At 47.5% G+C, this 69,805-nt stretch overlaps 3 protein-coding genes and 1 long non-coding RNA gene across 9 annotated transcripts in view; 1 reads left to right on the top strand and 3 right to left on the bottom strand.

The window, feature by feature from the left end:
- RAPGEFL1 (Rap guanine nucleotide exchange factor like 1) overlaps positions 1-4,437 on the bottom strand; it is a 17,884-nt gene extending 13,447 nt beyond the window's left edge. Inside the window, exons 1-2 of one of the 2 annotated variants that reach the window (XM_024234206.3) lie at positions 3,547-4,437; positions 217-295 (exon numbers count right to left, since the gene is read on the bottom strand). In XM_024234206.3, coding sequence (XP_024089974.1) covers positions 217-295; positions 3,547-4,066 — 599 coding nt within the window. In that variant the 5' untranslated portion in view covers positions 4,067-4,437. 2 annotated transcript variants of the gene reach the window in all.
- A 5,286-nt stretch (positions 4,438-9,723) lies between these two features.
- Positions 9,724-41,715, bottom strand: CASC3 (CASC3 exon junction complex subunit). Of its 3 annotated transcripts, none has more exons than XM_024234377.3 (14): positions 41,369-41,715; positions 40,914-40,941; positions 40,539-40,576; positions 20,258-20,416; positions 20,016-20,167; positions 19,268-19,444; positions 17,703-18,382; positions 15,014-15,078; positions 14,265-14,379; positions 13,925-14,023; positions 13,460-13,674; positions 12,437-12,559; positions 12,221-12,285; positions 9,724-11,442 (listed from the first exon to the last, which is right to left on the bottom strand). In XM_024234377.3, exons 1-13 carry the CDS (start codon positions 41,597-41,599, stop codon positions 12,262-12,264), a joined length of 2,106 nt encoding a protein of 701 aa, XP_024090145.3. In that variant the 5' UTR covers positions 41,600-41,715; the 3' UTR covers positions 9,724-11,442; positions 12,221-12,261. The 3 variants fall into 3 exon arrangements, with proteins under 3 accessions (XP_024090145.3, XP_054402300.2, XP_054402301.2); XM_054546325.2 differs by having other exon boundaries at positions 9,724-11,437; XM_054546326.2 differs by lacking the exon at positions 13,925-14,023 and having other exon boundaries at positions 41,369-41,683.
- A 3,959-nt stretch (positions 41,716-45,674) lies between these two features.
- Positions 45,675-60,520, bottom strand: MSL1 (MSL complex subunit 1). 2 transcript variants are annotated; one of them, XM_002827609.6, is made up of 9 exons: positions 59,110-60,520; positions 56,077-56,300; positions 52,841-53,223; positions 50,884-50,931; positions 50,370-50,434; positions 49,371-49,438; positions 48,821-48,945; positions 48,580-48,652; positions 45,675-48,201 (listed from the first exon to the last, which is right to left on the bottom strand). In XM_002827609.6, the coding sequence occupies exons 1-9, from the start codon at positions 59,875-59,877 to the stop codon at positions 48,111-48,113; spliced, it is 1,845 nt and encodes a 614-aa protein (XP_002827655.1). In that variant the 5' UTR covers positions 59,878-60,520; the 3' UTR covers positions 45,675-48,110. The 2 variants fall into 2 exon arrangements, with proteins under 2 accessions (XP_002827655.1, XP_024090144.1); XM_024234376.3 differs by lacking the exon at positions 50,884-50,931.
- Positions 60,521-60,637: 117 nt separating this feature from the next.
- Positions 60,638-61,925, top strand: LOC129054928 (uncharacterized). 2 transcript variants are annotated; one of them, XR_008519552.2, is made up of 2 exons: positions 60,638-60,706; positions 61,079-61,925. It is a non-coding gene; the product is annotated as an uncharacterized LOC129054928 (long non-coding RNA). The 2 variants fall into 2 exon arrangements; XR_008519553.2 differs by having other exon boundaries at positions 60,654-60,706; positions 61,082-61,925.
- The last annotated feature ends 7,880 nt before the right edge of the window (positions 61,926-69,805 follow it).

Genomic DNA, 69,805 nt, shown 5'->3' with positions numbered 1-69,805 from the left:
GGGGTTTCACTATGTTGGCCCGGCTGGTCTTAATCTCCTGACCTCAGGTGATCTGCCCTCCTCGGCCTCCCAAAGTACTGGGATTACAGGTGTGAGCCACCGCGCCCGGCCCCAGGTATGTTTCCTAGGGGAGAGTTTAGGCTCTGAGATTGCATGTGGGACGAAGGGAGTGGCTCCCTTCTGACCTCTCCTTTTACATACTCCACAAAAGGATATTACTGGTGTAGCTCCTGCAGAAACTTCTCCGTCGGGAGGAAGAGAGAATGGGTAAGGACAATGTCATCCAGCAGGATATCTGTAAAGATCAGTGGGCACCACAGATGTCAGGTGGGCACTTCCAGAACGAAACTGGAAATGCAGTGCCTCCCTCTCTTGCCCCTAAGGGCAAGTTCTCTTTAGCCAGGCTGGAGCCCCAGCCACCTGCCCCGTCATGCTCTGCACACGCGCACACACACGTGTAAAGGTTCTGGGCAGCCGCTGCGGGGGTGGGTTTGGCAGCTGCCAAGGCAGCTGAAGGGAAAGGGGGGCGTGCCTTTGATGGCCATGTGCACTTCTCTTCAGCGTATGTGAGAAGTTGGTCAGATAACACACCAAGCTTGAGTTCTGCCTGAAAAAAGAAGTAGCCCACAGAAGAGTCTCCAGACAAAGAGTATTTGCAAACACAGAGGTTAGCATCAGTGGGGAGTGTGTGTGTGTGTGTGTGTGTGTGTGTGTGTGTGTATCCCTCTTCCCCTCCCCATTCCCCATCTAACAGCTTTGAGTTCTAACTAGGCAGGTGGGAACCAGCCTGATTAAAAGGGAGATGGAGAGACTGCCATCGCTTTGATCCCAGAACCTTTAAATAGAAATCCTGTGTCCTTTAGGTGCCCAGAGACAGAAGGGTTAATGATGGAATGGTGAAGGGGAGCGGCTCCTCTCACCACGCCTTTCCCCTCCACACCCCCGTCTGGGCCTGGCTCAGCCAGTCAGCCAGGTACAAGGTCGCCCTGACTTGCAGCCAGCCCTGGGGTGGGGCAGGGCCGCCTGGCACACACAGACAAGGTGCAGGGAGGGAGCCAGGTGTCCTCACCAGGACAGGTTAGGGCCAGGTCCCCAGGCACTGTCCCAGGACAAAACCAAGGCTTCTGACTGCCCTTGGTTCACTATCTCCTGTGGTCAGTTCTAGCCATGAAGGCGGAGGAGGAAATCCAACACGAGGTAATTGACTTCAAGGATTTCATTTCGCAAATGTGAAACTGAGGCCCAGAGCTGGGAGGGACTTGCCTGGAGCTGGAATAAGAACCCAGAATCCTGAGTCTTTGTCCTTTTCTCAATATGCCTGAGGCAAGCAGAGTGTTAGGGTAAAACCTAGTGGTCAGAGGGGGCTGCTTGGACGTTGGAGAGGCTTTGGTAGGTTCAGAGTAACTTCTGTAAGTTCTCTCCTCCCACACACCCTGGGAGGAGACCAGGATGACTTGAGAACATTGGTTTTATTGGAGAACATCAGAGTGGCAGGTTAAGCTGATTCTCATTCACCTGGGACTGGTTTGGAATTTCCCAAACTAGTTACTCTGGGGATCCAGGCTGCCAGATAACATAGGTGACATTTCAGGAGTCTTACCCCAAGGGAGAATGAGCAGAGCGTGTGGCACCAGGCCCCTGTAAAAGGGGAAAGACAGCTTCTCCCTTTTCCTCCCTGCCCAGCTACCCTGCTGTGTTCTTACAATGAGTCAGAGAGCCTCCAGCTCTGACCCCCAGCTTCAGGGATGGGGGTGAGGAAACGAGAGGCCTGACATCCTTCATAGACTTTATCTCACAGGATTCCTAAGCTGGAGCAAAGGAAGGGTAAGATGGGGCAGAGTTGGGGAGATGCTGATATGGGGGCCACAGCTGGGCATCTGTCTTTTCCAAAGCAGGCTCTGGGCCAATGTACAGCCTCCCTAGGGAATGTGTTATAGAGACACAGGGTGTGTGGTGTAGGCGGGAAGTTATGGTTAGGAGAGCTGTATGTGTCTGATATTTTTCTAATTAAATCCAAAAGGTGTCAGCTCCCCAGGGCAACTACAGCCTGCGCCAAAGGAGAGGACCCAGGTCTTGAGAAGGATCTAGGAGAGTGGAGCCCCCCTCCACACATCTAGGTTGGGGTTCACTGCTGAGGGCTGAGGGCAAGTGTGAAAGCCCTCACCATTAGGGCCTCAGCCGGGGCTCCCAAACCTCAGACCCTCTTGGGCTTAGAGTAATGCCTAGAGCTAGACCTAAAGAACCCTCGGTCTTCCACCTCAGAACTAACCAGCCATTTGGGGCCTTGGTTTCCTCAAAGGCCCCTTAGTAGGGGTGCTGAAAGGGAGTGGTGAAATAGTATCATCATTTAGGGAATAAGCTTCTCAGGGTGTGGTGATTATGTTTTAAAGAGGCCGTGTGCCAGGTCCGGTGGCTCACGCCTATAATCCCAGCACTTTGGGAGGCCGTGGGGTGGGGGGTGGGGGGGGGTAGATCATAAGGTCAGGAGTTCAAGACCAGCCTGACCAAGTTGGTGAAACCCCAAAATCCCGTCTCTACTAAAACTACAAAAATTAGCCAGGCCGGTGGCTCACGCCTGTAATCCCAGCACTTTGGGAGGCCGAGGCAGGTGGATCACGAGGTCAGGAGTTCGAGACCATCCTGGCTAACACGGTGAAACCCCTGTCTCTACTAAAAATACAAAAATTAGCCAGGCGTGGTGGCACGCGCCTGTAGTCCCAGCTACTCAGGAGGCTGAGGCAGGAGAATCGCTTGAACCTGGGCGGTGGAGGTTGCAGTGAGCTGAGATCGCGCCACTGCACTCCAGCCTGGGTGACAGTGAGACTATGTCTCCAAAAAAAAAAAAAAAAAAAAAACACGCCGTGTGCTGAGGCCTGCCACCGAAGGGTGGAAGCTGGAGGAGGTGCTTGAACACCCTGGATGCTGCAGGGCCATGATGCCGGCCCAGCCACCTCTCCCCTCTCAGACACCCTCTGAGTTCACCCCAAGGAGAATACTATCCCCCCCACCAAACTGCTAAGGACAACGCATCCCTTTGCTGATGCCTAAAAGGCAGCTTGGGGCCTGTGCCTGTCTGGCACTGCCTCCCTGGGTGGGCCAGCCTGCGCTGTGCAGGCCTCTGAACAGTCAGGGACCCCAGGGTTTTCAGGGCTCAAGCACCTCTGGCGGGTGGCATGGCTGCGCTGGGCAGCTTCCATTTTAATGTGTCAGGCCCTAATTTGGGGCCACAGGACGAGGTATTCAACATCAGGGACCCAGGGGAGTCAGTGCCTCCAATGCCCAGGGGAAAGGAAGGGTGGCTGAAGGAGAGTAAGAGGCTCAGCTGCTTCTCCAGACAGGGGTGAGGCTGCTGTAGGGAGGAAGGTGGGTACTGCTCTCCTCTTCCGCGGGAGGGTCTGTACCTCCTCTAGGCCCCTAGCCGGCTTCCGCGGACCACTCAACCCTATAACCAAGCCCAGGCACGGCGCCACCCCCACGCTCCAAGGGCAAGGAAGAGGAGCCGGGGCCAGACCCTGCTCTGGGTGTTCGAGCCCACCGGCTCCTTACCTGAGGCGGCGCTGTCCCTGGTAGCCCCTCCAGCAAGCCGCTCCAGAACCCGGTTCAGAAGATGCTCCGGTCGCTCGGGGGCGCCCAGAGGGGCCCAGGGCGGCGAAGTCAAGGGCTCGCCCGGGGACAGCTCGTCAGATGAGTAGGAGGACGGGGAGCGCAGGGGCCCCCCTCCCCCGAGCGGCCCGGGCCCCGGCACCTCCTCCAGCTGCAGCCAGCAGGGCCCCCCGCTGCCCGGCTCCTCTGCGACCCCCGCCGGCTCTCCTCCTTCCTCCTCAGGGGGCGGCTCCAGCCCCGGCTCGGCGGGGGGCTCCCGGAGGAAAGCGGGGAGCAGCAGGCGAGACACGCTCTGACGCCGCTGCAACGACCGCTGTCCCCCAGCTGGACCGCCGCCCCCGCCGGGTCCCCCACCCCCTCCAGGCCCACCGCAGCTCCCCGGACCCCCGCCGGGACCTCCCGCCACCGTTCGGCCCGCCAGCTGCGACGTCTGCTTCTTCAGAAATTTCTCCAGCGGCTTCATGCCCCCCCCCCGCCCCTCTCCTAGGGGCCGCCGGGGGACCCAGGTGTCCCAGGCGCGGGCGGGGGGGGCGGCGAAGACACGATGCTCAGAGCTGGTGGAGCAGAGTAGAGGGCCGTGCCAGGCGCCGGACTGGGGGCCAGAGGTGCCGAGCCTCGCTGGCCAGAGTCCAGTGGCCAGTAGCCGGCGGAGGTGCCAGAGGAAAGGAGTGCCCGCTCTCAGCAACCCCCCATGCCGGCTGCAGCCGGCACGCGGCCCGAAGAGTGGGCAGGCTGCGGGGCCGGTGCGCCCGGCTCTGCGCTGCGGCGGCAGAGGCAGCGGGCGGAGCGCAAGGCTGAGAGGACGCGGCGGCGGCGGCGGCGGCGGCTGCGCTCCTGGCCGTGAAGAGGGGGAAGGTGGCAGAGCCGAGACCGCGCCCCCTCCTCCAGTCCCCGCCCAGTCCCCGCCCCTGCCCTTCCTCGGCTCGCCCCCGCGCCGCACGAGGCTTGAACTCGCGCGCTGGGGTTGACCGCGAGGGAAACAGTAAGGGACTTGGGTTCTGAGCAGAAGAAATTAAGGGCAAAGGTAAGGCAGAGAGATTTACCAATGGGGAAGGATTCCTGGCTCAAGGGATAACCGGGTCTCAGCATCATTTCAAAGAGTCAGGACAGGTCTGTGGTCTGGACACCTTCACTCACCTACCTGTGTACCCAAGTCAGGCCTACAGATTGCTGAACCCAAGAGTGTGCACCTTTCCCATACTCACAGAAATATGTGGAGTTTATCTTCCTTCTGTGAGAAGGGCTGGGAAGGCCTCTTGGGTGAATTAGCATTGCCACTGGAGGCAGTGCCCATCTGTCCTCTCTGGTAGGGCACAATAGGTGGTGTGGGCCTGGTCTGTGGGCAGGTACTGGCAGGCAGGTAGGAGCCAGGCAGGGAGCAGCAGGTTGTGGCAGGTCTAGCTGGGTGAGGAGGGGATAGTAGGCAGTGGGGAGGAGAACAGGAGCACAAGGGCACCTGAGCCCAGCTGGCAGCAGAAGGACGCAGGGCCATGGAGACAGGTGACAAACCCCAGAACTGCCGACTATCATCAAGCACAGAGCCCAAGTGTACATGGCCATGGAGTGGGAAAAGTGGTGCCAGTCAGCACTCCAAGTAATCCTTACTCCTGATGCCCACACCAGGAGCATTCTGTCCTTAAGGATATGCTGCCACAGGAGTTGGGGGGGTGGGGGTGGACAGCGTAAAGCCATGCTAAGTGTGAGAACACCCAGGTTAGACTTACAAGGTGTGGGAGTGGCAGCAGGTTCTCGATGGGTTGAGGCTCTCTGGACAATGCCCCACCCCTGTTTACCCAGCACCAACCAGGCAGAGACAGGAATGCTAATGGCTGGGAGTGGTAGTAAAACTGAACAGGGTGTGTATGACATACGTATCAATGTATGTGCATATCTGTTCCCATGTGTGCTAGAGCATGTGTTCACAGAAATAAAGCTTTGCACACCCATCTGTTTGTGGATTTGGAAACAGTAAAAAGAAGACAGTGCACAATTTTGGTTAAGAAGCTGTATTAGAGGTCTGAGTATCAGCTTCCTGGGCTCCCCTTATTGGACACTCCAATATGCCTGGGCTTGAAAGGGGAAAGTGGCTGGAATGGGTTGGAGCTCCCCAGGTAGCATTTTATGAACTGAATAGGAAGAGGGAAAGGCTTCTCTCCCAGCACATGCCACAGTTACCAGATTAAGCTGGTTGCCTTGGTAACCTTCTCTCTGGGCAGGATTTGGGAATTGTTGGTTAGGAAGGGCGAATTGGGGAGTGTGAAGGGTGTAGGGGGTTGACAATAAAACAGACTGAGAGACTTCTGGAAGCTAGAAGCTTGGGACACAGGACCCCAGTACTCCCCCAAATGCTCAAGGATATCAGGCAGAGACTAAGTTCAACATTTTGAATCAGTGAGGAGAGCCAGCATCAAGTCATGGTCCTCCTGGAGTGGCAGTGGTTTTCACCCTGACTACACACTGGAATCACAGGGAAGCTTCTCAGAAATACTGATGCCGGCTGGGCTTGGTGGCTCACGCCTGTAATCTCAACACTTTGGGAAGCCAAGGTGGGCAGATCACTTGAGGTCATGAGTTCAAGACCAGCCTGACCAACATGGTGAAACCCCATTTCTACTAAAAATACAAAAAAAAATTGGCCGGGCATGGTGGCACACACCTGTAATCCTAGCTACTCTGGAGGCTGAGGTAGGATTGCTTGAACCTGGGAGGTGAAGGTTGCAGTGAGCCGTTATCATGCCACTGCACTCCAGCCTGGGTGAGAGACTCCATATTAAAAAAAAAAAATACTGGCCAAGTGCAACAGCTCACGCCTATAATCCCGGTACTTTGGGAGGCCGAGAAGGGTGCATCACGAGGTCAGGAGTTCGAGACCAGTCTGGCCAACATAGTGAAACCCTGTCTTTACTAAAAATACAAACATTTGCTGGGCATGGTGGCTGGTGCCTATAATCCCAGCTACTCAGGAGGCTGAGGCAGGAGAATTGCTTGAACCTGGGAGGAGGAGGCTGCAGTGAGCTGAGATTGTGCCACTGCACTCCAGCCTGGGCAATAAGAGCAAGACTCTGTCTCAAAAAAAAAAAAAAAAAAAAAATACTGATGCCTAGGCCACATCTCAGACCAATTAAATCAGATTTCTGAACCAGGGCAAAGGCTTATGGTATTTTTTAAAAAGCTCCTCACATGACACAAATGGCCAGGATTGAAAATCACTGCCCTAGACGGACAGTCAACCCAAGTGGGCTGCAGATGCTGGGAGCTGACTTTGGAATTCCAAGTCTTTGGTGCTCCGAGTTGCCTACAAGGTAGCAGGTCTGTGTGCTGACCCTGAAGGGGAAGAGAGTTGGCAGGGCATTTGCACCCGCTTATGGAAGAAATAAAGAGGAAGGCAGGGTGGTATGAATAACAACTATGAGATGGGGGTGAAAAAGCTTTGAGGGCCCAGCCCATGGGCTTCTACAAGGGGACTGGGCAGGGCCACCTAAGGCTATCTGTCTGCTGCTTACACACCCTCTTCTTTCTGCCCACCCAGAGGCAGGCTGGGAGGATAGAGAGAACCTGGGGGCTTTGCTGAGCTTGAGTTTCTTCTTGCAAAGCTGGTTACCAGGGCAACAGAGAGAGCAATAGGGTCTAACTGAAGGACTAGGGAAGCAAGAGGCAAGGGTAAAGGGGAAGCATCCAACACTCAAACCTCCTGCCAGTAACCCACCCCCAAGGCTGGATGGCATTTTTTCATGACCCTGGGAGATCAAGCCTACAGTCACCCATCACATTGTGGGGAAGAGAAGCAAACTGACATGATTTAAAAAGGAATTAGGGGCCCAGTGCTGTGGCTCACACCTGTAATCCCAGAACTTTGGGAGGCCAAGCTGAGCCAATCACCTGAGGCCAGGAATTTGAGACCAGCCTGGCCAACATGGTGAAACCCCATCTCTACAAAAAATACAGAAAAAAAGTAGCGGGGCATGGTGGCGGGCGCCTGTAATCCCAGCTACTTGGGAGGCTGAGGCGGGAGAATCGCTTGAACCCGGGAGGTGGAGGTTGTGGTGAGCCGAGATCGTGCCACTGCACTCCAGCCTGGGCGACAGAGCGAGACTCAGTCTAAAAAAAAAAAAAAAGGAATTAGGGACGGGGCTCGGAAAAGTCACAGTCCTCTGGCTGTGGCACCAGCACCAAGATATGGGGGAAGTCCCATCTGTCTTTATAAGATGTACAATAGTTGGGCACAGCAGCTCAAGCCTGTAATCCCAGCACTTTGGGAAGCCCAGACAGGGGGATCACTTGAGCCCAGGAATTCAATGACCCTATCTCTACAAAAATAAATTAGCTAGGTGTGGTGGTGCATGCTTGTGGTTTCAGCTACTTGAGAGGCTGAGGTAGGTGGATTGCTTGAGCCCAGGTGGTCAAAGCTGCAGTGAGCCATGATTGTGCCATTGCACTCCAGCCTGGGCAATAGAGCAAGACCAAAAAAAAAAAAAAAAAAAAAAAGATGTACTATGACATCCACGCCTCCAGTGTATGGATTTGTGAAACCCAACAAATGCTGCCAGCTCCATATGAAAGTTGCTCTCCCATACCAGAGATAGCTTCTGTAGTAAACTTCCATCCCACCCAGGACCTAGAGGAAAAAGTCACTTCAAAGGTAGGAACTGCCCTCTAAGCATCAAAGGCCAAGTGGACTAGGTAAACTGAATTATGACCCACAGTTGATTTGTTTTTTGAAATCATATGTCCAGACGGTTATGTTATCTGTTCATTTCACTTTGGGATATTAGTGTTGCAAAATATTTGTTATAAGAAAGGAACATTGGGACTGGGTGTAGTGGCTTGCACATGTAATCCCAGCACTCTAGGAGGCTAAGGCAGGAGGATCACTCGAACCAAGGCGTTCCAGACCAGCATGGGTAACACAGTGAGACCTCGTCTCTACTAAAAACAAAACAAAAAAATTAGCTGGGCATGGTGGTGTGGGCCTGTAGTCACAGCTATTTGGGAAGCTGTGGCAGGATTGCTTGAACCTAGGAGCTCCAAGTTGCAGCGACCTATGATTGTGCTACTGCATTCCAGCCTGGGTGACGGGCAAGATCCTGTCTCAGAAAAAAAAAAAAAGTGACATTGGATCTGGTAGGGTGGAGAGTCACTGGCAAGGACATTAAGAACAGACTCAGACTTGGCCTTGGGAGGCCAAGGCAGGTAGGTCACCTAAGGTCAGGAGTTCAAGACCAGCCTGGCCAACATGGTGAAACCCCATTGCTACTAAAAATACAAAATTTGTTGTACAAAAAATACAAAAATTTCTACTAAAAAATACAAAAAAAAAAAAAAAATTTCCCTTCCCCTTACCTGAGCTGATAGTCTCCCTACGACTGTGTGGTCCTGAATATTTTAGTGTCAGCATCTTTACTTTTCCTTTTTTTTTTTTTTTGAGATGGAGTCTCACTCTGTCGGCCAGGCTGGAGTGCAGTGGCGCAATCTCGGCTCACTGCAACCTCTACCTCCCAGGTTCCCATCATTCTCCTGCCTCAGCCTCCCAAGTAGCTGGGACTACAGGCACCCGCCACCAGGCCCAGCTAATTTTTTTGTATTTTTAGTAGAGACGGGGTTTCACCTTGTTTAGCCAGGATGGTCTCGATCTCCTGACCTCGTGATCCGCCCACCTCGGCCTCCCAAAGTGCTGGGATTACAGGCGTGAGCCACCGCGGCCGGCAGCATCTTTACTTTTCAAGAAAGCTAGCTACCTGTACTTCCTCCCAGCCCAGGACTTGGTATAGTTATATTGACATCTGATGGCATATTACCTTGGGAAACTTACTTGCCAAACACAAAGGAAGCCATAAGCGATACTAGATGCTCATGTGAATAAGCAGCATCTCACTACTTTTCTGTCCCTGACACTTCCAGTCTAAGGGATGGCATGATATCCTGGTGATCTATGCGGTTAAAAAAGATAACTGATGGGGAGTGCAGACACATTTATGGCCTCATAGGGGCTCCTTATCTCTCTGGGCTTCTGTTTCACAACTTGGGCTGACCTGAGTTGTGACCGTGACCCTGTGGGGGAATTAGGGAGTCCTCTTCCCTCCCTCCCAAATCAAGACTCATGCAAAACATTGGCAAGGGAGCCAAGTTTATAGTCTAAATTTTATTATCTCCAAGTCACAATGCTGATCACAAATGGGCACCCTTTAAAACAGTAACAAAAAACACCACCACACATGGAAAAATCCTTGCAACTAAACACAGTGGACCAACAGAGACAACTCTCACAGTGTCTTAAGGTCTGGGAATCTGGGCATGCTGCCCACAGGCTTGAGGAGACATCTTCAGGTTTAAGGCAAAGGGAACAGCCTACAAAAGGCACAACCACCAGCTACCCCAGAAGAATCTCTTAGTTATTTCCTCCTTGGGGGTTACAGATTAAGTGCCTCTCCCCCCTCTCCATCCCACACCTGTGACTCAGAGTGATTAGGCCAACTGCTAGATGGAAGGAATAAAAACAGTGACATTACCGGGGAGAGACACAGCCACCATCTTCGCCCTCAGGTTCTGTAGAAGGACAAAGACAGTGGCCAGGTTACCCCTGGCAGATGTACGTACTGCAGTAATAGGAATCTCTTCCACAGAGGCAGCAGAGAAGTGGTTCAGTGCCATGGATAGGGAGGAAAGATAGGAGCCCTTGCCCAGAAGATGACTGGCTTCCTTAGGCCTTAAGCCCAGGAGTTTTTATCTTCTGTTTACAAGGACAAAAATAGAATTCGGGGAAAATAAGGTAGTAACATCTATAACACTTGTAGCAGGAAAGACGTGGAGAAGAGCAATTGCAAAGGACAGGGTAGACTGCTTGCTGGATAATATTTGCCTTTAAAGAGATGCATTGGTCCACAGCAACTGGAAAAGGGGTGTAGCAAGAATAATGGAAAGAAGAGAAGCAAGGCCCTCTAATTCCACTTACCTCAAAAGACTGAGCCCTGAGGACTATGTGAATACACACCCCTAAAGGCAAAGGCTCTCACTCCACCATCCCTTTCTCACAAAAGCATCTGGTTTGCCATCTCTCCCCACAGTAGGGTATTTGCCCTCAGCAGAGAACAGAAGCCCATCATAGTACAGGTATTGATGGATGCTCAGACTCCTAAAAACCTAAGTCAAAGAGAAGGGCTCCTACCCACCTACTCTGAGCTTTTCTGCACAATGGGACCCTCTGTGCAGACAGCCATGCTTCCACAGAGTTAGAGTTAAGGGAATACAAGTACACAAGAGGATAACAAATGCCAACTAAAAGTGAAAGACCAGGTCTTTTTAGACTTGGTGGGGAAGGCTGGCTGATACATTCTCCATTATCTGGGATGCAGGGAAGAGTCAAAAGGGAATCCAGAGGGGCTAGAAAACCAGAATGGACTTGTTTCATTTAAAGGCAGGGAGAGAGAGCAAGAAACAGAAACAAAGAAAAAAAATTAAAATAATATTAAGGATAAGAAGCCAAGCTTTAAAAATGAACATCTTAGAAAACAAAACAAACAGGAAGGAGCTTCCTTGGGAACAGAAGACACTTCAATTTCCCAGAAGAAGTGAAGAACAGCAGAAGACATGGGCTTCTGGATCTAGACTCAGAAGTTTGGGGCTGTCTGGCTCTCTCTGCTCCCCCGAACACAGCCAACTCAAGTGAAGAGTGAAGATGGGACGAGGTCCACTTTTTTCTCCCTCTCTCCAGAGCCTGTCCTCAGAGGAAGGCAGGGGTCCTCCTCTTTCAGCTGTTTGCTGGTAGACACCCTATATCTTTGAAGCCCTTCTGGTAGTAGATAGCCAGCTGTATTTCTCTTCTGAGTTCTCACCTCTGCTGTTCTGACAGGGGTTGGAAAAAGGGAAGAACCACCAAAGTGTTAGTGGGCCTTCTGGGCATTTACAAGCTGTTTTCAAAAAGCCACATTTCTAAATAATGTGTTTTAACTAATGTCCTTAAACAAAAGCAACAAAACCCCCAGTCTTTCTCCTCTATGATCTTTAGAACTGGTTTTTTCTGCTATAACATCTCAAATTTAGATTTCCCTTTTCCTTGACTGCCTTCCTGTATTTTTTCCTTGTAGCTTCCCAATTGAAAATTGTCATGTTAACAATCGTTTCTACTTCAACCCTGCCCAATACACTTGCCAAACAAACTGGCAAATTTCAGGACTCCTTTAAGCCTCCTGAGATATCCCATGATTATTATAACTTAAAGCATTAATTAGAGGCTGGGTGGAGTGGCTCACACCTGTAATCCCAACACTTTGGGAGGCCAAGGCAGGTGGATCACCTGAGGTCAGGAGTTCAAGACCAGCCTGGCCAATATGGTGAAACCCCATTCCCACCAAAAAGACAAAAATTAGCCAGGTGTGGTGGTGCGTGCCTGTAATCCTAACTACTTAGGAGGCTGAGGCAAGGCAAGAGAATCGCTTGAACTCGGGAGATGGAGGTTGCAGTGAGCTGAGATTGCACCACGGCACTCCAGCCTGGGTAACAGACTGAGACACTCCATCTCAAAAAAAAAAAAAAAAAAAAAAGCATTAATTAGGTGATTTTTGTTTGTTAAGCAAGTGTGAGCATTAGTTTTAAGAATATTCACAGTAAGTTGTGCACTTACTTTTATATGATGTTAAGATTTAAAATATTCAGAAACTCGTATTAACTGGAACCCCTGCTTACAACCTGAAATAATAAAGTTGGAATTTGTTATCAGGTCATAACAAAAAGACTGTTTTCCAGAGAAACACACCCAGAAAATGAGGAAAATCCTCTGGGGAGAAGGAAAGCCCACTGACGGAGCATGTGCATTAAGTATAGGAAGGAACTCTCATACCTCAGGTGGAGGGGGCTTGATGGTGACTGGCTGGGGAGTCCTCCGGGGTGGGGAGGGCTTTGGCTGCACCTGCTGCTGGGCGGGGTTATAGTAGGTCACTCCTCCATATACCTGTGATGGGGCCTGGGACCCCACAAGCCAGGAGAAGAAAAAGTTAGGAATGAATTCATCCAACCTATGATGGACAGGAAATATTATTCAGCCACAAGAAAATTGGGGAATTTATAATTTTAAAAATATCTAATCTGCCCACCCTTCAAAATAAAGTGACTGTTCATTTTTGCCTTAATCTGTCATTATTATGCTCTGGTTTTTATTTCTTCAAAGTACTGCCCAGCCTTCTCTAATTCCTACCATCAGCTGACAAATGGAAAAGGCTGAGTTCAGTAGCGACACTACAGATACTATGTCAACGTGGTGGAAGTTAAGCAGGACAGAGGTAGGGGTGATAAGGAGTAGAATACAGCTTCTTTATGCAATAGAGTAAAAAGCAGTTATTGCCACCTATGATGTACCACAACACAGGAAAGAAACACCATTAAAGAAACTGAACGCTGGGTGCGGTGGCTTATGCCTGTAATCCCAGCACTTTCAGAGGCCAAGGCAGGTGGATCGGTTGAGGTCAGGAGTTTGAGACCAGCTTGGCCAACATGGTGAAACCCCATCTCTACTAGAAATACAAAAACTAGCCGGGCATGGTGGCAGGCGCTGTAATCCCAGCTACTCAGGAGGCTGAGGCAGGAGAATCGCTTGAACCCAAGAGGTGGAGGTTACAGTGAACCGAGATCACGCCACTGCACTCCAAGCCTGGGCGACACAGAAAAAAACTGAAAAGAATAAAGACGATGGGCACTACATAAGCTGCATTTCCAGCTCCTGACCACTAAGAGGCGTCTTGGTGTCACATACAAATCAGTGGCACTGAAATGTTCTCTCAAATTCCTTTAGCATTCTCCCCATACCACATTCCTGTCTGAATTAAAGAATGTGTATCTAGAAAAACATGATCATTAGCCATCTCACCTGTGTATTAGGATATAGATGAGGCGGCGGTGGGGGAGGCAGTGCCCCTGGAGCATAAGGGTAACTGGGATTACCAAAGTTCATGACGCCTGGAGCAGAAAAGTAAGTAGGAGCAAGCAACTGCTGAGGTGGTGGCTGTCCTGGAGACATGGACACTGGTGGGGGATAGAGGCCTGGATTGGGCAGAGGAGCTGGTGTCTGGTGGGGATGTAAACCTGGATAAGGAGAAGAAAAAAACTGAAAAATTAACATCATTTTCATAGGATGGCCCGGCTGGACTGCTCAGTATCATCAGGCTCAGAATGGAAGTCCTCAGGATGGACACAAGAGGAATTTGTTGTCCAAGCAGCCAGGATGGCCAGACTCCCAGGCTAGCAGCACAAAGCTCAGGAGGATGGGTTTTGTGGCACTCCCAACATATATCCTCAGGTACTGGAAGCATATAAGCAGAGACACAAAGCTTACCTGGGTGGGGAAGGTGCATTTCTGGCTGCACAAGCATGCCCTGTGGAGGCAGCGGGGCAGGGCTGTCACCATGGGTATAGATTGGTCCCTGGAACTGCACTGTAAGATATCACATTGGGACTCTCATAAACCCTTACTCTTCACATCACATGGACAAGTCTCCTTGTTCCCCAAGCCCTTTAAAAGATGTTCTCAATATTCCATGCGAAGAAAACAGCAACCAGACAATGTTTGATAACCACTATAAGAGGTCAGAAGAGAAATTCAGGAGCCAGGAGCCTGGTATCTTACTTCACTTGACCCTGCCAAGAAAAGTACCCCAACAGTAAGAAAAACTCACGTGGATCATAATAATGTCCTTCCATGATATTGATATGCACTGGAGGGGCGGGGGGCTCTGGCACAGGTCTTTGACGCTGGGATGAATAGCGTTTGGCTCGACCACCCTGGACACCCTGAAACAAAGAAAGAGGCCTAAACAATAAGAATTCTAGAGGGCTCTCATATCAAGTCCTACCTTCCTTTAGGTGTTGAAAAATACTTGGTACATGGCAGGTATTTAATGGGTATTTGCAAAGTGAGCTGAAAAATAATGAAAAGATATCAAGATTTGAACCTAAACCTTCTACCTTACATTTCTGAGATCCAAATTAAAAGAAACATGGATAATCAATGGAAAAACTGACTTTATCTTGGCCGGGTGTGGTGGCTTATGCCTGTAATCCCAACACTTTGGGAGGCCAAGGTGGGTGGATCACGAGGTCAGGAGTCAGGACCAGCCTGGCCAACATGGTGAAACTCTGTCTTTACTAAAAATACAAAAATTAGCTGGGCATGATGGCACATGCCTGTAATGCCAGCCACTTGGGAGGCTGAGGCAGAATTGCTTGAACTGGGACCCAGGAGGCAGAGCTTGCAGTGAGCCGCGATCCCGTCACTGCACTCTAGCCTGGGCAACGGAGTGAGACTCTGTCTCAAAAAAAAAGAAAGAAAGAAAAGAAAAAAAAAAGACCTTATCTTGGTTTAAACAATGAACAAGCTGAGTAACAGGCAGCTCCCTCCCCCATCTACCCCTTTCTCCTTCTGTACCATTTCTTCCATCCGGTTAAACTGAGGTGGAGGTCCTGCTCCCATGTGTATATGGTTGGGCATACCTGTAATACACCAAAAAAGTCACTTCTGCAGATCAGACATATGTGAGTGGGACTCAAAGATACTATCAACAGACAGGTTTAAGTGTCAACATAAGGAATGCCTTTTTTCTTTTAACTAATAAAATTCTCTATAAACTATCTCTGCTTTCTGTCAACACCAGCATTTAGAAATCTGTCCCCACTGTCTGCCATCTTAATATAGCAATAAAGCCCTTGAACATGAAAAATAAAATGACTTCAGTGAAGAAAATCAAGTTCAAATTTTTCCTATCAAATTGTTCCCTGCATAGAATCCCTGGGAGATTATAAATTAGCACATTACATTATCCAACATATTGAAAAATCTCAGCCCAAGAGTTTCCGAGCAATAGCTGGACAAGGGAGGGATGCTTTGTAAATCTACTTGATTATATCCCATTCACAGGGGTATGGGTTGGAAGTTTGAGAGGAGATTCTCCTCTGGCTAAAATGACTCAAGACAAAAAGGAATGTTCTAGAGATTGTCCTCCAATAGTAAGAACGGTGCTGCAACTCCAAATGAGGAGTTCCAATATTTAAGATTTCAGACTAAGGGAAGATCCTTTGATCTATCTGGCTGGAGAAAAACAAACCAGAATAGGCAAAATGGGTAATAGGTAGGTCTTACTCTCTAAAACTATGCTGCCCAATATGATATCCACTAACCAAATGTGGACACTTAAGTTTCAATTAATTAAAAGTTCAATTCCGGCTGGATGCAGTGGCTCATGCTTATAATCCCAGCACTCTGGGTGGCAGAGGTAGGACTGCTTGAGCCCAGGAGTTCAAGACCAGCCTGGAAACATAATGAGACCCCCCATCTTTTCAAAAAATAAAAAAAATAGCCAGGTGTAATGATGTGTGCTTGTGATCCTAGCTACTGAGGAGGCTGAGATGGGAGGATTGCTTGAGCCCTGGAGGTGGAGGTTGCAGTGAACCAAGGTCACGCTACTGCACTCCAGACTCTAGCCTGGGTGACAAAGTGGGACCCATCTTAAAAAAAAAACAAAACTATATCTACATAAACAGTAACAACAACAACAAAAACACAAAAGTACAATCATTACAGAAAGTTCTATTGGGCAATCTGTCTCTAGAAGATTAAGGAAATAAGGGAGGCTTGCCTTTCAATGATATTAGAGAAGATCTTGATCAAAATTCAACTGAATAAATTTCTGCCTTCAAATATTTAACCATTAGTTCAAATAATAACGTCTTCTACTTTTTGTGGAAAAGGATCCTGTACTCAGGAGGTTCAATGATGACTGGGCAGGTGCAGTGTCTTCCATCTGTAATCCCAGCGCTTTAGGAGGATCTCTTGAGCCCAGGAGTTCAAGATCAGCCTGGGCAACATGGCAAGACCCATCACTATAAAAAATTTTTAAAAAATTAGCTGGGGCTGGGCGCAGTGGCTCACGCCTGTAATCCCAGCACTTTGGGAGGCCGAGGTGGGTGGATCACTTAAGGTCAGGAGTTCAAGACCAGCCTGGCCAACATAATGAAACCCCATCTCTATGAAAAATACAAAAATTAGGTGTGGGCCAGGCACGGTGGCTCATGCCTGTAATCCCAGCACTCTGGGAGGCCAAGGTGGGCAGATCACGAGGTCAGGAGATTGAGACCATCCTGGCTAACACGGTGAAACCCTGTCTCTACTAAAAATACAAAAAAAAAAAAAATAGCCAGGCATGGTGGTGGGCGCCTGTAATCCCAGCTACTCGGGAGGCTGAGGCAGGAGAATGGCGTGAACCCAGGAGGCGGAGCTTGCAGTGAGCCGAGATCGCACCACTGCACTCCAGCCTGGGCAACAGCGAGACTCTGTCTCAAAAAAAAAAAAAAAAATTAGCTAGGTGTGGTGGTGAGAGCCTGTAATCCCCGCTACTCAGGAGGCTGAGGGCAGGAGAATTGTTTGAGCCCTGGAGGCAGAGGTTGTAGTGAGCCGAGAGCGTACCACCGCACTCCAGCCTGGGCAACAGAGCAAGTCTCTGTCACCAAAAAAAAAAAAAAAAAAAAAAAAGGCCAGGCACGGTGGCTGTGGTTCACGCCTGTAATCCCAGCACTTTGGGAAGCCAAGGTGGGCAGATCACGAGGTCAAGAGATCGAGACCATTCTGGCCAACATGGTGAAACCCTGTCTCTACTAAAAATACAAAAATTAGCCCAGCGTGGTGGTGCCCGCCTATACTCCTAGTTACTCGGGAGGCTGAGGCAGGAGAATCACTTGAACCCGGAGGTAGAGATTACAGTGAGCCAAGATCACGCCACTGCATCTAGCTTAGGCAACAGAGCAAGACTCCATCTCAAAACAAATAAATAAATAAAAATACAAAAAAAAAATTAGGTGGGCATGGTAGTGTGCGCCTGTAACCCCAGCTACTCAGGAGGCTGAGGCAGGAGAATCACTTAAATCTGGGAGGCGAAGGTTGCAGTGAGCCAAAATCGCGCCACTGCACTCCAGCCTGGGCAAAAGAGTGAGACTCTGTCTCAAAAAAAAAAAGAAAAAGTAGACATTTGTCAGACACCACATTCCCGAGACAGAAGTCCCATGCCCCTAAACCTGATGACGCAAAGGGGAAAAAAGCTAGCCACCAATCCTATGATACCTACCTCGAAGTTCCCGTGGTTGCAGGAAAGAAGGCTGCCCCGGACTCCAACTCTGTTCTGCTATATTTAGTTGTGCCACATCTTGCTCAAGTCCACCTGTAGTAGAATCCACTGGAGCTTCCCAGTTCCCAGTCTTAGTAGGTGGAGTTGGGGTGGTTTCTGGGACTGGAGGTGCTGGAATCAGTCCTTCAGGAGGAGGGGGCACCTCCTCTGCAAGCTTGACTGCATCTCCAACTTTGGTTCGAGTTCTTCTTGCTCGGGAATAGGATTTCTTCTCAATGGGCCTATCAGGGGGTGGTGGTGCAGCATCAGGAGCAGCAGCTGGTGAGGCTGCCTCCTCCTTCTCAGGACTGCCAAGCACTGGAGCATCTGCTTCTGGAGATGGATCCCTCACAGGAGTCTGCTCTAGGTGCCGTGACCGGTAACTAATCTCATGCTTAACAGTCTCACCAGACCGGCCACCATGCTGCCCACCAGCTTCCACAGGCCTAAAACCAGCACGACCTTCCTTGAAGCCCCCAGATCGAGAATAATTCCTGGGTGCAGACATACGGCCAGTACCTGCAGCATTCCTGTTAATAAATGTCCTTGGTGGTAAGGTGCCCCCAAGACCCTGGTGGCGATGAGACTTGTTTAGCCGCTCACCATTCCAGTTTGGATCTCTTTGTGGCGGACTCCCATATCTACAAAAAATGGAATGAAGAAACTGTTAAGAAATTAACATGGCCGGGCGCGATGGCTCACGCCTGTAATCCCAGCACTTTGGGAGGCCGAGGCGGGTGGATCACGAGGTCAGGAGTTCGAGACCAGCCTGACCAACATGGTGAAACCCCATCTCTACTAAAAATACAAAAATTAGCCGGGTGTGTTGGCGGGCGCCTGTAATCCCAAACTACTCAGGAGGCTGAGACAGGAGAATCCCTTGAACCCGGGAGGCGGAGGTTGCAGTGAGCCGAGATCGTGCCATTGCACTCCAGCCTGGGCCATAGAGCAAGACTCCGTCTCGAAAAAAAAAAAAAAGAAATTAACAAAAGGAGGCTAGGCACGGTGGCTCAGGCCTGTAATCCCAGCACTTTGGGAGATCGAGACAGGCAGATCACTTGAGGCCAGGAGTTCGAGACCAGCCTGGCCAACATAGCGAAACCCCATTTCTACTAAAAATACAAAAATTAGCCGATCGCGATAGTACGCGCCTGTAATCCCAGCTACTCAGGAGGCTGAAGCAGGAGAATCACTTCAACCCAAGAGGTGGAGGTTGCAGTGAGCCGAGAACATGCCATTGCACTCCAGCCTAGGCAACATAGCGAGACTCTGTCTTAAATAAATAAATAAATAAAAAGAAAAGCAAAGAGAGTTCTTTCTAAAACACATCAATAGTCCACGCTCCATTTTTTTTCCTTTTTTTCTTTTTTTTTGGAGACAGGGTCTCACTATGTTCCCCAGGCTGGTCTTGAACTCCTGGCCTCAAGCAATCTTCCTGCCTCAGCCTCCCAAAGTGCTGGGATTCCAGGTGTAAGCCACCGTAAGCCACCATGCCCAGCCCGGTCTATGTTCTAAAATGTCCTCACCGGGGTTTCCGGATTCTTCGGGGTTTGATGTCATCAGGATTGTGAGCTGAGCGAATGTCATAACCATAAAGAGCAATGAGCTCCTGTCGGGACTTTGGGGCCTGCTCATCTTCCCGGAACTTGTCATGCTCCCAGCGACCCTCATCCTTCCATAGCTTTCGCTGACGCCCCTTGGGTCTGGATAAAATGAAGGAAAAGTGTCTTGGGTCAGCAGAATTCTCCAAGTAGAGATGTTCTTGAACAAAATGGGTCAGGCAGGCAGGGGGACAATAGGAACTTTATGTAGTCTCCTCATCATCCCAAAGAGATTATAAAAAACAGGCCTCCCCGAAGCAAGTGTGAATCACAGAACCTCAGGGGCCTGCTGGGCTCAAATACAACAGACACAGAAATGAGAAAAAGACTTCATTTCATGCCATTCAGTACCTTTGAAACATCTCCTTTCTCCTAAAAGGCAGCCTATGCAAGTATTTCACTTCTCAGAGGGCTTACACCTCAGACTAAGAAAAGCAAAAGTATAATAATTAAGAGAAGATGAGTTCTGGAAACAAACTGCCCTAGGTCTGTATCTTAGCTGCCTCACCAAGAGTTACCAAATATTCTAAGCCTACTTTCCTCATTTGTATGATAAGGATAATCATAATACTTATCTTAAAATGCTGTATTAATGAAATATAGGCAAATCAAAGTACCTGGCCTACATGTCTAAAATACATGTTAGACAGCAGCAACAGCAAGTGGCTTTTACCTGACTTCCTCCTCCTGAGTTTGCCCTCGAAGATCATGCTCAAAGAAGAGCCCCTTCCGAGGTATGTATGCTGGATTCTTCCGATCTTCATCATCATCCAAATGCTTAGGGCCCTTTTTACCCACTTTGTTCTCCACAGGCTCTGTGCTCTCCTAGAGGACAGATAAAGGGATCCTTACTCTTTCAAGCCTCAAGAATCTCTATTCCAGCCTCTAAAATGGAGGACTGTGGAATGTACTAACCTGTCCGTCCCCACTTTGCCTCTCTCCAGTCACAGTGCTTTTGGTGTCAGGTTTTTCTTCTCCCTTCTCTTCTTTTGTTGAAGAATTAACAGCATCATTGGCTTCTGATTTCAGCTCCACTTTGGAGTTTTCCTCTTCACTGTATTCACCTTCTTCACCCTGAAAAAAGTTTCCCTGTCAGCGATGCACATAAGATCTGAATGGTGCATTTTAATTCCCACCACTGCCCCCAACCCCAAAACAGAGTCTCTGTCATCCAGGCTGGAATGCAGTGGCGCAATCTCAGCTCACTGTAACCTCTGCCTCCAGGGGTCAAGCAATTCTCCTGCCTAAGCCTCCTAAGTAGCTGGGATTATAGGCGCCCACTACCGCGCCTGGCTAATTTTTGTATGTTTAGTAGAGACCAGGTTTCACCATGTTAGCCAGGCTGGTCTTGAACTCCTGACTTCGTGATCTGCCCGCCTTGGCCTCCCAAAGTGCTGGGTTTATAGGCGTGAGCCACCGTGCCTGGCTGCATCTCAATTTTCTACTCTTTAGGAATACATTTATCGATAAATTTTTAGTACAACATAGAACTGAAAAGCAAACAAATCGATATTCTTACCCATATTTCTAGAAGATACAGATCCTATTTTGGCCGAGCACAGTGACTCACGCCTGTAATCCCAACATTTTGGGAGGCCGACACAGGCAGATCACCTGCAGTCAGGAGTGCGAGACCAACCTGGCCAGCATGGCAAAACCCCATCTCTACTAGAAATACAAGAATTAGCCGCACGTGGTGGTAGGCACCTGTAATCCCAGCTACTCGGGAGGCTGAGGCAGGAAAATCGTTTGAACCAGGGAGGCAGAGGTTGCAGTGAGCAGAGACCGCGCCACTGCACTTCAGTCTGGGCGACAGAGCAAGGCTCTGTCGCAAAAAATAGTAATAATAAAAAAAAGACACTATTTTAAAAATATCACATTAAAAAAAATACACACATACATACATATATATCCACATAAGTATTCCTGGAACACATGCAAGAATTATTAAAAGTGGCAGGCTGGGCGCAGTGGCTTACACCTGTAATCCCAGCGCTCTGGGAGGCCGAGGCAGGCAGATCACTTGAGGTCAGGAGTTCGAGACCAGCCTGGCCAACATGGTGAAACCCTGTCTCTACTAAAAATACAAAAATTAGCCGGGAGGTGGAGGTTGCAGTGAGCCAAGATTATGCCACTGCACTCCAGCCTGGGTGACAAAAGCAAAACTCCATCTCAAAAAAACAAAAAAACAGCAGCAGCCTCTAATGGGCCCAGAGGATAAGAATGGAAGGGAGACTTACTATACAATACCTAACATATAAGAGGAGCTTAATCTTCCTTGATAATTTCTCTCTCCATGAATTATCTTTTTTTTTTTTCTGTTTTGAGACAGGGTCTTGCTCTGTTGCCCAGGAGTGCAGTGGCACAATCATGGCTTACTGCAATCTCAATCTCCTGGACTCAAGTGATCCTCCCACCTCAGCCTCCCAAGTAGCTGCGACTACAGGCACATGCCACCACAGCCGGCTGACTTTTTTTATTTTTAGTAGAGACGAGGTCTCGCTATGTTGCCTAGGCAGTTCTCAAACTCCTGAGTTCAAGCAATCCTCCTCCTTTGGCCTCCCAAAGGGCTGGGATTACAGGCATGAACACTGTACCTGGCCCATGAATTGCCTCTTAAACATGCAGTGCCTAATAAATATACTTTGACTTAAGTTGTGAACTCTCCCATCTCAAAATGGCTTAGAGCAGAAATTCCCAACCTTTTTGATTATGTGGACCCCTTTTTAGGATCTAAAAATTTTCATGGATCCCCATGAGATATTCACTGAGAAAACATACAATGACAAACAACTGCTAGGCTGGATGTAGTGGTTCACGCCTGTAATCCCAACACTCTGGGAGGCCGAGGTTAGGTGGATCACTCGAGATCCGGAGTTTGAGACCAGCCTGGCCAACATGGTGAAACCCTGTCTCTACTAAAAATACAAAAATCAGCCAGACATGGTGGCATGAATCTGTAATCCCAGCTATTCGGGAGGCTGAGGCAAGAGAATTGCTTAAACCCAGGAGGTGGAGGTTGCAGTGAGCCAAGATTGCACCACTGATACCAGCCTGGGCGAAAGAGTGAGACCCTGTCAAAAAAAAAAAAAAAATTCGCCAGGAATGGTAGCGTGCGCCTATAGTCCCAGCAACTTGGGAGGCTGAGGTGTGAGATCATTTCAGCCCAGGAGGTAGAGGTTGCAGTAAGCCATAATTGTGCCACTGCACTCCAGTCTTAGCAACAGAGCGAGATCCTGTCTCCAAAAAAAAAAAAAAACACAACAAACTGATGCGTGCGTGCCTGTAGTCCCAGCTACTCAGGAGGCTGAGGCAGGAGAATCACTTTAACCTCGGAGGCAGAGGTTGCAGTGAACCAAGATCGCACCACTGCACTCCAACCTGGACAACAGAGACTGTCTCAAAAACAAACAAAAAACAACGAACTGTTATACATTCAATAACACTTTCAGTTTACATTTTATTAATTTACATATATTCAAAAATAGTAGTACATAAGGGGGGAGATGTATATTTTAGTCTATAGATAATGAGAACTGAATGAGTAGATGTGCAAACTCTTTTTTGAGACAGGGTCTCACTCTGTCGCCCAGGCTGGAGTGCAGTGGTGTGATCTCAACTGACTATAGCCTTGACTTCCTGGGCTCAAGTAATCCTCCCACCTCAGCCCCCACAAGTAGCTGGGACTACAGATGTACACCACTATGCCCAACTAATTTTTGTATTTTTTGTAGAGACAGAGTTTCACCACATTACCCAGGCTGGTCTGAAACTTCTGAGCTCAAGCGAACCTCCTGCCTCAGCCTCCCAAAGTGCTAGGATTACAGGCATGAGCCACTGCGCCCAACCAGATGTGCAAACTCTTGATAATGACTCCATGATTTCCCAATGCACTTATCCTCAAGTTGGAAAATAGTAGCTTACTTTTTTTTATGCCTATGAGTACTAGTTTTCCGCAGCAGAAAATTCCTGCAGCCAGAAACTATCCAGAATCACATAATTACAAAAATTTGACCTAAAAAATATTAAAGGACAACTTGTACAACCATCGCATTTCAGAAATGAAAAAAATTAGTCCAAGTGCTCTCTCTCTCTTTTTACTATCTTCTTCCCTCTTTTACCACATCAAGATTGGATAACACTGTTCATGACAGAGAAAGTGCTGGGTCTACACACAAAGGATTAGGCCATTAGAAAGGGCCAGGAAATGGACGTGTGGCTAGTTCTAGGTAGGCAAAGGCAGCAGCTAAGGTTCATGATAAGGGAACTGGCTTCAGAATAGGGTTACTCTCCTCTCCTTGTCCTCCCCAGATTTGGACCTAAGGAGGCAGAGCTATGGCTAGGGAGGCCTACGAGAACACAGAGAAATGGGTTCAAGGAAAGGTGGTCTAGTCCTCATTGGTGGGTTACATTTGAAACCTGGTAGATGTATGCACACTGGTCTCTCACTCTCCTACTGGGTCTGATACTTGAACTGAACCAGACTGCCCTGTCACTCAAGACCCAGGCTGGCCCCAATAATCTGGTCAAAGAGGCTCAATGTGAGATTCCTGAATTCCTGATTAAGAAACTCTCAAACTCTAAGTTTCTGCCATCTCTTCAAATAGAGCTGAGTCAGCCTGATTGGTCCAGACAAGCCAATTAATCCCTCTTCCTCTTTTTTCCCTGCTCAGCATCTGGGTATAGTTGACGCTGGAACAACGGGTTTGAACTACTCAGGTCCACTTCTACACAAATTTTTTTTTCAATAGAAGTTACAGCGAGTATGCCTGCCTCTCCTTCCACTGCCTCTGTCACCCAAGGCAGCAAGATCAACCCCTCCTCTTCTGAAGTCTACTCAATGCAAAGATGATGAAGACCTTTATGATGATCCACTTCCACTGAATAGTATGTTTCCTTAATAGGGAATGATTTCTTAATAACATTTTCTTTTCTCTAGCTTCATTGTAAGAGTACAGTACGTAATACACATAAAATACAAAATACATATTCACTGACTGTTTATGTTATTGGTAAGGCTTCCAGTTGACTTAGTAGTTAAGTTTTGGGGGAGTCAAAAGTTATACTTGGAATTCTTACTGCAACAGGGATAGGTGTCCTTTATATTTATTATTTATTTATTTTGGAGACAGAGTCTCGCTCTGTCGCCCAGGCTGGAGTGCAATGGCGCGATCTCAGCTCACTGCAACCTCCACCTCCTGGGTTCAAGCAATTCTTATGCCTCAGCCTCCTGAGTAGCAGGAACTACAGGCGTATGCCACCATTCCCGGCTAATTTTTGTACTTTTAGTAGAGATAGGGTTTCACCATGTTGCCCAGGCTGGTCTCAAAGTCCTGAGCTCAGGCAAGCCGCCCACCTCGGCCTCCTGAGTTGCTGGGATTACAGGCATGAGCCACCACGCCCAGCCCCTTTTTATTTATTTATTTATTTATTTATTTATTTATTTGAGACGGAGTCTCGCTGTCGTCCAGGCTGGAGTGTAGTGGTGCAATCTCAGCTCACTGCAAGCTCTGCCTCCCAGGTTCACGCCATTCTCCTGCCTCAGCCTCCCGAGTAGCTGGGACTACACGCGCCCGCCACCACACCTGGCTAATTTTTTGTATTTTTAGTAGAGACAGGGTTTCACCGTGTTAGCCAGGATGGTCTCGATCTCCTGACCTCGTGATCCACCCGCCTCGGCCTCCCAAAGTGCTGGGATTACAGGTGTGAGCCACCATGCCCGGCCAACCCCCTTTTATTTTTTTAACAGATGGGGTCTCGCTGTATCACTCAGGGTAGAGTGTAGTGGTGTGATCATGGCTTGCTGCAGCCTCAGACTCCTGGGCTCGAGTGATCCTCCTGCCTCAGCCTCTTGAGTAGCTGGGACTGCAGGCATGTGCCATCGTGCCCAGCTAATTTTTGTCCTTTTTTTTGTAGAGACAAAGTCTTGCTTTCTCGCCCAGGCTAGTCTCAAACCCTTGGACTCAAGTGATCATCCTGCCTTGGCCCACTAAAGTGCTCGGATTAGAAGCATGAGTGACTGTACCCAGACAGGATAGGCACTCTTAACTCCCATGTTGTCCAAAGGTCAACTTTTTTTTTTTTTTTTTTTTTTTATTGAAACAGAGTCTCACTCTGTCGCCCCAGCTGGAGTGCAATGGCTCGATCTCGGCTCACTGCAAGCTCCGCCTCCCGGGTTCATGCCGTTCTCCTGCCTCAGCCTCCCAAGTAGGTGGGACTACAGGAGCCCGCCACCACGCCCGGCTAATTTTTTTTTGTATTTTTAGTAGAGACGGGGTTTCATCGTGTTAGCCAGGATGGTCTCGATCTCCTGACCTCGTGATCCGCCTGTCTCGGCCTCCCAAAATGCTGGGATTACAGGCATGAGCCACCGTGCCCGGCCGTTCAAAGGTCAACTATTTTGGCCTTGAGTGTTTTGGGTTAGAACTCTCAGAAAGGTAACAGAATAGAGGGAGACTGACTATACCCACACTATCAGAATCAAGCCTTTACCTATAGCTTTTTAACAACCGAGCACCATTGATTCTTCCCATTTCCCTTAATTACATGAAGTTTTCCTCCTCAAGACTAGGATGGGTAGGTGGCAATCATTCAGTTCTTTCCTTGATCCTATGTTCCCTGAAGATTTTCAAGCAGAAATTACAATAACTTGGTGTATGTGACTTTAATTCTCCATCTCCCTACACACACGTACTGACTTAATTCAAATACCTTTAAATAGTATTATCACATGATTAATAAGGAAATCTTGTTTTATGCTCCACCCTCTGATCTGTGGTAGGATGTCAAATAAGGCAACTTTATTTTAAGTGAAAAACTAATTTTGTTTCCAGGGCAGAACAGATACAAATAGCATAGTGCTGAGGAGGCTCCAAATTAGTCAAAGCTTAGTCTAACTGAAGCCAAGGTGCTACCACACGGTCACACTGCTTTGGCAAAGGGATGTCATCAAAACCTTTTTCCAGAAGAGACAAACTCCCCTATATCACCCACCACTTCAGTGTACTCTTTCCAATTCTTACTAGCTCTACCCTGAAGGAACTGTTCCTTTGAAAAATTCTAATACAGAAGTTTTAGCTCATTCTTCTACTTCCCACATATTTCAGACTAAGAGATGGAGTTGGTATCCTTATTCTCAATGTCTCTTCCAGATCTAACTCCTCTAGCCTCATTTTAATAAACCCCGGCTCCTCCGAGGCCACAGGCCTGTCGTTGATGGGAAGACTTTAGCACTGAGGTCAGTCTTCACCTGCACTTCAGCCATCCATTTCCATGGCTGCACTCCAAACCAGTCTTACCTAGAACTGCTATGCTTTATTATAAGTAAAACTGCTCCACTTTCAAAACCTTAAATATAATTAGCTGAGCATGGTGGCTCATGCCTGTAATCCTAGCCACCCGGGAGGCTGAGGCAGGAGAATCGCTTGAACCCGGGAGACGGAGGTTGCAGTGAGCCAAGATAGCGCCACTGCATTCCAGCCTGGGTGACAGAATGAGACTCCATCTCAAAACAAAACAAAACAAAACAAAATAAAACCTTACGTATAAATACCCGAGTCCTTGACCAAAATCATCACATGCAAAAGAATGAAGTTGGCCGGGCGCAGTGGCTCACGCCTGTAATTCCAGCATTTTGGGAGGCCAAGACAGGTAGATCACGAGGTCAGGAGATCGAGATCATCCTGGCTAACACGGTGAAACCCAATCTCTACTAAAAATACAAAAAATCAGCTGGGCATGGTGGTGGGCACCTATAGTCCCAGCCACTCGGGAGGCTGAGGCAGAAGAATGGCATGAACCCAGGAGGCAGAGCTTGCAGTGAGCCTAGATAGCGCCACTGCACTCCAGCCTGGGCCAAAGAGCGAGACTCCATCTCAAAAAAAAAAAAAGAATGAAGTTAGACCCTTACTTTACCCCACATATAAAAACTAACTCAAAATGAAATCAAAGACCTAAATTTAAGGGTTGAAACTACAAAACTCTTAGAAGAAAACATAGGAGTAAATACTCATGACTCTCAGTTTGGCAAATGACTCTTAGATACCTAACACCAAAAGCATCTGCAACAAAAGGAAAAACATAAACCAGGCTTCATCAAAACTAAAACCTTTGTGCTTGAAAGAACACTATAAAGAAAGTGAACAATCCACAGAAAGGGAACACATATTTGCAAATCATATCTGATAAGGGACTTACATCTAGAATACAGAATATATAGAGAACTCTGACATCTCAACTAAAAAAAAAAAAAAAATGGCCAAGCGCGGTGGCTCACACCTGTAATCCCAGCACTTTGGGAGGCTGAAGTGGGCAGATCACCTGAGGTTAGGAGTTCAAGATCAGCCTGGCCAACATGGCAAAACCTCATCTCTACTAAAAATACAAAAATTAGCCGGGCATGGCAGCACACACCTGTAATCCCAGCTACTTGGGGCAAAGATCAAGTGTGGTGGTTGATGCCTATAGTCCCCAACTACTGAGGAGGCTGAGGTGGGAAGACTGCTTGAGCCCAGGAGTTTGAGACCACTCTGTATAATATAGCAAGAACTTGTCTCTAAAAAAATAAAAACAATAATTAAAAATAAATTTTAAAAAAATGGCCTAGGTATCTGAATAGTCATTTCTCCAAGGAAGGTACACAAATGGCCAATAAGCACCAAAAAAAAACGCTCAGCATCATTAGTCATCAGGGAAACGCAAATCAGAATGAGAGAACATCTCATCTCTAATAGGACATCTAGAATCAAATCGGCTCACTGCAACCTCTACCTCCCGGGTTCAAGTGATTCTTATGCCTCAGCCTCCTGAGTAGCTGGGATTACAGGCGCGTGCCACAGTGCCTGGCTAATTTTTGCATTTTTAGCAGAGACAAGGTTTCGCCATGTTAGCAAGGCTGGTCTCGAACTCCTGATCTCAAGTGATCCGTCTGACTCGGCCTCCCAAAGTGCTGGGATTATAGGCGTGAGCCACCGTGCCCGGCCAAAAAAAAAAATTTTAGAGGTCTATGTTGCCCAAGCTGGTCTCGAACTCCTGGGCCCAAGAAATCTTCCTGCCACAGCCTCCTGAGTAGCTCAGAGTACAGGCATGCACCTGGGTAAATAACACAAGTGCTGTTAAGGATATGGAGAAACTGGAACCCTCATACACTGCTGTTAGTCACGTAAAATGGTGCAGCACCTTGGAAACAGTATGGCGGTTCTGGTTCCTCAAATGATTACAGAGTTACCACATGACTCAGCAATTCCATTCCTAGGTACATAGTCAAAGAGAAGTGAAAACATATGTCCCCATAAAAACGTGTACACTAATGTTTGTAGAAGAATTATTCATAATAACCAAAAGATGGAAATATGCTATGGAAATAACTCGTGTCTGTTGTTGGGTGAATGGATAAAGAAAATGTGGAACACACAAACAATGGAATCTAATTCTGCCCTAAAAAAAAAATTTTGACATTTGTGACAACAAATGGATGAACCTAGAGGGAACTACACTAAGTAAAATAAGCTAGACACAGAAAGATAACCACCACATGATCTCAAGTCAAACTCACAGAAACAGAGAGTAGGAAGGGGGTTGTCTGGGGCTTAAGGGTAGCGAAAATGAGATCATGGTAAGAGGATATAAAATTTCAGTTATAAGTTCTGGAGACCTAATGTACAGCATGGTAACCATAGTTAATAACGTACTGGTCGGGCGTGGTGGCTCACACCTGTAATCCCAGCACTTTGGGAGGCCGAGGTGGGCAGATCACGAGGTCAGGAGTTCGAGACCAGCCTGGGCTGTCTCTGGGCTGTGAAACCCTGTCTCTACTAAAAATAAAAAAATTAGCCGGGCGTGGTGGTGGGCGCCTGTAATCCCAACTACTCAGGAGGCTGAGGCAGGAGAATTGCTTGAACCTGGGAGGCAAAGATTGCAGTGAGCTGAGATTGTACCACCGCACTCCAGCCTGGGCGACAGAGCAAGACTCCGTCTAAAATAATAATAATAATAGCGTACTGTATACTTGGCCAGGCATGGTGGCTCATGCCTGTAATCCTAATACTTTGGGAAGCTGAGGCTGGAGGACTGCTTGAAGCTGAGTTCAAGACTAGCCTGGGCAATACAGCAATTCTTTGCCTCTACAAAAAATTTGTTTAGAAATTAGCTGGGCGGCCGGGCACAGTGGCTCATCCCTGTAATCCCAGCACTTTGAGAGGCCGAGCAGGTGGATCACCTGAGGTTGGGAGCTCAAGACCAGCCTGACCAACATGGAGAAACCCCATCTCTACTAAAAATACAAAATTAGCTGGGCTTGGTGGCGCATGACTGTAATCCCAGCTACTTGAGAGGCTTAGGCAGGAGAACCGCTTGAACCCAGGAGGCGGAGGCTGCAGTGAGCTGAGATCATGCCACTGCACTCCAGCCTGGGCAACAAGAGCGAAACTCCGTCTCAAAAATAAAAATAAAAATAAAAACAAATCAATAAAATTAGCTGGGCATGGTAGTGCACGCCTGTAGTCCCAGCTATTGAGGAGACTGAGGTGGGAGGATCGCTTAAGCCCAGGAGTTTGAGGTTGCAGTGAGCTATAACTGCATCACTGAACTCCAGCTTGGGTGACAAAGGTTCTGTCTCTTTTTAAACCATGTAAAATAAAAATAAATAACATAGTGTAAACTTGAAATGTGCTGAGAGAGTAGCTCTTCAGTGTTCTCATCACACACATACAAAAAGGTTAACTATGTGAGGTGACAGATATGTTAATTAGCTTAACTGTGGTACTCCACAATGTACACATATAGCAAGACACCACATTGTATGTGTTAAATGTATACAATTTTTATTTGTGAGTTATACCTCAATAAAGCTGGGGTGGGGAGGCAGAAAGAAGGAATGAAGTACTGATACATGCTACAAGTCAGATGAAAACATTATACTGAAAGAGGCCAGACACATAAATCTACATATTACATAATTCCATTCATATGAAAGGCCAGAATAGGAAAATCAACAGAGACAGAAAGTAGATTTGCAGTTGCTTAAGGCTACGGGAAGGATGGGAGAACTGGGTTTCTTCCTTTTTTTTTTTTTTTTTTTTTTTTTTTTTTTGAGATGAAGGTCTCACTCTGTTACTCAAGCTGGAGTGCAGTGGTGTGATCACAGCTCCCTGCAGCCTTGACCTTCTGGGCTCAAACAATTCTCCTGCCTAAGCTTGCCAAGTAGCTGGCACTACAGGTGCACGCCACCACGCCTGGCTAAATTTTTTATTTTTTATAGAGATAAGGTCTTACGGGCCAGGCGTGGTGACTTACGCCTGTAATCCCAGCACTTTGGGAAGCTGAGGTGGGTAGATCACTTGAGGCTAGGAGTTTGAGACCAGCCTGGCCAAAATGACAAAATTCCATCTCTACTAAAAATACTAAAAATTAGGCAGGCATATGGCACATACCTGTAACCTCAGCTACCCGGGAGGCTGACGAATGAGAATCACTTGAACCCCAGAGGGTCAAGTTGCAGTGAGCCAAGACTGTGCCACTGCACTCCAGACTTGGTGACAGAGCAAGACTCTGTCTCAAAAACAAACACACAAACAAATAAAAAGAGATGAGATCTCACTATGTTGCCCAGGCTGGTCTCGAACTCCTGGGCCGACCATTCCTCCTGCCTCAGCCTCCTGAGTAGCTGAGTAGAGGCATGCACCTGGCTAAATTATGCACTTTATAAATAAATGAACTGTACGTTCTGTGAATTGTATCTCAATAAAGCAGTTTTTTTTTTCTTTTTCTTTTTTTTTTTTGAGAGGGAGTCTCACTCTGTTGCCCAGGCTGGAGTGCAGTGGCGTGATCTCGGCTCACTGCAAGCTCCGCCTCCCAGGTTCACACCATTCTCCTGCCTCAGCCTCCTGAGTGGCTGGGACTACAGGTGCCCGCCACCACACCTGACTAAGTTTTTTGTATTTTTAGTAGAGACGGGGTTTCACCGTGTTAGCCAGGACGATCTCGATCTCCTGACCTTGTGATCCGCCTGCCTTAGCCTCCCAAAGTGCTGGGATTACAGGAATAAGCCTCGGCGCCTTGCCACAATAATGCAGTTTTTAAAAAAATGCCTCTTATTCCTAGTTGTTTCCTTACTGTCTCGTCTCTAATTTCTTAATGCATCCATTCCCTTGATCCTTCTAACTTCTGCCTATCAGTCCTTTCTGACATTCACTTTCTTCTCTCCCTAGACTCCATAGCTCATTCATTTCAATCACTACTAGTAACATCCCAATTCTCTTGCCACTCCCATATGCCTGGAACTGGATCAATTCAAATGTCTGCTTTCTCCAGGCCTACAACAGACTACTCCATTGCCAAAGGGGGTTAAACACACACACACACACACACACACACACACACACACACTCTCTCTTACTTTTTGAAGCAGATGTCATTATTTTGTTTTTTTTTCGAGAGTCTCACACTGTTACCCAGGCTGGAGTGCAGTGGTGCAATCATAGCTTGCTGTGGCCTCGACCTCCTGGGCTCAAGGGATCCTCCCGCTCCAAGCTCCCAAGTAGCTGGGACATAAGCACACATCACTGCGCCAGGTTGATTTTTGGTAGAGAGAGGGTCCCACTTTGTTGCCCAGATTGGTCTCAAATTCCTGGGCTCAAGCAATCCTCCTGCCCTGGCCTCCCAAAGTGCTTGGATTACAGGTGTGAGCCACCGTGCCTGTCCTGCTCTATCCTTCTATTTCACAAAAACAAAACACAGAAGGGAACACTAACTTCCCTTGCACATACCTTTCCTTCCCACTTCTCTGTAATTACAATGGAAGATACTTCTGATCTGGTTCCTACATCTTCTCATGTACTTAGTCAAGAATACCAGTACTTAATATTATTATCTATTCCCTCTTTTTTTTTTTTCCTTTTTTTTTTGAGACGGAGTCTCGCTCTGTCGCCCAGGCTCGAGTGCCCGCCAACATGCCCAGCTAATTTTTTGTATTTTTAGTAGAGATGGGGTTTCACCATGTTAGCCAGGATGGTCTCGATCTCCTGACCTCATGATCCGCCCGCCTCGGCCTCCCAAAGTGCTGGGATTACAGGCATGAGCCACTGCACCCGGCTTTTCCCTCCTTTCTAATCTTCCTTTGCACATACCTTTCCTTCCCATTTCTCTGTAATTACAATGGAAGATGTTTGCCTTGTCTGGTTCCTACTTTTTCTCATATACTCAGTCAAAAATACCAGTACTCAATATTATTATCTATTCCCTCTCTGTTTTTTCCCCCCTTTCTTATCTTTTCTTCAATCTTTGACCTTATTTGATACTCTCCTAATGTTTTAAAAAACAACCAAATCACCTCTTGATCTCAAAGCTACCCCTCCAACTACCATCTCTTCAGCCTTCCCTCAGTCAAATTTCTTTAACAAGTTTTTTTGGCCAGGCACAGTGGCATGAACCTATTGTCTCAGCTATTCAAGAGGCTGATGAGGATTGTGAGTTCAAGTTCAAGCCCAGCTTGGGCAAAATAAGGAGACCCACTTGCCAAAAAAAAAAAAAGAATTCTTGGAAGACTCTCAGAAAATGGCAGTGGCACAGTTTTATCTCTCTTCCAATCTCCACATGGAATGAAAGCTCTGGACAGCAAAACCGAGACCCAAACCAAAACCCTGGCCAGACACAGTGGCTCACGCCCATAATCCCAACACTTTGGGAAGTCGAGGTGGGTGGATCACCTGAGGTCAGGAGTTCAAGACCAGCCTGGCCAACATGGTAAAACCGCGTCTCTACTAGAAATACAAAAATTAGCCAGGCATGGTGGCACGCATCTGTAATCCCAGCTATGCAAGAGGCTGAGGCACTAGAATAGCTTGAACCTGGAAGGCAAAGCCACTGCACTCCAGCCTGGGCGACAGCAAGACTCTGTCTCAAAAAATAAAAAAGAAACCAAAACCTTCAGACAACACTGCAACAAAGTAAGTTACCAGGTATCCCCCAAGACCCAAAATGTAAGTGCATAACAAAGCACCAACAGCTGTAGGACCTGTACAGTTCTGGTGTCCACACAGGAGAAAGCAGAGAGAAAGCAAATGGACCTGAGAACAGGAGAACACTGAAATAATCAACAGGCAGTCAAGGGAAAGCACAACAGTCAAAACTGAGAACAGCACTTAAAACTAGCAAGGGGGCCAGGCACGGTGGCTCATGCCTGTAATCCCATCACTTTGGGAGGCCAAGGTGTGTGGATTATCTGAGTCAGGAGTTCGAGACCAGCCTGGAAAACATGGTGAAACCTCATCTCTACTAAAAATACAAAAATTAGCTGGGCATGGTGGCACACGAGGTCCCAGCTACTCGGGAGGCTAAGGCAGGAGAATCACTTGAACCCAGGAGACAGAGGTTGTGGTAAGCTGAGATTGCGCCGCTGCACTCCAGTCTGGGCGACAGAGTAAGACTCTGTCTCAAAAAAAAAAAAGGTCTGAAGGGATGAAGCTGACCTGGCTGCCAGGGCTTCCTTCTGGGGACAGGGCCCTACACTGTCCCTAGAAGGGAGTTCCTAGAAGAGAAACTGTTGAGAGCAGGACCAAATTCAGTAGGACAGGGATGGTCCAGAACAAGCTAGGAAAGGGAACAAAAGCAACAAATCTCAGAAAGCAAGCCACCATATTTCTCACCACCACAGAAAAACAACAGAAGAAGCTCTGTGACGTTAGAAAAAGCTACTCTAAATCATGCTTCCTTCTAAAAGACCAGGAAAACTAATTTTACATAAAAATGAACAGAAAATATAGAAGTTAAATCCCATATAAAGGTATAATAACAAAAAATAATAGCATTCCCACAGACAATGAAAGCACGCCAGAAAGACATCCGCATATCATATCAAAATTGCAACTTCTATTTCAAAATGAGCTAAAAAGACATTAATAAAATTATATAAGGCATGAAAGAACATCAATCAGAATTGGAAAAACTCAAAAATGAAATGAGAACTCAGAAAGCTATGAGCAATTAGGAATCAAAAACTATTTACCAGATATCACCACCTAAAAGTCCCACACCTTCTCGATCTCAAAACATCCAAAACCTAACCCACCACTGTCCTTCCAGAACTCTTCTCCTGGGGTCCCTTCCTTAACAGTTAACACCATTCAACACCGTTCATCAACCTGCACATTCGTTTGACTCCTTTTTCTTTTTCTGAGTCAGGGTCTCACTTTGTTGTCCAGGCTGGAGTGCTGTGGAGTGATCACAGCTCTACAGCTTTGACCTCCCTGGGCTTAGATGATCCTCCTGCCTGAACCTCCTCAGTAGCTGGGACCACAAGCCTGCGCCACCAAGACCGGATAATTTTTTTTTCTACTTTTCTTTTGTAGAGACAGGATTTTTCCATGTTGCCCAGGTGGGTCTCAAGCTCCTGGGCTCAAGCAATCCACCTGCCTCAGCCTCCCAAAGTGCTGTGATTACAGGCATGAGCCACGGTACCTGGCCTCCTTTGACTCTTTAATTCAGGTTCCACATTCAATCAATGAAGGGGTTGTTAGTAACACTAGAATCTCTCTCTAATCTGTCCACATCTTGCCATTCCCACAAGTATGAACCTTCTTTAGGGGCACCATCGTCATGCTCCTTGGACTATCCTAACAACCTCTAAACAGCTCTTCTGCCTCTCGTCTTCCTTTGTGCCTCACCCACAATTCATCCTCCACATTTAAGCCTTCAGTGGTACTTCTTTCCTAGCCATTAGGATAACATCCAAACTCCCTTACATATAGAATGGTAAGCTGCTATAAATTCACAATCCCCAAAACTCAATGAACATTCCATATTGCCTGTCAGTTTTTCCAATGTTTCCATTCTCTAGTGACTACAGATGGTCCCTGATGTATGATGGTTCAACTTATAATTTTGACTTTATGGTGGTATGAAAGCCATAAACGTTCAGTAGAAACTGTACTTCTCAGCTGGGTGCAGTGGCTCACCACACATGTAATCCCAGCACTTTGGGAGGCCAAGGTGGGAGGATCCCTTGAGTCCAAGAGTTCAAGATCAGCCTGGGCAACATAGAGAGACCTCATCTCTATTAGAAATATTTTTTAAAAAATAAAAAAGAGGCCAGGCACTGTGGCTCACGCTTGTAATCCCAGCACTTTGGGAGGCCAAGGCAGGCGGATCACCAGGTCAAGAGTTCAAGACCAGCCTGTCCAACATGATGAATCCCCGTCTCTACTAAAAATACAAAAAAAATCAGCCAGGCATGGTGGCGTGCGCCTGTAATCCCAGCTACTCCGGAGGCTGAGGCACGAGAATCGCTTGAACCCGGGAGGCAGAGGTTGCAGTGAGCTGAGATCATGCCACTGCAGAGTGAGATAGAGTGAGACTCTGTCTTAAAAAAAGAAAAAAAAAAAGAAATCGTACTTCTCGAGATGCTGGATAGCAAGAGAGAGCTGCTGCTCCAAGTTAGCCAAGAAGTTATCTTGAACTTCTGAACTTATGATGGGTTTACCAGGATGGGATGTAACTACACCATAAATCAAAAAGCATCTGTACTGCAGCAAATATTTTCCATCCCAAAACCACTTGTAACTCTGAATTCTGTCCACTTCTATTTTCACTATCACCACTTTATTCCCTGCCACACTCACTACTTAACTAGATTCCTACAATAGCTTTCTTAACTAGCTTTTCTGTCTCTGATCTTGTTCCTCTTCACTGCGGACAAAATAACTGCTGTAAAAGAATCCTCAAATTTTACAGTACATAGCATCAACCTGGGATATTCTTTAATACATAAATGTCTGAGTCCCCAACGCCCCTCCCAAGAGTCTGTTTCAGTAGAGAATGGCTAATTGGATTTTCTGATGCAAGTGTTCTCTGGATCTGAAAAACACTTCTTTAAAATTTAAATCAGACAAAGCATAGTGGCTCCTGCTTGTAATCCCAGCACTTTGAAAGACCAAGACGGGCGGATCACTTGAGGTCAGGAGTTCGAGACCAGCCTTGCCAACATAGTGAAACCCCATCTCTACTAAAAATTAAAAACAAAACAAAAAAAACAGTAAATAAAAAATTTAAAAAATGAATAAATAAATCCAATCACATCACTTTTTTTTTTTGAGACAGGGTCTTGCTCTGTTGCCCAGGCTGGAGTACAGTGATACAATCTTGATTCACTGCAACCTCCACCTCCCAGGCTCAAGCAATCCTCCCACCTCACCAATTAGTGGCCCCTGCTCACCAATTTGTCTTTATTTCTAATACCTATCCTGTCCCAACAATGCTCCAGTCACACCTAACTACTCCCAAGTTCCCAAACGTTCGCTATCTTCTCTATCTGGGCTTTTTCTCTTTTTAAAAAAATTTTGGGCCAGGCGCAGTAGCTCATGCATGTAATCCCAGCACTTTGGGAGGCCGAGGTGGGTGGATCACGACGTCAAGAGATGGAGACCATCCTGGCCAACATGGTGGAACCCCGTCTTTTTGTATTTTTAGTAAAAATACAAAAATTAGCTGAGCGTGGTGGTGTGCACCTGTAGTCCCAGCTACTCATGAGGCTGAGGCAGGAGAAATCACTTGAACCGGGGCGGGCGGAGGCTGCAGTGAGCCGAGATTGCACCACCGCACTCCAGCCTGGCAACGGAGTGAGACTCCGTCTTAAAAAACAAAACAAAAAAAAATGGGTGGCACGGTGGCTCATGCCTGTAATCCCAGCACCTTGGGAGGCCCAGGCGGGTAGGTCACCTGAGGTCAGCAGTTCGAGACCAGCTTGACCAACATGGTGAAACTCCATCTCTACTAAAAACACAAAAATTAGGCGGGCGTGGTGGCATGCACCTATAATCCCGGCTACTCGGGAGGCTGAGGCAGGAGAATCGCTTGAACTCAGGAGGCAGAGGTTGCAGTGAGCCGAGATTGAGCCGTTGCACTCCAGCCTGGGTAACAGAGCAACACTCCATCTCAAAAAAAAAAAAAAAAAAAAAAAATTTTAATTTTTTTTTTTTTTTGGCTGGGTATGGTGGCTCATGCTTGTAATCTCAGCACTTTGGGAGGTCAAGGCAGGACGACTGGTTGAACCCAGCAGTTGGAGGTTGTAGTGAGCTGTGATCCCACAACTGCACTCCAGCCTAGGTGACTAGGCAACAGAGTGAGACCCTGCCTCTTTTAAAAAAAAAAAAAAAAAAAAAAAAGAGGGCTGGGCACAGTGGCTCACACCTGTAATCCACCTGTAATCCCGGTACTTTGGGAAGCTGAGGCGGGCGGATCACCTGAGGTCACGAGTTCATGACCAGCCTGGCCAACATGGTAAAACCCCGTCTCTACTACAAATACAAAAATTAGCTGGGTGTGGTGGTGTGCACCTGTAATCCCAGCTACTTGGGAAGCTGAGACAGGAGAATCGCTTGAACCAGGGAGGCGGAGGTTGCAGTGGGCCAAAATCATGCCACTGCACTCTTGCCTGGGTTACAGAGCAAGACTCCATCTCAAGCAAAAAAAAAGAAAAAGAAAGTTTTAAATTTTTGTTGAGTACACAGTAGGTATATATTTATGCAGTACATGAGATTTTTTTTTTTTTTTAGACAGAGTTTTGCTCTTGTTGCCCGGGATGAAGTGCAATGGCACAATCTTGGCTCACTGCAACCTCCACCTCCTGGGTTCAAGTGATTCTCCTGCCTCAGCCTCCTGAGTCGCTGGGATTACAGGCGCCTGCCACCACGCCTAGCTAATTTTTCTTATTTTCAGTAGAGACTGAAAATGGGTTTTGCCATGTTGGCCAGGCTGGTCTCGAACTCCTGACCGCAGGTGATTCACCCGCCTCGGCCTCCCAAAGTGCTGGGATTACAGGTGTGAGCCACCAAGCCCGGCCCATGAGATATTTTTATATAGATATACAATGTGTAATAATCATGTAAGGGTAAATGGGGTATGGATCGCCTCAAGCATTTATCCTTTGTCACAAACAATTCAATCACATTCTTTTATTAATATATATAATTTTTTTTTGAGATGGAGTCTCACCCTGTCACCAGACTGGAGCGCAGTGGCATGATTTCGGCTCACTGCAACCTCCGCCTCCCGGATTCAAGCGATTCTCCTGCCTCAGCCTCCCGAGTAGCTGGGACTACAAGGGCATGCAACCACACCCGGCCAATTTTTGTATTTTTAGTAGAAATGAGATTTCACCATGTTGGCCAGGATGATCTCGATCTTTTGACCTTGTTATCCACCCACCTCAGCCTACCGAAGTGCTGGGATTACAGGCGTGAGCCACTGTGCCCAGCCAATAGTTATTTTTAAATGTACAATAAATAAGTTACTGGTTGACTGTAGGCACCATGTTGCAAATATGAAATTCTAGATCTTAGTCTTTCTTATTTTTTAAATTTTCTGAGACAAAAGTCTTGCTCTGTTGCCCAGGCTGGAGTACAGCGGTGTGATTATGGCTCACTGCCACCTCCACCTCCCAGGCTCAACGGATTCTCCTGCCTCAGCCACTTGAGTAGCTGGAATTACAGGCATGCGTGACCATGAGCTGCTAATTTTTGTATTTTTAGTAGAGATGGAGTTTTCTCATGTTGACCAGGCTGGTCTTAACCTCCTAGCCTCAAGTGACTGGCCCACCTTGGCCTCCCACAGTGCTGGGATTACAGGTGTGAGTCATCGCGCTGGGTTTAGATCTTATTCATTCTAATTACTATTTTTTTTTGGTACCCCTACGGGCTTTCTTTTATTTATTTATTTATTTTTTTGAGACAGAGTCTCACTCTATCACCCAGGTAGGAGTGCAGTGGCATGACTTCAGCTCACTGCCACCTCCATCTCCTGGGATCAAACGATTTTCATGTCTCAGCCTCCCAAGTAGCTGTGATTACAGGCATCCATCACCACACCCAGCTAATTTTTGTATTTTTTAGTAGAGATTTTTTTTTTTTTTTTTTTTTTTTGAGACGGAGTCTTGCTCTGTCGCCCAGGCTGGAGTGCAGTGGTGCAATCTCGGCTCACTGCAAGCTCCGCCTCCCGGGTTCATGCCATTTTCTTGCCTCAGCCTCCCGAGTAGCTGGGACTACAGGCGCCCGCCACCACGCCCGGCTAATTTTTTTTTTTTGTATTTTTAGTAGGGACGGGATTTCACCATGTTAGCCAGGATGGTTTCGATCTCCTGACCTTGTGATCCACCCGCCTCGGCCTCACGAAGTGCTGGGATTACAGGCGTGAGCCACCGCGCCCGGCCAGAGATGGGGTTTCACCATGTTGGCCAGGCTGGTCTCAAACTCCTGGCCTCAAGTGATCCGTCTGCCTCAGCCTTCCAAAGTGCTCGGATTACAGGCGTGAGCCACTGCTCCCGGCCCCTGTGGGCTTTCTTCACTGTTGTTCTCTCTGCCTAGAACACATTTTACCCAGCCAACTCTTTAATCTTTCCTGACTGCCCAAGATGGATTCAGTACCCAGCTGTAATACACTACTTAGCCCTATCCCAGTGCTATCCCCTATCAGCAAGTGGTACAATTGCTTGAATGTTTGTCTGACTTCCTTATTGAGTTGTGAGATCTCTAAAGATAGGAATTTTGTTATAGTGTTCACTATTCCATCCTCAAGGGCTTAACAGATTCTAAAATGTAATAACAGTTCTAAAAATGTATAGACAAAATCTTTGATCCACCATCCAATTCCCTCTATATATAATCCCATTACCAGAACTCAGGACTCCACTCAACAACCCAGGAAACAAACATTTATTCTGATGGCATCTCTAGTAGTTTATCCAAAAGACAGGAAACTTTCTCCTAAAAACAGTAAAATCCCCACCTATAAAATGATGGATGCTCTTGGCACAAAACATTCCGAATCCTACCCTTTCAAAGTCTTCAGATAGATTTGGAAAAAAATATCCAATTGGCTGGCTTCTCAACCTACACTGCATAAAACAAACTGTCAAACATCTTTCAGAGGACTTCAAGATGTCCTCACTCTCTTATTTAGAACCTCATATTCTTCGGACAGGAAGAGAAGCCAACTAACAGTATAACACCTGTGGCTTGAGACAGCATGCCCCAAGTTTTCCCTAGGTCTAAAGTGAACAAGACCTTCTGTAACACTTTTTCAGAAGTATAAATGAAGAATGCACAAGAGGATAAACACGGAGGTCATGGTACGTTTGCAACGAAGGTGTGTACACGTTTTTAAAATGCATTTCTTATCTATACCATAGGAAAAAACCTGTCATACTCACTTCCGAGTCTTCTGCACTTTCATAATCCGAGAGAACAGCTGAAATAAAACAGAAATATGTGGAAAAAAAGAAACCCAGAAACATTTTTTGGCTACTTATTATAGGTCAGACTAAGAGTCTCATTTAATTCTGACATCAACCTACAACGTGGATAAAATTATAGTCCCCACTTACAGAAGGAGAAACAAGCTCAGAGGGTAACTTGCTCAAGACTATACTGCTAAAACCTATGCTCTTAACCACTATGCTACAAAAAGCCACTCTGTGGCCCTAAATCCGTGACAGTGTGTGAGAATGTCGACTGTTGGAAATAGATGACCTGATTTTATGTTAAAAAAAAACTCTTGTCCTAATGGGGTAAAAGATGCTACTCACCATCACCTTCAATGCCATCTTCACTCTCCTGAAGGAAAGTAGAAGACATGTGTTAGTTCTGTGATTTCCAGAGGTGGGGAGCCCAATAAAGAAATGTGGGTGAAAAGCTGAAGACTCAGCACAAAATGGTTGGAGAGGGAGACAGAGATAGGTAAATCTTTAACAAGTAGTAGCCAAGGCAGGTCTGGTCTCCTTCCCTCCAGCCCCAATTTCTGAATAAAACATTCGCTTTCCATCCCCAGCGGCTCTACCATCCTCCCAGAAACCCCCAATCTTTCCTCTTTCCTTGGAACTCCGGATGCAAACTCGCATTGGGATAACTCCCCTTTTCTCTCAAAAACAAAAAAAAAGTCCCAGTATCTACTATCAACACACAGACACCTAGCATCACCTACACCCCGCCCCCGGCCGGCTCGCCGCCCGGTCTCCACCCCGCCCCGTCTGCGCGCACTCACACACTCCGACTCCTCAGCGCTCTTGGCGCCCCCGCTCTCCACCCGCCGCAGATGAAGGGCCCCGATTCGGCCTCCGCGCTGTGAAGGCAGAGAGCCGCTGCCGCCGCCTCCAGCGCTACCGCTGCAGCTCCCGCCTCCCCGCAACGGGGAGCCGCCGCTGTCGGAGCCCGAAGCACCAGATTCCTCGTCCTCGGTGTCTTGCGAAGCGCGCTGCCGCCGCCGGTCCGCCATCTTACGGAGAACGGCCACCACCGGCGAGGTACTTACGCACCGCGCCCGTCGCAGAGGCTGCTGGGAGGCTGGATAGCTAGTCCCGGCGTGCTACGCGTGCGGCGCTCTGCCATCCCGCTGTGTGTTGGGGCGGGGGGGGGGGGGGGCTGGGGGGGCTGGGGGTGGGGCCTAGGCCTGCGGCACGTTTGCGGCCGAACCGGATTACATCTATCGGTGATGTAAGGGGGCGTGGCGCGGCTTCTGACTTCCCTTGGGCAGGCCTAGGGCGAGGGGAATTGAGACTTCAGCAGCTTCCCGGGTTCCTGGCCCGGCCATCTTGGGCTTCCCGAGTGGAAGGCGTCAACCTGTCACAGCTTCACTGCAACACTGGGGCTGTTTCATGGTTTTCTGTTTCCATTTCTCGCTTCTACCTACGTTTGAAGCAGGTCAATTTACTGCATTCCTTTGCTTGGTAAAATCACGAAACAAGGTAAATCTTAAAAGCTGTAGTGCTGCGTCAGATTTGCTACACCAGCTTGGTTTAAGATAACGGGCGAAGGAGAAACCAGTTATCTGCAGTGAAGCCAGAGGACTTCTTGTTGCAGCGTTTTCTCTGTGTTCTCATTTCCTCTTCAGGTTTCTTCCCACCCCAGCCATCACCTGTCCCAAAGTGCAGGCTGGTATGATGCCAGTATTATCGGTTTTGTTTTGGCTTTTTTGAGGCAGGGTCTCACTCTGTTGCCCAGGGTGGAGTGCAGTGGCGCGGCTCACTGCAGCCTTGACCTCCCAGGCACAGGTGACCTCCTTGCCAGGCACACACTACCACACCCGGCTAATTTTTCTGTTTTTTGTAGAGATGGGGTCTCGCTCTTGCCCAGGCTTGTCTCCTGGCTGGGATCAAGCGATCCTTTCATCTCAGCCTCCCAAAGTGCTGGGACTACAGGCATGAGCTGCTGCCCTTGTCAGGATTTTAGAACCTATTTAAAAATAAATGGTCAGTAGAAACAGATGTTGATTCAAAATCCTGACATTATTTCCGTCTTAAGGTTTATGGAAATTCTTTCATTTTGGCAAGGCATTTGTCACCATTGAAAAGAATCAGTGTGTTTTCTTTGGATCATTATAAGGATATACAAAGTGCATGAGCTACGTTTTTAGTGCAGCTGCAGGAGTGCACGTTAATAATGTATGTATCAAACAAAGGCCGCTATGGCATAGAATTCTTTCCTGAGTAAAAATTTTTTTGTTTTGTTTTGTTTTGAGAGGGAGTCTCACTCTGTCGCCCAGGCTGGAGTGCAGTGGGGTGATCTCGGCCCACTGCAAGCTCCGCCTCCCGGGTTCACGCCATTCTCCTGCCTCAGCCTCCCGAGCAGCTGGGACTACCGGCGCCTGCCACCACGCCCGACTTTTTATATTTTTAGTAGACATGGGGTTTTACCGTGTTAGCCAGGATGGTCTCGATCTCCTGACCTCGTGATCCGCCCGCCTCGGCCTCCCAAAGTGCTGGGATTACAGGCGTGAGCCACCGCGCCCGGCCTTTCCTGAGTAAAATTTTTATAAATGACATGGTTAAGGATCCTGATGTTTATCAAATTTATGGATAACATGAAACTGGAAGTAATTATGAATGCCTTCAGAGATGAAAGGAAAATTCAAGGCCGGGCGCTGTGGCTCACGCCTGTAATCCCAGCACTTTGGGAGGCCGAGGAGGGCGGATCACGAGGTCAGGAGATCGAGACCATCCTGGCTAACACGGTGAAACCCCGTCTCTACTAAAAATAAAAAAACAAATAGCCAGGCGTGGTGGCGGGCGCCTGTAGTCCCAGCTACTCGGGAGGCTGAGGCAGAATGGCGTGAACCCGGGAGGCGGAGCTTGCAGTGAGCCGAAATCGCGCCACTGCACTCCAGCCTGGGAGACAAAGAGACTCTGTCTCAAAAAAAAAGAAAAAAAGAAAATTCAAACAATCTCAGCTAATTAGACAAATGGCGAAACGTGACAACTTATAAGTCCAGCTCCAAAAGCCAACTGCCTGAGTTCAAAATGGAGGATATATGATTTAATAAGTGTTAAAAAAAGACCTGGAGGATCTTATCGATCACAGGCTAAATTGGTGCAAATAAGGCTGCCAAGTTTAGTGTCTAAATAAGGAAAGCGATAGTCTGCCACTTTGTCTTTCAGTTGTTTAGTCTGGGTCCAATTTTTTTTTTTTTTTTTTTTTTTTTTTTGGGGACGGAGTCTCGCACTGTCGCCCAGGCTGGAGTGCAGTGGTGCGATCTGGGCTCACTGCAACCTCCGCTTTTCAGGTTCAAGCGATTCTCCTGCCTCAGCCTCCTGTGTAGCTGGGATTACAGGCGCACACCACCACGCCCAGCTAATTTTTATATTTTTAGTAGAGACGGAGTTTCACCATGTTGGTCAGGCTGCTCTTGAACTCCTGACCTCGTGATCCACCCGCCTTGGCCTCCCAAAGTGCTGGGATTACAGGCTTGAGCCACCGCGCCTGGCCTGGGTCCAATTTTTAAATGGAGATGGGTAAATTGTTCACTCATCCAGAGGGAACTGAAAAATAAGAATATTTTCTTTCAAGGAGCAATTGTAAGATCTCTGAATGTTTAGCATGAAGAGAAGACTTGGGATAGCCACAGCATCTTTTAGTGAGCGCGATCTTTGTAGTGAGCATCTTTGTAGTGAGCGCGATCTCCGCTCACTACAAGCTCCGCCCCCCGTGTTCATGCCATTCTCCTGCCTCAGCCTCCCGAGTAGCTGGGACTACCGGCGCCCGCCACCACGCCTGGCTAATTTTTTTTTATTTTTAGTAGAGACTGGGTTTCACCGTGTTGGCCAGGATGGTCTCGATCTCCTGACCTCGTGATCCGCCCGCCTCGGCCTCCCAAAGTGCTAGGATTACAGGCGTGAGCCACAGCGCCGGGCCTGGAGCCCACAACAATCTTTAACTAGGGACTATGAAGAAAAGGAGGGATTGGTCTTTCTTTCATCATCCTAGAAGGCAAAGCAAAACCCAATGAGTTTAAGTTACAAGAAGCTAGATTTTTGTCAACAAGCAAGAATTTTCACTTAGGGGGAAAAATGTATGTAGAAAAAGTGTTGAAGCAGAACCTGGAATTCGCTTGTCTGGAATGTTATCAAGGGTAAATCACATATCAGGGTCACACTAGATGACCTCTAAGGTCTTTCCAACTATAAGATTTTGTTAACTTAGACACCAGGGACCAAGTATCCTATAATCTCGTTTCTAAAATTGCTAATTATACTTTTTTTTTTTTGGAGTTGGAGTCTCCCTCTATCACCCAGGCTGGAGTGCAATGGCATGATCTCGGCTCACTGCAACCTCCGCCTCCTGGGTTCAAGCAATTCTCCTGCCTCAGCCTCCCGAGTAGCTGGGATTACAGGTGCCTGTCACCAAGCCTGGCTAATTTATTGTATTTTTAGTAGAGACAGGGTTTCACCGTGTTGGCCAGGCTGGTTTTGAACTTCTGACCTCAGGTGATCTACCCGCCTCAGTCTCCCAAAGTGCTGGGATTACAAATGTTAAGCCACCACGCCCGACCCTTTTTTTTGTGGGGGTGGTGGGATGGAGTCTCGCTGTCACCCAGGCTGAAGTGCAGTAGCTTGATCTTGGCTTATTGCAACTTCCACTTCCCAGGTTCAAGAGATTTTCCTGCCTCAGCCTCCCAAGTAACTGGGATAATAGGTGCAGGCCACCACACCTGGATAATTTTTGTATTTTTAGTAGATGGGGTTTTACCATGTTTTACTCTGTTGGCCAGGCTGGTCTTGAACCTCTGACCACAAGTGATCTGCCCACCTCAGCCACCAAAGTGCTGGGATCACAGGTGTGAGCCACTGTGCCCAGCCAAGTTGCTGATTATACTTAAGGAAGCACACTGGACAAAGAAGGATGAAACATACATTCTACTTACACACAAATGGAAGTGAGTACCTTATATAAAGGGGAAAATAATGTGTTATTCTTTTTTATTGTGAAAATGGATTTCTTTTTCCAATGTGTCAAATATACAAGCAGAATTGTTTGTTTGCCAATAAATATAATAAATTGAAGCAGAAGTTCAAAAATTAACAGCCACAATAGTTTATTTACAATTGAACTCTTTATAAGATATTTACAAGACAACCAATTTTACACATCAGAAATGGTATCAAAAGTTATGAATTACAACACAGACAACAATATGAAATGGGCATAAAACAAAGCTGAAGTAGACAGACAAGCAATTTTTTTTAATTTATTAACACTAGCTTAAACCTTGTTAAAGAAAAACAAACAACTATGTTTTAGGAGAACTGCAGGGCCTTAAGTTGAAGATTGAATTCACAGTGTTGTATCCCATGTAGGGAAAAATAAGACTAATTTTCCCCCCACACTCTAACACACTGTAATTTTGCACTTGGAACTTTGCTAATCTACTGTCCAACCTCCTTCTCAAAAAGTCAAATCAAAGGAGAATTAACCTAGAAGAGGGGACAACAAAATAAGAGGTCCTCAGAGAGAGGGAGAACCAAGGAAACAGAATCTACTTAAGTCTGGCCAGATAGCACCTCGTGGATTCTTCTCAGTCTACTTCAAGTCAGAAACTGGGGAGTCCCCTGGGTAGGGCACAAACATAATGGTTACATTTGCTAACTCATACCCAAAATTAGGAATCTGACACATGCTGAAATCAAGAAGAAACTGAGAGGGATCAAAGAACAAAGTCAAGAGACACTGATTGGGTCTTTTTTCTTTTTGGACACGTTATGAAGAAATATAACATAGGTAAGAGTAAGAAAACTGAACAGCCTGCCACGTTAAAATGATGGATAACAAAGAAAATCTGGCCCAGTTTTTCTAGAAATCTCCTTCTCCTTAAGGTGTGAGATGAGAGCCCCTAGTGGAATTAAGTCCTATTTCTCTCTACATCCTTGCTGCAATGAAGTTTACAGCAGGTTCCCTTATAGAGAGCCCACTCTCCTAAGCAGATGGAGTTACAAATGAAAACCCATAGCCACACACACACACACACACACACACACAAAAGGAGAAATAAGAGCAGCAAGATCATCCAAGAATACTACATGTGCTGCCAGAATAATTCCTTTAAAAGTCAAATCCAGGAAGCACAGATCAACATCTCACAAAAAGCTTTAGCAGTGGGAGGCCCCTGAGGAACTTTTCTTCTCTTCCCACAATGGTGTCCCATTCTCTCTTCGTGCTCCACTGATGGGCCAGCCACACACCCTACATACCTTGGCTTCTCCTCTAAAAGTGCTAATAATCTGGGGACATATTCTCTTTAAGGATAAAAGCCCCTACCTTCTAGGAGATTAGACCCCTACTTGTTTTCACACAATAGTCCTGAAGACTAAAGAAAGGCAATTCCTATATATTTGAGACCAGAGGTCTTGGCTCTATTTTCCTTTCAGATAGTTAATAGGGATCTTACACTGAGACCAAAGTGGCCTGGGAGTGCTATCCTGATTTTTAACAAAACAGGGGAGGGGAGAGGACCAAGATGGTACACATACAAATTATTTTTACAAAGTGAATGGAGAAGCTCATTAGGTACATCTGTTTGTTTCAAGATGTAGACATTTGCCAGCCAAAGGAAGCACCTATTTCCACACTCTCCCCCTACCCTCCCTAAGTCTCTATCCCACCACCAAGAGCTCTGCTAAAAGGATGAAGCCCAATGAAGGAATACTTAAGAAGTGATGTGATACAAGGACATTTATACAGGTTTTGGCATGCCATCCCAAATGCTAACTGCTTTTGTTTACAGCTGTAACTTGTTTTGAAATTAACCATACCCACTTTTTTTCCCAAAGATTTTGTTTTTTGAGGGGTAAAGAAATTCAGTTACCCATTAACTGAAAAAATAATCACAGCCAAACATCCCTTCCCACATGACTGTATCACAGAATAGTTTCAAGAGAACAACTATCTTTTCAGACAGTTATCTACCAACTCTCCGATGTCTTTTCTACTCTGTGAAGATGGCTTGCTTCATCGCTTCACCTGTCATTCCTCTTCTGGTCCTAAAGCTCATGGTGAGGTTGGTTGTTTTATTTTAGGGTTAAAAATCACTATACTCACTATAAGAAGGAGGGGGTGTACCAGGGTAAGAAGCGTGCCATGCAGGCACAGCTCTAAAGGAAGGGGTTGCTTCATCTTCCACATGTCTAATGAAGAGAGCCCTTTTACCCCTTTAACATAGGCAAATGTATAGAAACAGACCCCTGAAACTTCTGAATCTGCCATCCTATAGCTTTAGCTTGAGAGCTCATTTCCCAAAAAAGGGAAAAGAAATCCCAATCACCCTCCATAACTCACAATTAGCCGAATGAAAGAGTTTTTGTGAAATCAGAGTGATGAAAACAAAGTCAAGGGAGTATGAAAGGGTATTATCAGCGAGTGATAACATATGTGAGGACAAAGGTCACATATACAGGTCTCTGCCACTCTCGGGAATGGCATGCTACAACTATCTGAAGACAGGGTTCTTGCCAGCACAGCTATTTCCTACACGTCCGGTGAGGTGTTTGCTTCTTCTGGATCTCCAATCTGCATCGGCTACGCTCATCCAACCAGGGTAGCTCAAAATTCCTGGCAAAAAAGGATGAAGAAATCAACTTTCAAGACTAGAAGGGATTCAGTGTGGACATGATAGCAACTACAAAAAAGTCACTATGTCCCTTACCACTCCTATCCCTGACTAGTTTGTAGTGTCTTTCCTGCCTCAAAGCCAGAGCAACTGTGTACCACTGAAGTGATGGAATCATCTATTTCTAACTCAAAAAGCAATCCTTCTAATTATTGGCTTGGGACTCTTATTACAAAAGCTAGTTGCCCAGGTAGCCTCATTTCTGTCAAAGACCCATGGCTTTCCCTAAGCCACCTGGTTCCACCTCATATCTAGGCTTCCATGAAGTCTGAAAGGGATGTGCAAGTTACCTGGAAGGGGAGAAAAAAATGTATACTTACTGTGGAGTTAATTTTGGTAATGGTCGTCCAAATGCTACAACAGGCAAGAAGGGGGTAATCATCAAACTTTCAACTATGGGAGAAAGTCAAATGGGAGCATATTAGTAATACAGATGGGAAATGTCTAGAAGCTATATCTGCTCCAAAATATACTTCATTCATTCAGAGCAAGTTGTACCCTGGAGCCTTGCACCCTCCTCCTTCTTTGAAAAACCTACTCTTTTAGATGGACACAACTTACCATCATCTGGCTCAGGGAAAAATGAGGTAACCTCAGGCTCAGATTCCTGAATTCCTTTCTTTTTATACATTCTGAGCTGCAGTCGCTGTAAAATTCTTTGTTCCCTGATCCTCTGAATATCCCATCTGGGAAAAACAAACCAAACAAAACAAACAAACCCAACATTACTGTTTACCCAAAACCTGCTCTATAAAAGCAACTCACACAATCCAGATGCTAGGAAGACCCTTGCTGACTCCTCTAGACAGGGTAAAGAGAAATGACTGCCTGGTTAAGGGAGAGCTGTTTAGGTCTACCGTCTAGATCATGTGTTGGTGTTCCACAGAAAGTAGAATTGAGGAAGGTCATACACAAAAAGAGGCCAAACATGTTTACCTACAACAACTACCATTTCCAACTAAGACATTCAACCAACTGGGAAGCCAGTAATGTAAGAGTGTTAAGCACTCCAAGATTCTCCACAGCATGAAAAAGGGAGGTCAGGTTCCCTGATCCTCTGTCCTAGGTCCTAGGGCTCAGTTGTTTCCAGGATGGACATCTCTGGCCTCACCTTTTCCTTCTCTTCTCATCCAGCTCCAGTTTTGCATGCCGCTTCGAAAACACACTGTCGTCCAGGTTCTGTGTAAAGAAAAGCAGCTGATAAGCTATTTATCACCATATATTAGTTACACACGTATACTAACTAATTTCCAGCTTCCAGGAATGTAAAATCTTTCACCTTCCGGTTCTACCTGAGTCTGTGGGTTCCATGGACACTATGGGAACCTCCTGGTAACAGAATGAACAAAACACATGCTCCTTTCCCCATCCACATCCTTTTAGAATCTCCAAATTTCAAAATCATTTCCATAACTTTCCAAGGTAAACATCACATGAAACTAAAACCGCCTCCATACTTTGTAAGAGTCTGACTTTAAAATAATCAAAACTTTAAGAGTCAAATGAGCTTGGAATATATAATTTTATGGCTGAGGCTTACATGCCTTTTTTTGTTTGTTTGTTTGTTTTTGATGGGAGTCTCACTCCGTCACCCAGGCTGGAGTGCAGTGGCGCGATCTTGGCTCACTGCAACCTCTGCCTCCTGGGTTCAAGCAATTCTCCCTGTCTCAGCCTCCCGAGTAGCTGGGATTACAGGCGTGCGCCACCACGCCCGGCTAATTTTTGTATTGTTAGTGGAGATGGGGTTTCACCACATTGGCCAGGATGATCTCTAACTCCTGACCCTCAGGTGATCCACCTGTCTCAGCCTCCCAAAGTGCTGGGATTATAGGCGTGAGCCACCACACCCAGCCCTAACTTTTCTACTTAGCATAAAATCTACCTTTGTTTTGAACATTACCTAGCTATTTATTTTTTAATAAATCACTTAACTACTCTAGACCTGTTTTTTTATCTATAAAATGAAGGAGCTGGACTAGATAATTTCTCAAGTTTCTGTCTGGCCTTAAAATTATTTAATTCATCCATAGTACTATGACATTTTCCAGTTATACCCTCACGGTCTATTTAATCTCTTACTGTCTTCAATTGAGTGCTCTTGGTTACCTACCTCCAAAAGGTCTGAAGGATTTGGGTCCCTTAGAGGCTCTACTGAGTGGTCCCTCCAAGAAGGAACTGAAAAAAAAGAGAGAGAAAAAGAAAGGGAGGAGGGGTGGAACCACCCTTAAATCCAAAGTTGCACAACTATTCACTAGGATAAGAGGTCTCTCCCCAGAAGAGACAAAGTTACCAAGTGATAGGAATCCATTCTATGGCCTCCCTGAAGCCATATTCAGTGTCCTTGCTATGGTATAAAAGAACCTAAAATGCCATTGCAGTCTGCCAAACTCAGGATCACAAAAACCCTAAACCAATACCTGACAATTCATATAATGATGCTATAGCAGTTCCTGAAAAACAACTGAAATTTATTGTCATTTTGAAGTCTATAGTAGTGTAATCAATCATACACCAAGAAATCTCACTCTCCCACATCCAGTGGATGGGGAATGCAGCTCCCAACCATCCACCATCCCACCAACCCCCACCCCAGGCCCAGCCAGCACAATTCCTATTCTACTCACCAGCCAAGACTGAAGTTTCTCCTGCAACACTTGATGGCATCAGACACCCTAAATAATGCAGGAAAGAAGAATAATCTCAGTGTAAAAAGAAAAAAAGCCCATACCCCAAATGGAGGAAAGGATCATCACTGAAGTTCTCACTAGGAAGCCATTTTGTTTTTTGAGTTGTTCTTTTGAGAATTTCTCTCTGGGGGAGGGGAAGAGGGAACAACAGACAAAAGAAAAGAAAATAAGCCCACCACTTTTTTTTTTTACACTGAGACGACTTCTTTTCTTCATTATTTAGGGTGGTTTCCCTGCAACAGTTGATGGCCAAGGATATCAAACCTTAAACTCAGAACATGGCAGGTGAGTAAAAGTTGACCCTATTTTTCAAATAAAAGATCAGTGTTCTCAAAACTTACATATGTAGTCTTCTTAAACAGCTCCCTCCTCCCTCCAAACAAACTACCTTGCTGGTCCAGCCTGAACAACATACACAAAGACTTTGGCTCCCCTAGAACAAGCCATTGAGCCTTCCTCTTGAGATAGGGGCATCAGGAATAAGGATTCACATGTTTATTCACACCTCAGGCTCCTCAAGGGGCTGGGATCTCCCCAATCAGACTCCTTTGTTTCACTATGCCCACAATCTCAGAGGTGTTTGAAATTGTCTGTACTAGGGAAGACAGGATTTTCAAAAATAGCCAGTCACACAGAACAGCTCTGGACCAAGCCATTACCCAATCCCGGATGGGAAGTTGCTTCACGTTTCTCTTAAGTTGTTACGCAGCATTGCCATGGCAGCAAAAGAGGTTAACCATTAAGGAAGAACCTGTTCAACTGACTGAACCAACAAAAATCTGAACCTAGATCAGGATCCTGATCTATCTCATGTACTCAAGTGTGAGGCCTAATAGAGGTTAGATCATTAAGACGACTAATCTAGCTTTCCCACTTAATTTTGTCACCAGAACAGCCAAACAAAGCCTGGAGAATGCTCTTGTCTCACTGGAATGGATTTCTATCCCCATCCTGCTAGGCAAGACACAGTGGTAGAAACTTGGGACTGCGGCTCTATCCTAGAAGGCCTCCCCAACCATTACCCCAGAGTAACCGCAGTGACTGACATAGACTAATATTACACGATTGAAGGCACATTCCAGTTACTGGTTGATGTAGAAGATAGGGGAGCATCTCTGTGTGGAAGCCATAAAGAAAAAAAAAAGGGAATGAAGACCAAGGTCCCACACCCCACACCCTCCCCAAGCAGCTCAGATATCCCAAGATAGTCCTTATTGTTTGAAAAATAGTTTGTAGACCATTTTATTTAAATATATGAACAACCAATGGGCTACTGCAATCCAAGTAAACTCTTCACATTTTAGAACCTTTGTGAAGTATAGTAAGATAAAGTAAGACTGTTGGTCTTTGGCAGATTCCTCCTGCCCCCCAGACAGGGACATAGATATACAGATAAATGTTTATATAGTTAAAGAGCGGAGGCCCAGGTGAAAATTCCCCACCCCAAGCTGGCTCCCCAACCCAAAAATTACCATTGGCCCCTGAGAACACCCAAAGACCACCCTCCCAGATTTCACACAATATCAATTGCAGGAACAGTCGTGCATGGCAAAGTATAGTTCTATGCATTTCACAGCACAGAAAACCCTTCTTTCAGAGGGCATGCAAGTTGCCGGAGATTACACCCCCAAGTCTGGTGCTCTTGTGATGAGCAACTTACTGGCAAACACATCTCCCAGTGTTGTAAGCAGGCAAATACATTGAGCACATTTTGCTGTAATTCCATCTATTTGCAATGCCTGCACAGTGTCTGTCTCTGGCTGTTAACTTACTCATTCTTGACAGAACTCTGCTTTATTGATTGCACTTTTTTAAAAATGCCAAAGGCATTTTCACACTTGTTAGCTTGACCGCCACCACTAGGGTATAAGAGCAAGTGTTCTCTATGCCTTACTTGCTACAGTCTCCTCCTTCTTTGGAGAGGATTCCCGTAATGGTAACGGTGATGGGGGAGGCTGGTGCCAACGACACAAATACATTTCTGTGGTGGAAAGGTACGGCAAATCTTCTATCTCACTTGAGAAGGCTTTCTCCTTGGGATGGGTGCTGGGTCCCTTTTGGGGAGTGGAGAGTCTTGGTGGGGTGTCCACTGAAGACCGGGGCTTTTCTGGGGTTTCTTGGCTCCTCAATTCACGTTTACAAACAGTTTCAGATAAGGAACCACAGGGTTCCTCTTTAATAGGAGAGTGCTTAGGAGTTTTTGTTTTGACTTTTGAAAATTCAGGAGCCAGCTTTTTAACAGGAGTCTTTCTTTCTGTACTTCCAAATGGGGATTTCCTATTAGATAGGGAAGAAAACATTATAAAATTTATTGACACTTGAATAAAATCTAATTTGAACACATCCTGGAGCAAAAGAATAAGCTGGTTCTTTTGCCCCAAAATGACAAGTATTCAGGTACCTAAATGTCTGGTGCTCATTTAGCAGTCATGAGCAGGAACAGCCCAGGCTTAGCAGTATATAAAATAGGCCCATAGTAAATGTTTTTTTTGTTTTGTTTTGTTTTGTTTTTGAGACACAGTCTTGCTCTGTCACCCAGGCTGGAGTGCAGTGGCATGATCTCGGCTCACTGCAATCTCTGCCTCCCGGGTTCAAGCAATTCTCCTATCTCAGCCTCCTGAGTAACTGGGATTACAGGCATACACCACCATGCCTGGTTAATTTTTTTTGTATTTTTAGTAAAGGCAGGGTTTCACCATATTGGTCAGGCTGGTCTCAAATACCTGACCTCAGGTGATCCATCCACCTAGGCCTCCCAAAGTGCTGGGATTACCGGCATGAGCCACTGCACCTGGCCAGTAAATATTGAACAAGGAGTTTCCATGCTTAAGAATATTCAAGGTCCACCAGGTGCAGTGGCTCACGCCTGTAATCCCAGCACTTTGGAAGGCCAATGCAGGCAGATCACTTGAGGTCAGGAGTTCGAGACCAGCCTGATCAATATGGTGAAACCCCGTCCCTACTAAAAAAAAAAAATACAAAAATTAGTCAGGCGTGATGGCACATGCCTGTAATCCTAGCTACTTGAGAGGCCAAGGCAGGAGAATCGCTTGACCCTGGGAGGCAGAGGTTGCAGTGAGCTGAGATCACACCACTGCACTCCAGCCTGGGCGACAGAGTGAGACTCCGTCTCAAAAAAAAAAAAAAAAAAAAAAAAAAAAGAATATTCAAGGTCCTTTAGCCAACGTTAGGTACCACTACAACCCACATTAGGTGTATCTATTTCTTGTAACCCAGAGATCAGTCTCTTTCCTTTTCCCCCCAACCCTGTACCACATTAATTGTAACCTCTATTTCCTTTTTCTTACTGTCTGCTGGCATTCTCTAGCCTCTTTCTTCTTCCCTTCTTCCCCTACCACATCCCAAGAAAGTCATCTCCCTTCCTCTTTACCAACTTAAATTTTAATACTTTTTTGGAGTCTCACTCTGTCACCCAGGGTGGAATGCAGTGGCGCGATCTCCGCTTACTGCAACCTCCACCTCCTGGGTTCAAGCAATTCTCCTGCCTCAGCCTCCTGAGTAGCTGGGACTACAGGTGTGTGCCACCACACCCGGCTAATTTTTCTATTTTTAGTAGAGACAAGGTTTCACCGTGTTAGCCAGGATGGTCTTGATCTCCTGACCTCGTGATCCACCCGCCTCAGCCTCCCAAAGTGCTGGGATTACAGGCGTGAGCCACCGCACCCGGCTATACTTCTTTTGCAAGACTGATTTCTACTTAAAGTTTCACAATTCTAACCCAGAATCATTTTTAATATCCCTGAATCTTACAAAACTTAGTTTAATGTCTGTAATCCCAGCACTTCGGGAGGCCGAGGTGGGAGGATCACTTGAGCCCAGGAGTTCGAGATCAGCCTGGGAAACAAAGTGAGAACCTGTCTCTACAAAAACTAAAAAAAGTTAGCCAAGCATGGTGGTGAGTGCCTATGGTCCTAGCTACATGGGAAGCTGAAGTAGGAGGTGGAATGAGCCCAAGAGGTGGAAGATGAAGTGAGCCATGTTGGCGACACTTGCACCCCAGCCTGGGTGACAGAGAGAGACCCTATCTCAAACAAACAAAAAACCTTAGTTTATATCAGGTGTTGTACATCTACGGATTTTACTGCATTTGAATTCTGAGTTTTCAAAATGTATGCCCATCCTTACATTTGGGCTAATTTCTTTAAGTCCAAGGACAGTTCCATTTTACCTTTTTTTTTTTTTTTTTTGAGACAGGGTATCACTCCGTCACCCAGGCTGGAGTGCAGTGGTGCAGTAACAGCTCACTGTAGCCTCAACCTCCTGAGTAGCTGGGACTACAGGTGCATACCTCCAGGCCCGGCTAATTTTTGGATTTTTTGTAAAAATGAGGTCTCACTATGTTGCCCAGGCTGGTCTCAAACTCCTGGGCGCAAGCGATCCCTCCTTCCCCACTTTCCATACGTTCCATACTCCTTCCTCCCCACCTTGCCCTCTCAAAGGGATTACAAGCATGAGCCACCACGCCTGGCCTGTATTTTACTTTTCTATGTCTACCAGTGCACAACACAATGAAGGAATTTAACACTTCCTAACTTGAACTGCTATAGTTTTAAGAAACTCAGCTGTCACACTTGTTGCCCATTCTCTTTATGATGTAAGCTGCATTCAATAATTATTATTGTGACCAAAATACTCCTAAACAGACTTTCACAGTCTGCATAAGAATGTTTCAAGATAGCTTCTCAGCATAGAAGACTTCTTTTTTTTTTTTGATGGAGTCTCGCTCTGTTGCCAGGCTGGAGTGCAGTGGAGCAATCTCGGCTCACTGCAACCTCTGCCTCCCGGGTTCAAGTGATTCTCCTGCCTCAGCCTCCCGAGTAGCTGGGACTACAGGCACCTGCCACCACGCCCGGCTAATTTTTTGTATTTTTAGTAGAGATGGGGTTTCACCATGTTGGCCAGGATGGTCTCTATCTCTTGACCTTGTGATCCACCCGCCTTGGCCTCCCAAAGTGCTGGGATTACAGGTGTGAGCCACCACACCCGGCCCTCCGCATAGAAGACTTCTAAAGCAAGTTATGATTGCTATAAAACCAATTCATAAATCCCAATCTCCTACTCTCAATCACTGGTAACAAGGGTCCTCATCAAACAAAGTTATCAGCACACCTTTTATGTCCCTTTCCACTCCGCCCACATGAGAAAGGCTTGGGAGGCAGAGTCTGGGATGTCTCGGAAAGCTCCGGCTGGCACTCCAGTTTAATTTTCTCAGATAGCTCTGTTTCCTCTCTCTCTTCAGTTTCATAGCCCTGAAACAGCTTGTGCCTTTCTTTCTCGTTATCCTTCTTTACCAGCTGCATCCGCCTTTCCATACGTTCAATCCGAGCAAGGAGCTAAAAGAGAGAGTAGCAAAATGCAGACTTAACACATAAAAAATTAAACACACAGATACTTAGCCCCATTTAGGAATCAGTATAGTCTTCTGCCTCTTTCTATGGACCACATCAACTCAACTTTTTAAATAAGCAGACATTAATCTGAACAGTTTTCCTTAAACAAAATAGAGAAGACAAGGTATACTGTTAAATTTTAAGGGCTAACCTAGATGGGAAGAGGCATGGGGGAATTTGTAGTTCATTCTTCTGTAGGGAGATCCTCTCCACTGGGAGGGGCCATAACATGCCTTTTAATGGCATGGTCTCTGCTACTGCTACCTGTGTGGCTCCAAGTTGGTTTGGGAGTTTCCAGAATTAATTGTATATATTTTTGTTTGTTTGTTTTTGTTTTTGTTTTGAGACGGAGTTTTGCTCTTGTTGCCCAGGCTGGATTGCAATGGCTCACTGCAACCTCCGCCTCCCTGCCTCAGCCTCCCGAGTAGCTGGTATTTCAGGCGCCCGCCACCACACCAGGTAATTTTTGTATTTGTAGTAGAGACAGGGTTTCACCATGTTGGCCAGGATGGTCTCTATCTCTTGACCTCGTGATCCACCTGCCTAGGCCTCCCAAAGTGCTAGGATTACAGGCGTGAGCCACCGCACCCAGCCTACATGATCTTTTAAGAGGCCCTAAGAGTCTCCAAATTCTATACTCTCTACTTCTACTCCAAAACTCTATAAACAACAGCAAAGTGCAAACAGTACATTGAGAAGGAATTAAGAGCTCATACAGTGCCACCAGGAATGGCAGTGTTATTTGAAAGGGGTATGTGTGGGAGGGGGTACTTTTAAAACAATGAACATTTCATTTAGAAAATAGAAATCAGTACCCATAAATTCCAACAATCATGACATAAACACATTGCTTTGTATTTGAGGTAACACAAAAAATTATACCTATTTATCTAAATATTTATTAAAATCAAAGTTCATTTAGTTTTAGTTAAAAGGAAGGACTAAAAAACTAAACAGAAAATGGAACTCTATTCATATTGAAAACTTTGTGTTTAGTTTTGAGAAAAGGTGTTGTGCTACTAATACTCTATTACAATAATTTTATCTGGGTTAGACAGTGATGTTAATGCTGCCTTCATTACGTTCATTGCATAGATTTCAGACAAGGCCAAACAACAACTGGAATAAGTGAAACAAGCTTAAGCAATATTAAGATTGCAATACACAACAGAAGCAGTGAGTACCAAGTTCAGACTGACACTCTATCCTTAACTCACCCCACTTTTCCTGACTAGGAAAGCCTGCAAAGGGGCCATTACCTCAGGAACTGAGCAGAAACCTCCACAATCAGCAGAGAACCCCCCTATCAGCCATACTCTCATTTCATCTCCTTGTATATGTTTTGATTCACAGCCCTTAACCACCGTTTGTGGGTGACATTTCCTTGATTTTTTCTCCTTCACTGGTCCTTCTCTTCCCACTCCCCCCATACAAGGATATGATGTGTTGTAATTACGGTACCATCACACCCCTAGACTGCAGTACAGTCTGAGCAGTGCCACCTCCATGTTGAGTAACTTCCACAAATCAACACCATGAGATATTTTAATGAGACCTGCCCCAGCTCCCAATCCACCTTGCAGAATGCATTCTCCAATAAAACAGCCACCCGATGCGATTCATTTGGAAAGCAAACAAAATGAATAGCCGCCTGCTCCCTTGCTCAGCTCTTAGCGCACACGACGCCAGAGAGAAAGAGGAGAGAGGGAGAGATGAGGACGGCGGGGAGGGAGGGAGAGAGAGAGACAGACAGAGAGAGAGAGAAAGGGAAAGAGAGAGGGAGGGAGGAAGAGGGAGGGAGAGAGGGAGAGAGAGACTGCTGCAGCCTGAACACAACAATTGTAGAAACCATGTTTATTTTTAGGCAGCTGTAAGGTATGCTAGCACAGTAATACCCCCAAACCCCAGCTTCCCTCATATCTGAAGGAATATGTTTTAACGCAGAGATGCCCTTAACTACTGCTGCAGTAAAAACAAGCCTGTGTCGTCCAAGCTCCTCAGAAGTAAAGAAATAATAAACGACTTTCCTACTCCCTAAGATTCTAAAATAAGGATGGAGAGGTCTATTTAATACATTTAATAAGCTTACTTTCCCCTGATGCCCTAAAATCTTCCAACTTCAAACACCATGCTTATAAAAGGGACCTGGTCAGTGGGTCATGTATTAGAACTCAGGTTCCTATTAAAAGCTGTCTGAAATCAAAGGCAGTGATTCTCTTAATATCATTGAAGAAAACTAAAATAGGATTCCATGTAAATCACCTCTACCCCGGTGCCCACTAAAAGGCCTACTGCCCTCCTATCTAAAGATGCTGCAGCAGTGGTGGAAGCAACAGCTGCTTGCTACAGCCCTCTCCTCCACCGTGCATTTCTAACGCAATAGCTCTTTAATTTAACCCTTCCATAAGGCCACAACACCTACACCCCACCCTTTCATTTTTAACCCCTCACAGATCACGTCTTTTCCCACTAAACGTCTTTCCCACACGTCTGGGGCTGTCATTTTAAATTAACCCTTTGGCACCTGAAACCCCTCCCCCTCCCCCTGGGAGGTTGCCCTTTAACCCTTCCTTCCAACCCAACGTGTCTGTGAGCCTGGCTCCCAGAGACCCAGCGCCTAAGATACTCCTTTGCCGGTGGCCAACCTCCTTTACCCCTAACCCGGGGGTGCCTTAACCTCCTACAGCCCCCTTCCTCCGAGCATGCGCACAACTGGCTCCTCGGGCCGAATGCAGATTAACCCGTCCCGTACCGTGTCTCTCTCTGACTTCAGCTCCTCGATCTCCTTTTCCTTGGCCTGCAGCTGCTGCTGCTGCTGTTCGATGAGGTCCAATTGCAGCAGAAGGATCTGTTTGAGGCAGGCGGCCTGACTGGAGGCTCCCGAGCCGCCACCACCCCCGAGAGGGCTCTTCCTCATACTCTTCCATCTGCCCTCGCTGGCCGCCAGGGTCCCGGCGGTGGTGGTGGGCGCGAGGGGTGGCGGCCCGGGCAGAGGTAGTGGTGGGGGTCCCGCCGGGTCCGAGGCGGTGGCAGCGGGGGAGGCCGCCCCACCCTTGTCCCCAGCCCAGGGCGTAGGCTCTTTGGCCGCCGCCACGAGAGAGCCCGTCTGAATGGGCAGCACCGCCTGATACTTGGGCCGGGGGCTGCAGCCGGCTCCGGCTGCGGCGGGCTCCCCCCCAATGCCGGCTTGCTTGGTGGCCGGGGGCGGACAGGGCAAGGGCACCGAACCGCCCCAGCTCTCTTCCTGCTGCCCGGGGGCCGCCCCGGCCGGGAGTAACAAGCCCCGGCCCTTGCCGCCGCAGCCGGCTGGGGAAGGCGCGGGGCTCCCGCCCTGGGAGGAGGCCAGCGGGGGCCCCGGCTCCTTGAGCTTACGGTGCCGGGGGAGGAAGTGGGCTTCGGCCGCCCCAGGCTCGTCCTCGGGCCCGCCCAGCGCTGCAGCCCGCTCGTAGTCCAGTCGCTGCTCAGGGTTGCCGCCGGCAGGGGCCGCGGCCGCCTTGAACACCGCGGATCTCATGGTCATAGTGGTCCGGAGCAGCGCCGGGCACCGAGGCGGAGGAGGGGGGTGGGGAAGAGGCGAGGTGCGGGGGGTCGAGGACGGAGGGGGGGAGGGGAGTTTGGCGGGCTCGCCTCAGCAGCGCGGCAGCAGGCCTCCGCTAGCGCGGCTCCTCCGGGGCCCGGGCGCCATCCCGCCGGCGTGCGGAGACGTGGAGGCCGCGGCTGAGGCCCGCCGCCGGCCCATGGGGGCCTCGCCGCCGCCTCTGCTGCCGCCGCCGCCGCCTTCGCCTCAGAGGCAGGAGCTCGCACCCAGCCGCCCCCGAGCTCATCCCCGGAGCTCGCTTCGGCCCCCCCTGGCCCGGCCGGGCCCGCCTCGTCTCCCCACCCCGCACCCCCCCTTCCCCGCCCCGGCCCCCCGCCCCGGAGCTCGCCTCAGCCGCCCCGAGCCTCCATTTCCCCCCCCTCCTCCTCAGGAGGGGGTGGAGGGCTGGGTCCGCCCAAAGCCCTCCTACTCCGGGAGAGGGGGTCTGTCGCCTCTCCCGGGGGTCTCCGCGGCTCGGGGTCCCCCTCCCCCACAGTCACCCCCGGCGCCTCAGCGTTTCCCTTTAAAAAAACGGAGCCGCTCGTAGCCGCCACCGCCGCAGCCGCCGCCGACCGGAGGACGCATGCGCGGGGAGGGGAGCGGGCGGGAGTGCACCGGGAGCCGAGAGGAGGGAGGCGGGCCGCGCTATTGTGAAAGGGGCCGCCGCCGCCTCGAGGGGGGCAGGGAGGGGACCGCGGGGGCCGGGGGCCGGCGAGGGGAGGCCGGGGCTGAGGGGCGAGGACCGAGGAGCGCGCGGAGGAGCGGGGTGAAGGTGGGCTGCCGAGGGAGGGGCGAGCCGGGGGAGGGTCAGGAGGGGGAAGAAGGGCGAGGGCGGCTGCGGGGAGAAGGGGAAAGCGGAGGCTCCCCGGGAAAAAGAAGCGCGAGAGAATGCAGTTGAGAGGAAGGAAGGATGGTACAGGCGGCCTATGTGTGGCCTACGTGGGAGCGCCCGGAGCGCTCCACGTCCCCGGCCTGCGCCAGGCGGCCCCTTCCCCGGGCACCTTGGCAACGCGCCTGGTCCAAGCCGGAGGGGCCCCGCGGCCCCGCACGCCTCCTGGACCAGTCAGGATCCAGGCTCCTCTTTGAGCCCGCGGGTGTTTCATGGGGGTAGAAGTCTAACCCCTCCACCCCCTCTCCTCCCCAGCAGTCCCACGCGGGTATGGGAGAGAATGAAGTTCTTTGTCTCTAAGGGATTCAAACCAGAAACGGAGGGATCTCTGGTTCCCAGAGGGAGGAAAATCCATGATGTCTGCTGCCCAGGGAGCTATTGCCACCGCCTCTTTGGGATGAAGTATTGCCAGCTACCAACAGTTCCTTCCCAACGGCCATCTTCCAGCCTTCTTAAACGACTTCTAGCATCTTCAGGAGGCTCCTGAAGGACTGAAGCAAAGGAAATCTCTGAAGGGATTTAGTCCTTGAAAGGGAGTAGGGATACTTAGGGTGTTCTGTGTTAAGCGCTTCTTCCTATCTCTCCAGCTTCATGTATGTGTGTCTTTATGTTCAAGCAATTGAGCCAACAAGTCCTCAGAATTCCTTGTGAAAAAAAACTTTTTTTTTTTTTTGAGACGGATTCTCACTCTGTCGCCCAGGCTGGAGTGCAATGGTGCAATCTCAGCTCACTGCAACCTCTGCCTCCCGAGTTCAAGCGATTCTCCTGCCTCAGCCTCCGGAGTAGCTGGGATTACAGTCACGCGCCACCACGCCCAGCTAATTTTGTATTTTTAGTAGAGACAGGGTTTCTCCTTGGTCAGGCTGGTCTGGAACTCCCGACTTCAGGTGATCCGCCCGCCTCGGCCTCCCAAAGTGGTGGGATTACAGGTGTGAGCCACCGTGCCCAGCCCTGAAATAGTCTTAATTGCTTGTTTTTCTTTTCTGTCTAAGATGTGCTTTTTAAAATATCTATGGAGATGGAGAAGACTGACATTCTCTGGCCTGATGTGAAAACCTCTCATTAAAACTGTGTCTGTGCTTTGTGGGCTGAAAGCATGAAACACTGGAAATTTTAAACAAATGGGTGTGAATGTGTTAAGAAGCCAAGAGAGTCCAGCCCTCTTTCACCAGACTGTATGGCCTCAGATCAGCAAGGGAAGTATTAAGCTTAGGGACACCAAGTAATGGAGTGAAAAGGGATGAGAGGGCACATAGAATGTGGTGATCTCTTTCCATGTCAAGGCTTGTGTGTTTGTGGCACTGGGGTCTCGCTGTGTCCCCAAGGCTAGAGTATAGTGGCACAATTATGGTTCACTGCAGCCTCAACCTCCTGGGCTCAAGTGATCCTCCCACCTCAGTCTCCTAAGTAGCTGGGACAACAGGCTTGGGCTGCCACACCTGGCTAACTTTTTATTTTTTTGTAGAGACGGGGTCTCCTTTGTTGCCCAGGCTGGTATTGAACTTGCTCAAGCAATCCTCCCACCTGGGCCTCCCAAAGTGCTGGGATTACAGGAGTGAGCCACTGTGCCCAGCCTTCAGTGTCAAGACTTTCTGCACCATCTCTACGCTGACAGCTCCGTAATTTATATTTCTTTCTGGACTCATCCCCTAACTCCAGAATCATATATCCAACTGTCTAGTATACATACCCAGTTGGATGTCTAATAGGTATTTTTTCTTTTTTTTTTTTGAGATGGAGTCTTGCTCTGTCGCCCAGGCTGGAGTGCTGGAGTGCAGTGGCACGATCTCGGCTCACTGCAAGCTCCTCCTCCTGGGTTCACACCATTCTGCCTCAGCCTCCCGAGTAGCTGGGACTACAGGCACCTGCCACTACGCCCGGCTAATTTTTTGTATTTTTTAGTAGAGACGGTGTTTCACTGTGTTAGCCAGGATGGTCTCATCTCCTGACCTCGTGATCCGCCCGCCTCGGCCTCCCAGAGTGCTGGGATTACAGGCGTGAGTCACTGCACCCGGCCTAGGTATTTCAAACTTACATCTAAAAATCAAGCTCCCAAATTCCTCCCACCCAAATACCACTTCTACAGTCTTCCTCTTTTTTTTTTTTTTTTTTTTTTTTTTTGAGATGGAGTCTTGCTCTGTTGCCTAGGCTGGAGTGCAGTGGCGCAATCTCAGCCCACTGCAACCTCTCCACCTCCCAGGTTCAAGTGATTCTCCTGCCTCAGCCTCCAGCGTAGCTGGGATTACAGGCATGCACCACCATGCCCAGCTAATTTTTGTATTTTTAGTAGAGACGGGGTTTCACCATGTTGGTCAGGCTGGTCGCAAACTCCTGACCTCACGATCCGCTCACCTCAGCCTCCCAAAGCTGGGATTACAGGCGTAAGCCACCGCGCCCAGCCTAGTCTTCCTCTCTTTGTCACCCCATATCTGATTAGCAAATCCTATTGCATTTCAAAATGTATGTCCAAGGCTGGACGTCGTGGCTCGCACCTGTTATCCCAGCACTTTGGGAGGCCGAGGCGGGCGGATCACAAGGTCAGGAGATCGAGACCATCCTGGCTAACATGGCAAAATCCTTTCTCTACTGAAAATACAAAAAATTAGCCAGGCGTGGTGGCGGGAGCTTGTAGTCCCAGCTACTCGGGAGGCTGAGGCAGGAGAATGGCGTGAACCCAGGAGGCGGAGCTTGCAGTGAGCCGAGATCGCGCCACTGCACTCCAGCCTGGCGTCAGAGTGAGACTCCGTTTCAAAAAAAAAAAATTTAGCTGGGTGTGGTGGCGGGTGCCTGTAGTCCCAGCTACTCGGGAGGCTGAGGCAGGAGAATGGCGTGAACCCGGGAAGCAGAGTAGTGAGCCGAGATCCCGCCACTGCCCTCCAGCCTGGGTGACAGAGGGAGACTCCATCTCAAAAAAAATATATATATATATACGTATATATACATACATATATATGTATATATACGTGTGTGTATATACGTGTGTATATATATACGTGTGTGTATATATATACGTGTGTGTATATATATACGTGTGTGTATATACGTGTGTATATATATACGTGTGTGTATATACGTGTGTGTATATATATACGTGTGTATATATATACGTGTGTATATATATACGTGTGTGTATATATATATACGTGTGTGTATATATATATATACGTGTATATATATGTCCAAAATCCCACAGTTTCTCAACACCTCCACAACTTCCACCCTGGCCTATGCCACACAATCCTATCTCACTTGTTTTAATTGCAGTAACTGTAATTGGTCTCTCAGTTTCAACCTTTGCCTTCCATCACTTAAGTCTACTCAGCAGCCACAGTGGTCCTGGTAAGACGAGAGTGAGATCATGATCTTTCTCCACTCAGAACCCTCTCATGGCTTCCCATCTCACTTGGAGTAAAAGTAAAATCATTAAGGCTTGTAGGATCTGGCTCCCTGGTACTGCTCTCTGACTTTAGCTCCTACTGTTATTCACTCCTTTCTGTTGCCCTTCAGGCCCCTGCAGTTGCTGTTCCCTCTACCTAGATCCCTCTTCCTTCAGATGTTCACATGACTTCCTCCCTCACCTCCTTCAGCTCTTTACTGTATGTCAGCTGAGACCTTTGGCCCCCCCATGTATACTCACAGCCTTCTCCAAACCGCCTCTTCCCTCTTTTTGCTTAATTTTTCTCCTTAGCATGTATTACCTCTAATTTACCTTATTACCTTATCCTCCCCCACTACAATGTAAACTTCATGGTTTTGGGGGTTTGTTTGTTTTTTGAGACGGAGTCTAACTCTTACCCAGGCTGGAGTGCAGTGGTGCAATCTCGGCTCACCGTAACCTCTGCCTCCCAGGTTCAAGTGACTCTCCTGCCTCGGCCGCCCGAGTAGCTGGATTACAGGCATGCACCACCACGCCTGGCTAATTTTTGTGTTTTTAGTAGAGACGGGGTTTCTCCATGTTGACCAGGCTGGTATCAAACTCTTGACCTCAAGAGATCCACCTGCCTCAGCCTCCCGAAGTGCTGGGATTGTAGGTGTGAGCCACAGCGCTGGGCTACTTCATGTTTTGTTACTGCCGTATCCTCAGCACCTAGAACCATACCTGCCACAAAGTAGGCATTTAATAAATATTGGTTAAATGATTAAATGAGCTGTTTAGATATATTAAGAGAAAGCATCTATCTACCTTTGACCTTTAGCTTGACTGAGGGTGGCAGTTCTATTAAAAAATAGGGCCGGGTGTGGTGGCTCACGCCTGTAATCTCAACACTTTGGGAGGCCAAGGCATGAGGATCACCTGAAGCCAGGAGTTTGGGACAAGCCTCGGCAACATAGTGAGACCCTGTCTCTACAAAAAAATTTAAAAATTATGGCTGGGTGTGGTGGCTCACACCTGTAATCCTAGCACTTTGGGAGGCTGAGGCAGGCAGATCACTTGAGGTCAGGAGTTTGAGACCAGCCTGGCCAACATGGTGAAACCCCCGGTCTCTACTAAACATCCAAAAATTAGAGTAGGAGACCATGTGGCCTAATGGATAAGGTGTCTGACTTCGGATCAGAAGATTGAGGGTTTGAGTCCCTTTGTGATCATAACGTTTGGCCGGGTGCGGTGGCTCATGCCTGTAACCCCAGCACTTTAGGAGGCTGAGGTGGGCGGATCACCTGAGGTCAGGAGTTTGAGACCAGCCTGGCCAACGTGATGAAACCCTGTCTCTACTAAAAATGCAAAAATTAGCCGGGCATGGTGGTGGATGCCTGTAATCCCAGCTACTCGGGAGGCTGAGGCAGGAGAATCTCTTGAACCTGGGAGGCGGAGGTTGCAGTGAGTCGAGATCGTGCCATCGTACTCCAGCCTGGGCAACAGAACAAGACTCCCATCTCAAACAAAAATTAGCCAGATGTGGTAGCGCACACCTGTAATCTCGGCTACTCGGGATGCTGAGACAGGAGAATCGCTTGAACCCGGGAGGCAGAGGTTGCAGTGAGCCAAGATCAAGCCACTGCACTCCAGCCTGGGTAGCAGAGTGACGCTCTGTCTCAAAAAAAAATTAGCCGAGCGTTGTGGTTCATGCCTGTAGTCCTAGCTACTTGGGAGGCTAAGGTGGGAGGACTGTTTGAGCCCGAGAGGCTGAGGTTATAGTGAGCTATGATCACACTACTGAACTCCAGCCTGGTTGATAGAGCAAGACTCTGTCTCTAAAAAAATAGTGAAACCTAGAGAAGAGTAAATTTGTCTAGGAACAAATTTGAACATACCATCTGGAAGGAATTAAGGAGGAAGTGACAACTGAGGTGGGCCTTGAAGGTTGAGATCAAACGACATTTCAGGCGAGGTAAGAACATTGCAGCTGGGCACAGTGACTCACACCTGTAATCCCAGCACTTTGGGAGGCCGAGGCGGGCAGATCACGAGGTCAGGAGATCGAGACCATCCTGGCTAAGACGGTGAAACCCCATTTCTACTAAAAATTTAAAAAAAATAGCTGAGTGTACTGGCAGGCGCCTGTAGTCCCAGCTACTTGGGAGGCTGAGGCAGAATGGCATGAACCCGGGAGGCAGAGCTTGCAGTGAGCTGAGATCGCGCCACTGCACTCCAGCCTGGGAGACAGCGAGACTCTGTCTCAAAAAAAAAAAAAAAAAAAATTAGCTGGGCATGGTGGGATGTGCCTGTAGTCCCTCCTAATAGGGAGGCTAAGGCAGGACAGGAGAATCACTCAAACCCAGAAGGCGGAGGTTGCAGTGAGCTGAGATTTCACCACTGCACTCTAGCCTGGGTGACAAGAGCGCAACTCCGTTTCAAAAAAAAAAAAAGGATGTAATTGTAGAAAATGGGAGAAGTTCATTGGAGTGTAGTTCTGGATAGTGGGGGATGTAGGGGATAAAACAGATTGAGGCCAGATTATGAAGGACTGAAGGCCCAATTAAGGAATGTATAATTTATCAGCCTTGGTGAAACATCAGAGGATTTCCACCAAAGTATAGAATGATTAGTTTTGTGTATCTGAAAGCTAACTTCAATATTTGCGTCTCTGCACCAAAAGCCAGAGGCCAACTTGAAGGCTGTTAGTGCTGGTGTGAGATGATGAGTGGTTAAGATACTAATAGTATGGGGATATAGAGGGAATGACAGGAGGAGACTCAGCTGTTAAGAGCAAAGTTTCTGGTGTGAAACTGCAAATAGCAATCAGAGTTCTCCTGTTTAGTGGCTGTGTGTTATTTAACCTCTACCTCAAGTTGCTTATCTGTAAAATGACTATACTAATACCTTACTTCACAGGGTTATTGTGAGGATTAAATGAGATAATCCATGTAAAATGTTTATCATAGCATGTGGCACCTAGTAATGCTTGATAATGTAGTTATCACATTATTACTAATTGGCAGCATTTGTTGATCAATAGAAAGGGGGGTGAGGGAGAAGGAGGGCTTTACTGTCAAATTTCTAAGACTAACCAGATGGCAATTCCATGAATAAATTACATGTTTTCTTCCTCTCTAGCCCAGTTGTGGTTCCAGGCCAGCACCTTCAGTATCACCTGGAAACTTGTTAGATATGCAAATTCTTGGCTTCACCACCCTAGACCTAATGAATAAGAAACTGTGGGGTGAGATGCAGCACGTGGTGTTTTAACAAGCCCTCCAGGTGATTCTGATGCACTTCAAGTTTGAGAACCACTGCTTGGGACTCTACAACTGGGGTTAGTTGACTTTTTTTTTTTTTTAAACGGGGTCTGGCTGTGTTGCCCAGGCTGGAGTCCAGTAGCTGTCCACAGACATTATCATACTGAACTGTAGCCTCAAACTCCCAGGCTCAAGTGATACTTCTACCTCAGCCTCCTGAGTCACCAGGACTACAGGTATGCACCACCATGCCTGGCTAATTTTTACATTTGTAGACATGGGGCCTCACCATGTTGCCCAGGGTGGTCTCAAACTCCTGGGCTCAAGTGACCCATCCACCTTGGCCTCTCAAAGTGCTGGGACTACAAGCATGAGCCACTGTGCCTGGTCTCAACATTTTTTTTTTTCTGGAAACTTTACAGCTCTGAAATCCAAAGTCTAGGATTTCACTGCTCCAGACTAAGTAAACATGCTTTTCCCCACCAAAGCCAAAGCTGGAATTTTTGGATTGGAGGTCTGATCTTGATCTCAATACACAGGATGACCTGGCTAAACCACCAGAAAACTGAAACCTGAAAAGAGAAGGTCTTCTAAGAAGGGAAAGGAATTCTTGCTTCCAAACCATTAAGTTTTAAGCTGTGGTGATCCCTGAACTAAGAAATGTAAAGAAGGGAGCTCTCAAAGGCCATGAGGGGCAAAATGGAGTTGCCAGCTGTGAGGGAGCCTAGGAAAACTGTGTTTAGGACCATAAATCAAGTCCTTAAGTCTTTTTTTTTTTTTTTTGAGACGAAGCCTTGCTCTGTCACCCAGGTTGGAGTGCAGTGGTGCAATCTCGGCTCACTGCAACCTCCACCTCCTGGGTTCAAGCAATTCTTTTCTGCGTCAGCCTCCCGAGTAGCTGGGATTCCAGGCGCCTGCCACCATGCCCGGCTAATTTTTGTATTTTTAGTAGAGACGGGGTTTCACCATGTTGACCGGGCTGGTCTTGAACTCCTGACCTCAGGTGATCCACCCACCTCAGCCTCCCGAAATGCTGGGATTATAGTCACCGTGTCCGGATTGAGCCACTGTGTCGGGCCTCCCTAAGCAATTCTGTCCCTAATGAGATAATGACCATTATTTTTGCCTTCTGGCTAAGGGTATGGAAAGAGTTAAAGCCAATACTTTCACCACCCCTCTAAGGCTTATAGAATGGCAGAATTCCATTTCTATGACCTACATTCTTTGAAGGGAATGCCCATGTCGTGGAAAGAGGATGCAGCAAGCCTTTTCATTTGACTGGGCTTGGTTTTCCCAGACCAAAAAAGAAAATGGAAATAAATCATCTTTAAGGTCCCTTGCAGCTTTATGACTGTATAAAGCTACGTTTTCCAGCTAACAGTGGGGCAGAAGTAGGTAGAAAAAAGAGGAGACTTGTTTTGGCCACTCCCCAGGGAAAGAGGATTCATCTGGGTGGTTTCCTGAAGCTCTCGGAAAGGTAAATAGAGACTGGAGTTGTGTGGCTGGTATTACCCCAGTCCTATGACACTGAAAGGACACCACAGTTGGAGAGACCACCTTTGCCTTCTCCGGGAGGACGGGGGATGGGAAACCAGCGTGGAGCCACAGAGGCTTCCGGCTCCGCAGCCTGGCCTGGCTCAGCTCTTTCTGGCAGACACCATGCCCTGCGTTCCAGGCTTCCGCGAGCAGGATGCTAGTGTGCTGCTCTCCTGCTCCCCTCTGCGGGGGCCTCTCAGAGGGTAGGACACACCCTCCTTGCCTTTTTTTTTTCTCCCCCTATTAAAAATCACAACTCAAATTTGGGTATTTTTCTCCCTCTGCTAGCCCCGCCAAAACTTTCAGCGCGTTCCGCCCACTCCACGTGGACCTCCCTTCCCTGTCCCAGCAGCCCCTGCGAGAACCCTCACCCCAACATGTGACCAATTGTTATGTTTCCTTCCTGGAGCTCTCAGCTGGCACCAGCTAACGACTGAACAAAAGTGCCCCCTTCAGGGTAAATGTGGGGCAGCAGCTTCAGAGGAGGAAATCTGATGAGGGCTCAAGTACAATAGGGGAATGCAGCTGCCTCTGCTTAAAATGATTTCATATCTACATAGCTCCCTGGCTAAGGATTACACAATCAAACAATGAGACAAATGCAAGAGAAGGATGTCATCAAATAAAACTACTTGGGGGTGGAGTTGAATAAAATTTTAATTTCCAGCTGCAAAGTTGGTTACCTCTACTCCAACTCCATTTCCCGTTGAGTTCTTCATGATGTTGGCAGAGCACTCAGATCCTCCCATTCCAGACAAGAGCCAAGAATGCCCTAATTATGGGCTGGGTGATGGGAACAGGGCCTCCTCTAGGTGGGTGAGCTGCTTT

This window comes from Pongo abelii, chromosome 19 (genome assembly GCF_028885655.2).
Source record: "Pongo abelii isolate AG06213 chromosome 19, NHGRI_mPonAbe1-v2.0_pri, whole genome shotgun sequence".
Lineage (NCBI taxonomy): Eukaryota > Metazoa > Chordata > Mammalia > Primates > Hominidae > Pongo > Pongo abelii.
Note: the sequence above shows the minus strand (reverse complement) of the source record. Positions and strands in the feature narration are given on the sequence as shown.

What these genes read in the sequence shown, in the direction of transcription:
- CASC3 (XM_024234377.3), bottom strand. Translation starts at nt 41,599, where the DNA reads ATGGCGGACCGGCGGCGGCAGCGCGCTTCGCAAGACACCGAGGACGAG. An exon ending in CGAAGAATCCGGAAACCCCG is followed by an intron (nt 18,383 to 19,267) that starts GTGAGGACATTT and finishes CATTTTTTGTAG; the next exon opens with ATATGGGAGTCCGCCACAAA. An exon ending in AATGCACCTTCCCCACCCAG is followed by an intron (nt 13,675 to 13,924) that starts GTAAGCTTTGTG and finishes CTCCTTATCCAG; the next exon opens with GTTTACATCCCCACCAGACA.
- MSL1 (XM_002827609.6), bottom strand. Translation starts at nt 59,877, where the DNA reads ATGACCATGAGATCCGCGGTGTTCAAGGCGGCCGCGGCCCCTGCCGGC. An exon ending in TGAAGTCAGAGAGAGACACG is followed by an intron (nt 56,301 to 59,109) that starts GTACGGGACGGG and finishes TCTCTCTTTTAG; the next exon opens with CTCCTTGCTCGGATTGAACG. An exon ending in GATGAGAAGAGAAGGAAAAG is followed by an intron (nt 48,946 to 49,370) that starts GTGAGGCCAGAG and finishes TGTTTTTCCCAG; the next exon opens with ATGGGATATTCAGAGGATCA.